The sequence below is a fragment of the Gadus chalcogrammus genome, chromosome 5 (assembly GCF_026213295.1).
Source record: "Gadus chalcogrammus isolate NIFS_2021 chromosome 5, NIFS_Gcha_1.0, whole genome shotgun sequence".
NCBI lineage: Eukaryota > Metazoa > Chordata > Actinopteri > Gadiformes > Gadidae > Gadus > Gadus chalcogrammus.
Genome location: NC_079416.1, coordinates 132,170 through 204,258, shown reverse-complemented (window position 1 = coordinate 204,258; position 72,089 = coordinate 132,170). Strand labels below are relative to the sequence as shown.

Below are 72,089 nucleotides of genomic sequence, written 5' to 3'. Positions count from 1 at the left end.
CAAGTTAGCCTCCGGTTTGATATTCGCCGGATATTCGGTTTACCACCCAATCGGATTCATCAACATAAGTGCAATACATTACGGGCTTAGTATGTTGAGGACGGTTTAGGACACCGTATCGTTTAGGACGCGAAAAATCACAAAGCACATGCCATCAATGTCTGTGCAACAACGTCATTTACGTTCTGGCTGCTACTTGTTTTAGGGACCGTCAACAAATTACACTCACCGACTGTTGGCAGAGACGTTACCATGGAATTGTTTCAGGAAATGAATCACACAAATATATTGCAATATAGTTAATCATAATGCAGTTAATAGTTTAATATTCGAAAAATTTACCAAACTATATTTGAAATTATTAATTGCATCCCGTTTAACAATAATGCAATATATTAGCAAAGTTACCTGCAGTAAGTAGCAGCCCACCATTGGCAACTACTACTACAATCAGGTGACAAAATGTATTTTTTTGTGATTTTTATGTTATTTTATATGATTTATTTCCAGAAACAATTCCATGGTAACGTCTCTGCCACCAGTCGGTGAGTGTAACTTGTTGACGGTCCCTAAAACAGGTAGCAGCCAGAGAACGTAAATGACGTAGTTGCACAGACATCGATGGCGACAACATGTGTTTGTGATTTTTCGCGATATGGTGTCCTAAACCGTCCTCAACATACTAAGCCCGTAATGTATTGCACTTATGTTGATGAATCCGATTGGGTGGTAAACCGAATATCCGGCGAATATCAAACCGGAGGCTAACTTGCACCTGTTGAGGTGGCATGCTCCGGTAGAGCTGCTCTTTAGCATCGCGCTAACCGGGGCTAACAGAGCCTGTCTCTTCCCATCCTATTAACTGTACTTATGGGAGAGACCCCGATTAAATCCGGATATTTTAATAAATTGGGTGCTATAGGTTTTAAACAACATGTCCGAGTTATTTGAATGACAGAAGCTCCGCTAGCTCGATGCTAAAGGGCTAACCGGAGCTGACTGCCTGTCCCCTCCCGTCCTATTAACTGTATTTATGGCTATGCCTTTTTCTCTTTTCAATATGACCAAACACAATGGCCAGAGGACCAGCATCCTTTCTTAACTGATAAACAAAATAATCCTTGACTTCTACATGTTCTAGAAATGTTAATTAATTGACAGTCCTAATGTTTATTTTCTTGTCTTCTGATTCTTGAAGGGGAGATTTGGAAGTACCTGGTCAGGTCTTGGCCAGCCTTCAAATCCCAGATGTGGAGACTGCAGGGATACCTCACAGAGAAGACACTAAAGAGTCATCTCTCATTCATCGAGTGGACTCATTGGTTTGCGAATGACCACGAAGATGCTCCCATAGGCAGATTGCTGCATGGCATTCACCACTTATTCAAATTGTAGAGGTTGAAGCAGTCTTCCTTGTGGTCACTTGCCATAACACTGTCATGTGTTTTATGAAAACACCATCAGTAACATTTAAATTGAGTTGATGTGGACGGCTCTTTTGTTTGTCCGATTTCTTCAGTGTTCAGTGCCTGTTTGTGAGATATGCATTGTTTGAAAGATAAGCCTTTGATTTTGTTTAATTTTAATACGTCTTTCATCAACAGTGGTTTGGGGTTTTATAACAACAATTAAAATGCTTAACTACTGGTGAACGATGTTGCAGAACATATATGGTTTGTGTTGATTGCATGGAAAAGGGAATAACCAGTTACAACTTGTATGGTAAGAGCCTGGTAATACCATGGAAACAAACGAGGCTTCCTTTTACCGTACAGTTTCAGCTTAATTACTGGGTAAATTGTCGTGTTTTACTTGGTAACGTCGCAGAACGTACATGGTACAAGTTTGTGTTGACTGCATGGAAAAGGGAATAATGTATTACAAATTATATGGTAAGAACCTGGTAATACCATGGTAACAAACGAGGCTTCCTTTTACAGTACAGTTTCAGCTTAATTACTGGGTAAATTGTCGTGTTTTACTTGGTAACGTTGCAGAACGTACATGGTACAAGTTTGTGTTGACTGCATGGAAAAGGGAATAATGTATTACAAATTATATGGTAAGAACCTGGTAATACCATGGAAACAAACGAGGCTTCCTTTTACAGTACAGTTTCAGCTTAATTACTGGGTAAATTGTCGTGTTTTACTTGGTAACGTCGCAGAACGTACATGGTACAAGTTTGTGTTGACTGCATGGAAAAGGGAATAATGTGTTACAAATTATATGGTAAGAACCTGGTAATACCATGGAAACAAACGAGGCTTCCTTTTACAGTACAGTTTCAGCTTACTTACTGGGTAAATTGTCGTGTTTTACTTGGTAACGTCGCAGAACGTTCATGGTACAAGTTTGTGTTGACTGCATGGAAAAGGGAATAATGTATTACAAATTATATGGTAAGAACCTGGTAATACCATGGAAACAAACAAGGCTTCCTTTTACAGTACAGTTTCAGCTTAATTACTGGGTAAATTGTCGTGTTTTACTTGGTAACGTTGCAGAACGTACATGGTACAAGTTTGTGTTGACTGCATGGAAAAGGGAATAATGTATTACAAATTGTATGGTAAGAACCTGGTAATACCATGGAAACAAACGAGGCTTCCTTTTACAGTACAGTTTCAGCTTACTTACTGGGTAAATTGTCGTGTTTTACTTGGTAACGTCGCAGAACGTACATGGTACAAGTTTGTGTTGACTGCATGGACAATGGAATGTATCTATTATAAATGATATGGTAAGAACCTGGTAATACCATGGAAACAAACGGCTTTGTACCCAGTATTTAAGAAGATGTACCATGACACCAGAGGAAAACTTCCTGCAGAGGTTGTTACCAGGTAAGTAATTCCATAGTGGTAAACTGAATAAACCCTTTCTAAATGGGTGTAGCTATGAATAATAACTAAGAAAAAGTATTTTATTGGAAAGTACTATGCTAATTTCTAGATACATCATTAAATTTGGGCTGTTACCAACATAAACCTTGGATAATAGGTGTTTCTAAGAATTGGTTGCCTAATTTCCTAGGAAGTACACAATATCGGAGTTATTACCAACCTAAAACAGTTACAACTACACGCTACTTAGTTGAGTTGATGGGCAATAGTGGAGGTTTTACTTGGTACATCAGCTGTAATTCCTCTGTATTTACCTTCTTATTACCAGTGGTAATTACCCAGTAATACACTATGATTTACCGGGTAACTACCTCTGTATTTACCTTCTAATTACCCAGTAATACACTATGATTTACCGGGTAACTACCTCTGTATTTACCTTCTTATTACCAGTGGTAATTACCCAGTAATACACTATAATTTACCATGTATGTACCGGGTAAATACCTAGTAATTAGGGGACTGTAAAAGGAAGGGTTACCGAAATATGTTCTCTCTCCATAAATATATTCCCTTAAAGATCCATCTGTTTCAAATGATAACAATTTTTTGGCAGCTACTTATTCAGCCAATGGTGCAAGTATAATTGTCACATTTCACTAGTCAATAGCTGGAAGTATTATATTGTATATTTCATTCCAATATTTGAAGTATTTAGTTTGATTTTGATTTAAATATCAATATCTAGATCATAACTACAGTTTCCGCACGCTCATTAAGTGCCCTCATCCTCTACGAATCAATAAATCCATAGCAATAAGTTGAAAACCATCGGTAACCATCCCTCTCTCTCCCTCTTCCTCTCCCTCTCTCTCCCTCCCTCCCTCTCCCTCTCTCATCCTCTACGAATCAATAAATCCATAGCAATAAGTTGAAAACCATCGGTAAAGCAATAGTTTCTGGACACATAATATTTTGGCTATAATTTTGGAACTAATAGCATTCAACATCTATGGGAGAACAATATTTATGTATACATGTGATAATATCTGTAAATCCACTTTGTTTGTACAGACATATTACTTTTGGGCAACCAGGAAGGTTGTTCCACAGTTTCAATATGGAAAAGTAATTAACTTTGTACAATCTTGTAACTCCCAATTCCTCGCTCTTTCTCTGTCTGCCTGCCTGTCTAAAGGTAGTCCCTCCCTCACCCCGTAAATTCCTTCCCCATCCTTTTGTCCCTGTCTCCCACCCCCCCCCTCATAAAGACCCCCCCCCCCATAAAGACCCCCCCCCTTCCCCAGAGAATAGCTCTGAATCCAACCCCCCCTCTCCCCTCCCTCCGATATCCCTTCATGGATCTCCTCCTCGTCTCTTCCTCACGCCTGAACCTCCTCATAAAGACCAACCCCCACCCCTCCCACGACACCTCTCTCTCTCTCTCTCTCGCTATTTTTAACAACGATAACTTCTATTTGTAGTTCCCCTTATCATCCAAGGATCTCATAGGGCTATCTGTGTACATATAAATGTACACACAGCGCAGAGACAGTCTATTGAGAACACAAATTGCGGTTAAGTGGTAGCCTTATGCTATAAGGTACCACAGTTTTCAGCCGGACAGATAGAACTCAGAAGTTTCTGTAGTCGGCTGATACGTATGTAGTATGCCCAGCCGCCATATTTGTAGTTCTTGGTAGTGAATCCAACCTCCCCTCCCTTCGGTCCCCCTTCGTAGATCTCCTCCTCGTCTCTTCCTCCCGCCTAAAGACTCCTCGTAAATCCAACACCCAGCCTCTCCCACGACACATCTCTCTCTCTGTCGCTATTTTTAACAACGATAACTTCTATTTGTAGTTCCCCTTATCATCCGAGGAACACATAGGACTATCTGTGTATATATACATGTACACACAGCGCGGAGAAAGAGTGTACTGAGAGCGCAAAATGCGGTAGCCTTGTGATAGCCTTATGCCATAAGGTACCCCAAATATCAGCCGAACAGATAGAACTCAGAAAGTTTCTTTTATCGGCTGATACGCATGTAGTTTGCACCGCAGCCATATTTGTAGTTCTTGGTAGTGCCCCCTACTCGTTAACACGAGATTATTCCCAATTACATCTCAACATCTCCAAATGTACCACAAGAATATAACTATTATAAGTCCCAACTAGACGACCCCCAGCTTTCCAAGTAGCCGATCTACTGTTTTTCCCCTCATCCAGCTCAAGAATCCCCTTAATTGTCTGCCCCCACCAGACGAGACCAAATTTGCCTTGCAACAATAGGCTAATTAAATAGCCGTTCAAAACCCCTCTTGACTTTAATATTCATACTGAATCAGAGGGATCTAATACATTTATATACACACCTATGCCACATCAACTTGATAGACAACGACCTATTGATTTCCCTGCAGATCACACAGCCCTGCAACTTAAAGAGGAACACACCTAGGCTGTACCTTCAAACGCTCTCTACCACACACTGCCTTATTTACATTGCTTAATGAAGGAGACTAAACCCCTTACTATTGTCAGTTAAATTGAAGTCTTATCTCATTGTTCTTTCTCCCCCTTGCCCCCTCCCACCCCTAACACCTGGTAATATGTTGGAACCAGAATGTAAATTTGGTATATGTGTTTGTATATTTGAGGGTCTGTGTGTCTGGGTGCTGAAATACAGGGAGCCAATCCCTAGTTGATATCGGCAAAACACGCAAATATTTGTGTAAGTTGTAATCAATGTTTTTTGATTCACCAACATTGATAGTTTAAACGATCTACAAATGTCTTGCATTTGTACTAAATTTGTTCTCTTTTCTCGTCAGGCCTTTGCAACCCGAGCAGTAATGGATGCCCGACATTCATAATTTTAAACGTTAACATTACTACAAATATTCTCTTTTCTAATCAGGGAGTGGCAACACAACGATCAGTTGCCCACGATCATCATTTTACTTCTGTGCATCAATCTTAATTCTCTTTTCTTTTTAGGAGGTGGCAACACAAGCATTATAGTTGCCAAACACTCATCTTTTTACTTCTCTGCATTGGTCTTAATTCTCTCTCTCTCCAGGAAATGGCAGTATAAGAACGAATGCCAAACACTGACAGTAATTATTTTTTTCAGGTTGCTGAGCCCTTCTGTCTATTCAACATGCGCTTTGTGTAGCAAGACAGGTAGAGAACCAGGCTGGTTCAAATAGACGAGGTTCAACTGCTAGAATAATATGTCTAATTAATAAATGGTGCACATGGTTTTAAACGGTGCCCAAGGAGGGAGTTAGCTCAACTGCTGTAGACACAATTACAATACGTTTTTTGCGAATATTAAAGGTACATGGGTTAAATTCTGCTATAATCAGCTACTGCATACGAATAAACTGAATAACACTGCGTGAGATTTTCAAAGGTCAACTATTGCTTCCATTGGAGCGATTGCAATAGATATAATGTTGTACCACCAATATGCATGCATTATCTTGTATTGACCAATTAGGAAAGCCAGATTCCAGAACCGAAAGAAGTCCTACAAAAGATAGATAGATATATACTTTATTAATCCCGGGGGAAATTCAAGTATCCAGTAGCAGCCGAAAACACACATAAAAACAGTGCAGATGGATGTGCAAAAATACAGATATAAATAAATATAAATAAATAAATAAATAAAATGTCCATTGTTGTTATCTATTGTCCTCCCTGCCTTTACTGGGAGCTGTTGTACAGTCTGATGGCCAGGGGGACGAAAGAGTTTTTTAGTCTATTAGTGGAGCTGGACTGGGACAGCAGTCGGCCACTGAAAACACTCCTCTGCCTGGTGAAGGTGTCATGCAGAGGGTGGTGGGTGTTGTCCAGGATGGACAGCAGTTTGTCAAGGGTCCTTCTCTCTGCCACTGTCACCAGAGAGTCCAGCTCTGTTCCCACTACTGAGCCAGCACTCCTCACCAGTCTGTCCATTCGACCAGCGTCTCTCCTCCTGCTGCTTCCCCCCCAGCAAACCACAGCATAAAAGAGCACGCTGGCCACCACAGACTGGTAAAACATCTGCAGTAGTTTTTTGCAGATGTTGAAAGACCCCAGCCTTCTCAGGAAGTACAGACGGAAAAGGACACCAACCCAGGGGTCTTACACCAAACAGGATCCCTGTACGCGGTTACACGGTGATCTTAAGATAGGAATAATTATCGAAACTCCATCATGAACGGTTAGCCTTTAAAGTTGTCCATAGCATGCATACCGCTCGTCCACAGAAGTCCGGGGATTATCCAGGCCTGGGGATTCTTATTAGGAGAATTCTGGGATAACCTGCCTCGTAGGAGAGCGGAAGAGTCCCCCCCAATAGAGGATCCTGAGGACAAGCGGTATAAATGCATAGTTCAACAGACCTGACGAGGTCCAAAGTACCAAAATATGAAAGAATAAAATATATATTTCCTTACAAATTATGAAAATAACAATATTTTAATAAAAGTCTTCACATAATCTATGGTTAATAATTGGCAATATTTACAATTAAATTACATAGGTACAATAAAATGTAATCCATAATACATCCTAATTATGATTGACAATATACGTGTTTCATTACACGCCAAGACAGTGGATACTCGATTATTACAATATATCACAACCAGTTTAATGGTCAACCAAACCGCACAGCCTTACGTAACCCTGACTGTCCCCAACTGACAACGTTCCGGTAACAACAGAAGTATGATGCCTGATATTGAAATGCAGATTTTTAATATTAAGATATTTTGTTAATGTACAAATTTAAGTTTTGTATGTTTGTATTTTCCCATGTGGTCTTGTCACCCTGTTATTCTGCAGGTTCGTTCAATATCCTTTGAGGTTAGTGGAAATCAGTTCTCACTCTGTTCCTTTGTTGTCCTGTGTTGGTTTGGGCCCGTTATCCTTGATCCCCAGAGAAGCGCAGAGACGCAAGTGATAAGGAACGGCCAACCCCATATTTATGACATCTTAAGGAATGATGACTTAGATGACCACATGGTTAACAAAGGCTTTTGGTTTGTTGTGAGGCAGCTGTCTTCAGCAACACTTCTGAATGTGTAAGAACTCTTGGCCACTCAGCGGACCTCTCTCCGGACCCTTTAGAAAATGAAGGGCTCCGCAGGAAGAAATCCCATCTCAGGTCTCAAATTGTTGAATAATATGCTTATTTTTAGGTCTGTTGATGCATGTTATGATGCATCTTCGTTCGTGCTTTTCCTAAGAATGTGTAAAATAATAATAATAATAATAATAATAAAAAGAAAATAAGTAAAAATATAAAATGAAGACAAATGGTGGATTCATATACCATGTGTGAATGTCCTCTTGTGTGTCAGAGCCACCAAAATAATGGAGGTTACTCGACTGTTACATACACGAGGGGATATTGAAAGCATACCACATATAAAACTAAGACAATTAGAAAATGGTTCATTATAATTAACTTGCAATAACATTTGCTTCACCCAATAAATTCTGAATTTTTCTTTTAGGTTCAGTTTTTGTTTTGTTTTAGAATATCACCCTATATTTAATACCCAGATGTGCATAATTGTTGTGAGTTCGGATGACTCTTATTCTACCTAGTTTAGACAGTTTTAATTGACCTGGCTCAAGATTCCCCATACACTTGGTGTCAGACGTTGGATTGTGGCGCTCCTTGGGAGCCTCCGAGCCACGCGTTAATCGACTAATCGTTCCTGCAGTGTTCTGAGGTGGTGACGGTGGAGCTCAATGGGAGGCTCCGGGAGAATTCACAATCACGGGCTCCTTCGGGTAGAATTCAAGTGGGTCAGGATTAAAAGGTTGAATTAATGTATCGATTTGATGTTGACCAACAAAAAACTAGATATTATAATAATAAATACTGTTCATGTAATGGTATAGTTAGGTCTGGGACCTCCGTAAAAAAAAAAACTGTTTTGGAAATAGTAATGGACGTGTCCGGGACATGTATAGCTATAAATAAGTAAAGATAAAACTGCGTTTTACTTTACTTCACTTTGCTAAAGCATATGCACGTTTGATGTGGTATGCAAAAGGAAGAGAATAAGGCGTATACACGTTTGATGTGGTATGCAATGTACATAGGAGTGAATCAAAGTGTGGACAACATCAAATGCGAACACTACGTAGAATAAATGAAGATTAGGTCATCCAATATACATAGTTAGTGTAGGACAATCGGGTAGCATAATGAAGGTAACTGTTGGAACCAGATACGGTTACAAAGAAGTGATATTTAACATACAAATTTTAACATTGTTATTTCCCTTTTTTCATCTTTTTGGGTTTATAGATAAGAAATGGATTAGCAATACATCTGCTCGCCAGGGACAATATAGGCTCAATTTAGATTCAGAAGTAGTGGGTTCAAACTGTACAAAGATGAAACGGACAAAATAAACTCAGTAAGAACTGAATTATATCTTGAGAAACTAAATTTAAAACAAGTCTCATCACTGCAAAACACTAATCTCATAAAAAGAATAACGGAAGAGGAAATATCACAACAAATTAAGAAACTAAAAACAGATAAGGCTCCAGGAGACGATGGGTACACCAATGAATTTTATAAAGATTTCAGAGAATTATTGATACCTCTATTACTAAACGCCTATAACTTTGCCTTAGAATCAGGTGTGTGGGCATCAACATGGAACTCATCTGTGATCACAGTTATTTATAAAGACGGGAAAGAAAAAATGGATACATCCTCTTATAGACCAATATCATTATTAAACACAGACCAAAAAATATTAACTTCTATCATAGCAAATAGACTTAAGGACATCCTGCCAGACTTAATTGATAGTGACCAAACTGGTTTTATCTGTAATAGATTCCTATCTGACAATGTAAGACGTACTCTTAACATAATTGACTTTTCCCAAAAACATAATAAGGATTTACTACTATTAACACTAGATGCGGAAAAAGCTTTTGATAGAGTACTGTGGCCATATATTTTCAAAACAGCAAAAGCATTTGGATTTCACAGCAATTTCATCTCATGGTTAGAATTAATGTACAAAAACCCAGTTGCTCAAGTGAGAGTCAATGGCACCCTATCAAGACGCTTTCAAATTCATAAGGGAACTAGACAAGGGGACCCAATGTCAGCGCTGATCTTTGCTATGTGTATGGAACCTCTTGCTGAAGCAATCAGGCAACAAGACAACATAAAGGGATTAACTATAGGGCAAGAATGTCATAAATTAGCATTGTATGCAGATTACATTATTTTATATCTTACTTCCCCTGAACACTCACTCCCAGAACTAATGGAAACAATAAAAGAATACAGTGACCATTCAGGATACAAAATTAATGAAAATAAATGTGAGTCTATATGCATAGATAAACAATTGACAGATTACTCTAAAGGAAACCTCAGATTTAAGTGGAACCAAGATAAACTGAAATATTTAGGAATAATAATCCATAAAGATTTAAGTAAAGTTCATGAAGTTAATTATCAGAATCTAGAGAACAAAATCAAACAGGATCTGAACAGGTGGAAAACTATACCGAACTCTCTTTTTAGTAGAGTAGACACAATTAAAATGATGGTACTTCCACAATTCCTTTTCCTTTTTCAGAACCTGCCAACATCAATTCCTTCTCAAAGTTTTAAAAGATGGAATGGCATAATAACTAATTTTATCTGGAATAACAAAAGGAAAAGGGTCAAATTCAAAACATTAATAAAATCGAAAGAACATGGTGGACTAGCACTTCCAGACCTCCAAACCTATTTTCATGCCACACAAATAAATAACATAATGAAATGGACTAGTGATAATATTAAAGCAAAGTGGCTTCCGATAGAAAAGGAACAAACTCTATTTTCAATAAAAAACATTACCATTCATTGATAGAAAAGATATGACACAACTGAAAGGACAAAATAGATGGATTAACAATACTTTATGTACTTGGAAACAAATTTGTAAAAAACATGATATAAATAAGGAATTATTCTATCTTAGAGAAATGGCATGGGATCCAGATTTCAAACCAAACAAAATGGACAATGTCTTAAAAGTCTGGTCCTTAAAAGGACTACAAATATATTCACAAATAATAACCAAGTATGAAGTAAATCCCTTTGATGTTATTTTAAAGAAATATGATCTAGTCCAGTCAAATTTCTACAAATATTTACAACTTAGAAACTATATAAAAACCTTTCAAAAAAGAGCAGGCATTCATGAGCAGCATCCCTTAGTACAATTTATGATATGAATTTATATATAAAAACTATAATATTGACATCAAGAATACACTTTCTAAAATATATAAAATACTACAAGAAAACAATGAAACACAAGACACTGTGGCATTGAAGTGGAACTTAGAATTAGAGGGACAGTTAAAAGAAGAGGACTGGGAAAACATTTATGGAACAACACATAAAACAACAAACTCTAGGTTTTGGAGGGAGTACGCATGGAAAATATACACAAGATTCTTTATCACACCAAAAATACAATCAAAGATTAAGACATCAAACTCATCAGAGTGTTGGAGAAACTGTGGGGAAAATAATGCAGACCATTCACATGTTTTCTACTTTTGCCCATCACTAAATACCTTCTGGAAACAGATTACAAATTATATTTCGAATATTTTCCAAATTAACCAGGTACCTGAACCAAAATGCTTTATTCTAGGTGTAACACCGGATGAACTCATATCAGAAAGAGACAAATACTTATTTAGGATACTTAGGATAGCAGCAATGAAACAAATAACAAGGAACTGGCTAAAACCTACTCCACCATCTTTTAAAAACTGGAAGTCAAATATAAATAATATTTTAGAAATGGAAAGAATAACCTATATAACTAGAAATCTAGAAATTGAGTTTCTGAAACGATGTAATAAATGGTTAACATATATGGATTATAATTAAACTATTATTATTAATGTTCTGAAGATAGTCGTGAAGAGCTGGAAGAGTTAACTTGTGTATATATATACTGTATGTGTTTTTTATTTTATTATTATGATTATTATCTTTTTTTATATGTAGTATGTGTACTGATACATATGTTTGTATGTAGGCCTATGCATGTGTGTGTGGATGTACATGTATATATGTATGTGTATGTGTATATATATATATATTATTTATCATTATTGTATTGATTTGTTGTTTTGTTTATTTATTTATTTACCTATTTTTTTATTTTTTTATTATATATATAATATATATATAAAAAAAAAAAAATGTTTGTAGGTTGATGTCAATGTAAAAATAACTCATCAGAATAACAAATGATCCTACAATAAAGTATAAAAAAAAAAAAAAAGAAGTAGTGGGTTCACCTTTCAAATGCCACTGCTACTGCTGTAACGCTTTGATACAACGTCAGCGTTTCATAGTCTGATATATATATATATATATATATATATATATATATATATATATATATATTAGGGGTGTAACGGTACACAACAGTCACGGTTCGGTACGTACCTCGGTTTTGAAGTCACGGTACGGTACAGGACGGTTCGGTTCATAGTTATGGTGAAAAAACTGATTGCTTGACAGAACGAACATAAGTTTAATTAGTTACGAATTAAACAGAACAGTTTTAGCTGTCAGTATGAAACATACAAATAAAATGATGCAATTCTCCAATAACCCTAACATAAAATTAATGAAAAATCCAGTGTTAATGCTCAGTCTAGGCTCTTAAAGCTGGTATGTAAACAAAGAGTATGTAATATATTCCTGCAGCTCTCTAAAGCTCTGAAGTTCTCATAAATATAAATATCAATCATTAAATAAAAGTGCAACTGCAGCCTTAACTTAAATTACAGCTTATGTATTTTATAATCTATTGGTGTTTTCATTGCCTCTCGTAGGTCAGAGGCAATGAAAACACCAATAGACCTGGTGATGGCATTTGCCCGTTCTGAATTCCCAGACAGGTGTAGGGGTTGATTAAATAGTGTAGGGAGCTGGGTTTGAACGGTTTGAACAACTTTTGTTCATTTCGCAGCGGTGACAGTAACACCTGGATGGTGCTGTCACGTTAAAATTGTACCGGGGGCGAAAATTTTGTGCAAGTTCGATGTGTTTCCATTTGCATAGACGATCGCTGTTGAACAATGTCTGCACACAGCTTTCGACTTGTCCCCTCGTCTTTCCCCATTGTGATAATTAACCTGGAATCCAAAGTTCTCCCACACTTGGGATTTAAATGACAGGGGGGCATCTTCAAGCTCCGGTTTTCTGTTGTCGCTCGCCATGCAGTTCGCTCTCAGTTCGCTAGTAGACATCAATCCACACACAGTCGCGATCGCGCTCTGCTACTGCTACTACGCGGAGTTCACGCACGTGGGAGCCGAGCCTAACAAGGCTAAACGGTCCGGGGGGAACTCCGACTTCAAGTTTTAAGTTCCGCACCGCAAAACAAGCCTTTACATTCGCCATATTAACGCTATGTACGCCACATTTACGGACCGCGGTACACCTCTGTAACCGCACCGAAGTGCCTGTACCGTGACGGTTCGGTTCAAATACGTGTACCGTTACACCCCTAATATATATATATATATATATATATATATTTTTTTTTTTTACTCTGATAAGTTACGGCACACAGGTATACTGACTCATGAAACATTTACGGGTTACTGCATTTAAGAACAGCGTGGTCTCAAGACGGCTGCATAGACCCACCACTATTGACCTTTGGTTTTGTATGTACTGGTCTTCATTTCTCTTCACAATAGATTGGTTTATGTACAAATGATTAAGGAAAGGAACTTCAACTTGGTTGCACTACACCGTTGTTAGAATTGGTTAATTTAATGCGCATGGCTGAAGCAATGCGCAAGGAGGGATGTAGTGTGAATATTAAATCAAAGTTGAAGGTTGAAATCAGCTCAGAATAAGGAATGGAACACACAAAACAAAAATTTAAAATCTGTACAAGCACTAAATAGAATTGGTTAGATGAAGGAATACAAATGAGGCATTATCAATTATAATACAAACATATTTGAAACGCATACAATTTTCAGGTCCAATGTTTCCAGAAGCAAGATGAGTACCGTGTATCACTCTGACACAGCTAACTTGGCACGTAATGCTTACGGTTAGATTCATGCTTACACTTACATTTCTAGGGTCCCATAATGGACTTCCATTAGAACAACTAAAAATAGAATTATAGGAAATATGTTTTTGAACAACTAACTGCTGTACATGAGTTTGTATTTCTACAATACACTGGAAAAAGCCTTCTGTTGAACCAATTAAAAAAAACATGGGTAATGGTTCACATCTATATTACATAACTTGAGCCAATGACAAATATATAGCTTGCCTCAAACAATATTTCCTATGTTCATAAAAACAAAATAATACAACTTGGCACCAAGTATAATTCTATTCTTTGAATGAAGTTAATACATTTAAATCGTATGTTAAATCCTAAACAAAAAAATATTGATTCACTCCAACAATTGGTTCTCATTTAAGAAATATCTATCAGAAATAATTTGGTTTATCCAATCAAAAAGATTACAATTTAATCAAACAATAGTTTCTCATTATTGTATACATCATCATTTTTTCCCGCTCGGCTCTCGCCGCTTCATGGCCTTGAGGCGCTTCTGTCTGGATTCGACATCACATCGCGACATCAGTCAGGGTTAGGTGCTTTGCCAAAGACACCTCGATACACTGCTTGGTAAAGCCGGGGATCGAACCAACAACCTTCAGATTACCAGCCAACCCGCTCTACCACCTGAGCTACTGCCACCACACTATATACAATATATATTAACAATCTAAATGGCAGAGTTAGACCAACTCCAGACCTCCCTCCAGACACAGACAGACTGTCCTAGCTCACAGAACCAGTGAGTCATCGTCACTCTGGTCAAGGCTAGTGCTTTCACCTCAAAAAGTCGCCAAAAGTCACCAATAGCAGCTGAAAAAGAAGCTAGATTTGTCGCTTGTCGCTGTTTTGAAAAAAAGTCGCCAAAGGGGTCTGAAAAGTAGCTAAATATAGCGACAAAATCGCTAAGTTGGCAACACTGCGGTTTGGTCCAGTAGTCGTAAGCGTCTTTGTATTTAATGCGCATGCGCAGGCTTGTACGTAACCTTGAAATTGTACATTTGTCTGAACAAATATTTCTAAATTGAGCTCCTAATCAAGTACACTGGAAAAAGTCTTCTGTTGAACCAAGTAAAAAAAATATGGGTAATGGTTCACATCTATATTACATAACTTGAGCCAATGACAAATATATAGCTTGCCTCAAACAATATTTCCTATGTTCATAAAAACAAAATAATACAACTTGGCACCAAGTATAATTCTATTCTTTGAATGAAGTTAATACATTTAAATCGTATGTTAAATCCTAAACAAAAAAATATTGATTCACTCCAACAATTGGTTCTCATTTAAGAAATATCTATCAGAAATAATTTGGTTTGTCCAATCAAATAGATTACAATTTAATCAAACAATTGTTTCTCATTATTGTATACATCATCATCATCATTTTTTCCCGCTCGGCTCTCGCCGCTTCATGGCCTTGAGGCGCTTCTGTCTGGATTCGACATCACATCGCGACATCAGTCAGGGTTAGGTGCTTTGCCAAAGACACCTCGATACACTGCTTGGTGAAGCCGGGGATTGAACCAACAACCTTCAGATTACCAGCCAACCCGCTCTACCACCTGAGCTACTGCCGCCAGTGGGTCATCGTCACTCTGGTCAATGGTAGTGCTTTCACCTCAAAAAGTCGCCAAAAGTCACCAATAGCAGCTGAAAAAGAAGCTAGATTTGTCGCTTGTCGCTGTTTTGAAAAAAAGTCGCCAAAGGGGTCTGAAAAGTAGCTAAATATAGCGACAAAATCGCTAAGTTGGCAACACTGCGGTTTGGTCCAGTAGTCGTAAGCGTCTTTGTATTTAATGCGCATGCGCAGGCTTGTACGTAACCTTGACATTTTACATTTGTCAAAATAGATATTTCTTAATTGAACTCCTAACTAAAAATATCTATATTTCACAGTATTTTGAAGTAAAAAAAAGTTATTTTAAAAATAAAACAATTTTTTTTTATTTGAATTGAATTACAAAATAATAATCAGATGAAGTGCGGCATAAATCCCTTTTTCCAGTGTATAACAGTGTTTTAGGAAGAAAACAAAAAAAATTATTTGGATTGAATGACAAAATTATTAATCAGTTGAATACACAACCTTAAAATTTTACATTTGTCAAAATGGATATTTCTTAATGGAGCTCCTAATTAAAAATATCTATATTTCACAGTATTTTGAAATAAAAAAAAGTTATTTTAAAAATAAAACAAAAAATGTTTATTTGAATTGAATTACAAAATAATAATCAGATGAAGTACGGCTTAAAACCCTTTTTCCAGTGTAGAAACTAAAGTTCCAGAACCAGATGCAGACACACCCGGAGCCTATAAACTACGTCCACCGAGCAAGGAGTAACAGTCACATGAGGAAATCAAATAACGGCAGGATTTGAATCGGTTCTGTTTTGGTTGTTCACCATATAAAAAATATGTATATATATATTGTTTGGATAAATTACATGTATCATAATCAGCAAGAGTTCGTTCAGTTTACCAGATACATTTAAAAGGAATATATATAGATATGGATATGTTATTGACAGAGCAAGGAGGGATAAATGTGATGATAGGCACAACATGTTGTACTTTTATCCCCAATCAGTGTTGCCAGATTGGGCGGGTTCCCGCCCAATTGGGCTTCTTTTGACTGGCTCCGGCGGGCGGAAAACGCCTTCGGCGGGCATATACAATTTGGGCTGCTTTCAACACATTTGGGCGCTTTTGTTCTCACACCAGTCATGCATTTTATTCAGAGAAAAAAATGGTAAATGGTAAAAGTGAAGAAATAAATCAGTGTGTTCCTACCACACGGCTGGTGCGCTAAGCACTGGGGGTGTGGCTCAGCCGCACCAGTGGCTCATCAGTGGTTTCGTAGAGGGAGAACGGGGACTTACGGTCAGGGGCGCATCTGAAGCTGTTTGACGTAATTGACAGGCGCAAATGTGGAGGCTGGCGACAGATGAGAGAGTGTGTGTGTGTGTGTGTGTGTGTGTGTGTGTGTGTGTGTGTGTGTGTGTGTGTGAGAGAGCCAGCGGTGTGTCTGTGCAGCGTAATTTTGGTAGGCCTATTACCTCCGCTGTGAACATATGGGAGGATATCTGAATGATGAAATTGTGAAAATAAACTACCATAACTTGTACTCCTTTTGTCAGTCTTTCCTGAGTCGCACTAAGTTGTCCGGTATAACCTGTGTGGTTTAAATTAGGCATACACCTCTACAAATCAGTGCAGCTATGGAACGTTCTGAAATGTATCATTTTTTTTCTCACGGAGCGGGAGAAAACAATGATATTTCATAACTTTTCCAAAAGGCTACCAGTTACGGCGGGTGAACTCCGTTTTTCTCACAGAGCGGGAGAAAACAATGATATTTCATAACTTTTCCAAAAGGCTACCAGTTACGGCGCGAAGCAGCTACTCGAATACGAAATGTCAAAGTGGGGGAAGTATAAAAAACATTATAGGAAGGAGTGGGAGTCTGAAGATGCTTTAAAAGCATGGATTGCACCTGTCCTGCAGGATCCGTCCAAGGCAAGGTGTAAATACTACAAAAGCGAGATCCGGGCTTGTTGGGAAAAATAACCTGCTGAGTACATCACATGTACATTACAAATATAGCTAACTCCTACCCTAGCCTGATGAGCACATCACATGGACACATTACAATATAGTCAACTCTTGCTCTAACCCAACGAACACAAACATGATAACATATAGTCAGGTCAAGGCCGGAGCTGAAGGCCCCATCTCCCAGGCTGGCAGATGGTGGACACTCAGACAATGCACCAGTCATCCTCAAGAACGGGAGAGCCACATTAATTTTTCACACAGGAGACATTTTGAGAGCTCTTCCCCGTTAGGAGGAACCAAGAGATACCCCTGCCCATACCAGGGGCCTGAGAGCCACATTAATTTATCACACAGGAGACATTTTGAGAGCTCTTCCCCGTTAGGAGGAACCAAGAGATACACCTGCCCATACCAGGGGCCTGAGAGCCACATTAAATTATCACACACGAGACACTTTGGGGGGGCACTCCCCCGTTTTAATTTATCACACCGGAGACACGAGGAGCTCTCCCCCGTTACGAAGCTCTCCCAGGGCCTGGGAGCCAAGACCAAGCAAAACACACAGAACCACACACACCTCAAACGCACACACCTCATCGAGAGGAGGATACAGCATAAAACTGTATCACACAGCGACTCTTCATCTTCTTCTGAAGCAGACCTTCCACGGAGGCGAAGCTCTGGACGAACCATCAGCGCTGATTAAGGACTTAGACATATTCGATTTCTCACGCTTTATGACTCTGTATAACCGTTGCCACTTTACTTAATAAATCCAAGGTCCTCGTGCCGACAGACTTTATTACCTCTCCGTCTCATTTCATCTGGTCCAGTAACTAGACAGATCGTTTTTCCCCTCAGGCTCAACTACGGGACCTTAAAGACCACGCAGAGACAAAAAGACACAAGGCTAACTGTCTCCCGAACGTCAACACTAGCATCAAGTCCTTTGCTAGTCCAACAACCAGTTCGGATGGGGAGATATGCAATGATCAGAAGAGAAGGGAAATTAGAGTGGCAACATACGTGGCATGCCACACATCGATAAATGCTGTGGATGATCTGTCAGACATCCTAGAAGAGGAATTCGGGAAGTTTCGGATGCACCACACCAAGTGCACGGCTATGATTAAATCCGTGCTGGCCCCTCACTTTAGGGATGAGTTAAAGAGCGACATCGGTGAGTCCCCGTTCTCCCTCTACCTAGATGAAACTACCGATATAACGGTGATCAAGCTGCTGTGTATATGTGTTAAGTACCGCTCTATCAAACACGGAAAATTCATCAGCACTTACCTGGGGCTGGTTGAGATGAGTGCCGCAAATGCCAGGGCCATCACAGACGCGATACTTGCCTTCTTGGAAACCTATGGCCTCAACATCAATAACATGGTGGGAATCGCCACGGATGGAGCCAGTGTTATGGTGGGGAAACACCACTCGGTGTTCACTCTGCTGAAGGAATTGCTGCCCGACCTGAAGTTGATTAGATGCGTGTGCCATTCCCTGGATATTGTAGCGAAGAAGGCCATGGATCACTTGCCAAGCAATGTCGACTTCATGATAAGGGAAACCTTCAACTGGTTCAGTCACTCAGCCAAGCGCCAATCAGAATACAAACTTCTGTTTGAAACACTCAATGATGGACTGTGCCCACTGAAACTACTCTCACCATGCACTACCCGTTGGTTAGGTGTAGCGGATTCCATCGACAGAGTTTTACAACAGAAGGATGCGCTGAAGCTGCACTTTGGTGTCGCTGCTGGTGCTGAACACTGCTACACAGCCAGACTTCTCAGTGAAATGTACAGCGACCAAGCAAACGTGCTTTACATGCAATTCCTCCGTCCTATCCTGGGGGATATAAAAGCCGTCAACAAGATCTTTCAGCTGGAGACGGGGGACTCACTGGGCGTCTTTCGTGATCTTGAGAGACTTTACTTGTCCACGCTGAAGAGAGTCGCCAAGCCCAGTGTGTTCAGAATGAACAGCGACTGTCAACTTAAAGATCTCGACTTGGCAGCAAGCAGCGTATACCTCTCGGCCGAAGATGCTGACTTGGGCACCACGTTCCAGGAAGAGCTCAGAGCGTGCTCATTGTCCCCCGAAGCGAAACAAACCATCTCTGCGCGGTGCTTTGCGTTCATCAGAGAACTGCTGGTGCAGTATCAATCGCGCCTCGCAGACTCGCTCGATATGCTGCGTAAGATGGAGCTGCTCTCCCCCAAGTCAGTAATTTCCACCATGGACAGACCAAGGGTGAGGGAGTTACCAATGGAGTTTTTTTAGGTGCTCCATTGACACCTTAGACAGCCAGTGGAGAAACGTCTCATCCGCTGGTTTCTATGGTGATCAGCCCATCGACGTGTTCTGGATGCAGGTCGAAGCGTTCAAAGACGCAGGAGTAAATGCGTGTTTTAAAGACCTCGCATTGGGTGCCATCCGCCTGCTGTCCTTGCCCATCTCGAATGCGCACGTGGAGAGAGCGTTCTCTCAAGTTGCGCTCCTGAAAGACAGCACGCGAAATCGAATGGGACTCTCCCTCCTGTCCAGTCTGATGGAAGTGCGCGCCGGCCTGTCCAGGAATGGATGGACGTCTGCTACATTCAGACCTCCCAAGCAGTTGTTGGAGAGGCTTTATTATTCAATGTATGAGTAGGCCTAACAGCTGATGCTGTCGGAGATTAATCGAGATTTAAAACACTTAGACTAATTTAAGAGAGAGAGTAAAAGAAATCGAGGGGTCCGGAGCAAGAATTGAAAAAGACTTTATCGTGAAGAAAAACAACAACGACAACAGCCTGAGTGGGTTTGCAGAGTCACTCCCGTTCACAAACTGCGGCGTCTTTTTATACACACAAACAGAACAGCTTCTCCTTGAGGTGTCTGCCTCCATTCAGTCATAAATCCACTTTAACCTGAATGGTCAAAAAATAGACAACAAATGGTCTGCAAAGATAGCCCTGCTCCTTTTAGGGGGGGCTCCATCTGTTCTAAACCCAGACACCTAGGCACCGTGTGTTTTCCACTATTAGGTATAAAAGACCTCATAATAATCACAGTTTACCATAGAATATAATCAGTAATTTCTACCACACATCCCCCCTTTTTTGTAAGATAAGATCACAACAAAAACATAACAGTCGTTTAGGCTATATTTTGCACTACATTTGATCATCATTAAAAACCTTTAAGCATGTTCAGGAATCTCAACCTGTATAATTCTCAGGATTTTAAACCTGTTTAAGGCAAAAAGATCTATCAAATGTTTAACTAGAATTCACACATAACATAGTATTTTCAGAATGCATTGAAAATTAGCATTTCAGAATATATTACATAAAAATATGAAACTTAAAAAATAACATTTAAAAAAATAAGTAAATGATAGAAATTAAAAACTAAGATTGTCAACAAGCTTGCATAGATTTGGATAGCTATGATTATCGTCATGTACTGGTATACCATATAAACGTGGGGGGTTTGGGCATTGTGGTTGTTGCTTCCATTTGCAGCCACCAGCCCTGAAACCCATTAGTCCAATGTCCATTTGTTCACACTGTCTGAAATGGTTGTGGTTCACATGAGGGGGTCTGATTCTCACATTCCGGTCTCCTTTCTAGTGTCACTCCAATCTATCTCTCCATAGAGCATCCTCTCCCACTTCCCCGACTCCTCTATGTCAGTCACCATGAGGGCCTTCTCTTTAGAAAGCCTGGATGCTATTACGGATCTGACTATGGGAATGCAGCAGCAGAAGATCAGACCCATCACTGTTAGTACTATTAAGAGCACTACACCTATCTTTGCGAACATCATTCCCCACATACCAAACTTTGTTTCAAGCCATCCAAACATTCCCTGATCATGGCCTGCGTTTTCCTTTAACTCTTTTCTTAAACGTTTTAAATTGTTCATCGCAAGTGTAAATGATTCATCTGGGGCAGTATTATTTGGAATGAAGGTACAACACATTTCACCTATAAGAGCACAAACTCCCCCCTTTTCTGCTAAAAGCCAATCTAAAGCCTGTCTGTTCTGCCAAGCCGCAGCTTTAAGAAGTATATATTCTCTCAAATTTAATTTATACTTTCTGTTATAGCCCCATGCATCCCTGACGTTACTGTTAAACACCATTTCATTTGATTAAATTGGATATTTACTTCACACCGATTCTTCCTATACACATGTTCTTAATTCTGGCGGAAGGTTAATGCACATAACGGTTGGTTATCCGACATAACAGTAAACACAAATTCATTAACTCGGTTCTGCGGTGGTATCTGAGCATATAGGACAGTTTTCCCTTTCTTGTTGACTATTCCTGAAAGATTTTGGGCCGGATTATCCTGTGTTCCTCTCTGGCTTTCTTCAGTAGGCCTACCACCCCCTAATTCCTGGCCCTTCCAGGTTTGTGTTGTCCCCGTGGTTTCATCCTTCCTCGGGGTCTGTGCTTGTGCCAGCGAAATCTGGCACAACCCGTAAAGGATCAGAAACAGGCTCCCCGTTTTCAGCATCATCATGCTGCTGTATCTCTTGGCTCGACTGGATCTGGTCCTGGGGCAGCTAGTCAGCCCCACGTGTGTCTGCGTCTGGCTCCTCCTTCTCACGGTCGTCTCTGGCTTTGGGTTGAGCAGCTTTAGTGCAGTGGTTGAGATGATACCACGTGGCACTTCCTTCCACTTGGATGGCTGTTGGTGTTGCGCTGGTGACTTTGTATGGCCCTTCTCGCCTAGGCTCGTGGTCACCCGGCTCCACCCCCCTTGGTGGCTCCTTCTCCAACTCTGGAACTCTGCCTTTCTCTTGTTGAAAAATAAGCCTGTGTATGTGATGAAGAGAAAGTTCTCTCACGGACACGTCGGACAGCGAAATATTTGATTTAATCTTAAGGCATGATCATGGGAAAAGTACTGGCAGCAAAGTTACCAAGAACACATTCGCCGAGACAATAGATTCACAAGATTCTTATAGGGAACATTAACATTGTGGGAAGGAAGTGGGAGTGACCTTAAGCCAAGTAAATTTGTAATACAATGGGTGGGTATTGGACATGTCTACAGGTTTGGCTGTAAACGAGTTTACACAACAAAGAAGTCAGTCGATTGGCCTGGTCACAAAACCAGACTTCCTGGCTCCAGTGGGAACTTGAATACGAATTAACTTAAGTTACAGGGAGAATGTATACAGTTCCTTCGAATGTAATAATTATATAAACAAGGTTAATATAATTTGTATGTGATTGTATATTTATAGTTATGATTGATATTTCCACGACAGTATGCCAGTTAGTTGTCCCATATAACGTCTTAATTCAGTTTCCAATTGTTCTAATGGAGGTCCTTTATGAGGCCCTCGAATGACAGGTGAAGGCATGGGTCGACCCGTAAGCATTTCATGCGGGGTTAGATGCGTCGTTCTGTTAGTTTTCATGCGATAACTCATTAGTGTCAGTCGTAATGCATTAGTCCTTTAATTTAGTACTCTAATTTAATTTTGTTAATCTTTGTCTTAAGCGTCCGATTCCTCTCTCCACCATACCTTGTGGTTTGAGGAATGTAGACACAGCCTAATCTTTGTTTGACATGCAGATGTTAAATCACTTGTTTGAGTGTTTTCTGAAAAAACGCTGCTCTGTCGCCTGAGCTAATTTGTGACGGAATTCCAAACCTTGGCATGACTTCTCTAGTCAGAACCTTGATTACCGTAGCCGCACTTTGGTCTTCTGATGGGACTGCTTCTACCCATCTGTTGAACACTGTTTTTTCCAAATATTTCACACTCATTTAGCTGGATGTTAATCATTATTTGCAAGTATGGTGAAGAAAAACCTTGTTTTCAAAATTTTTCCTAATTCTCCTCAATACCTCCCCCCTTGCGCAATGGTCAAAACCATACGCATTAAATGATAAACAAATCTAATAACGCCGTTGGTGCACCCAACGTCGAAAGTCTAACCTTAAGCATCAGTAAACTGAAACCAATCTTTTGGGAAGGGAAATCAAAACCAGTGTGTCCAAATCCTAAGCCCAATATGGGTGGGTTTACCATCAGCCGCCCGAAACCACGCTGTTCCGAGGTCATGCACTAAACCGAATAAACGTACATGCGTTAGTGGCCTTCTATACCACAAAGGTAAAATAAAGTGAAATTAATCGCGACATGCCCCGTTTCAAGACCACCTCTGCTGCCAGAACTGACATATCTGACTCCTGTTCCCCCTCCACCTTTCATCAGCCGGCTTTTCCTATGATGGTTGCAGTCCGTCACTCCATGATCAAGTGAGCCAGTGCTCACAGTGACTCTGCCAAGTAATCGTGACTGTGCCTGATTTAGGTTGTCCCGGGCTTCAAGGTGGGATCTTACCAGTCGTTGGCTAACCAGCCTTCCATACTGGCTTATTGCAGGATGCCGTACCTGGGATACGATCAATCCCCACCTATGTGGTGGTATAGATCGCAAAGTGGAGGGATGGAGACAGAGTCTTCAGCCGCATCTGCCTTACGCAGCCATATGTGTGCGTCATGAATGCACATCAGGGCGACTATAAAACAAAAGATAATTTATCAGAGTTAAAATTATTAAAGGCCCACTATGCAACTTCGGGCATTTCTTCGCTGTTTTCTTGGTTTTGGCACGCACATTTCTCTACACAGCGCCCCCTACAGCTTCGTAGTAGATATTTCACAACACTGTCGTAACAACTCGTTGACGACCCTTCCCCATGCACTTCTACGCGAGCCATGTGCATTTGTTTTCAAAGAAGCCGGCGAATGCGTGGAGCCATGTCCGAAGTAGATGTTCATAAAGTGTAGGCAAGGTTATACATTTTTAAAAGGGTGTATTTGTATTGCAATAAACTTAAATCCATCCTTTTTTATAGTTGACGGTGTGAATTTATATCCTAGATTATAATTGTTTTATCTTAGGTTGAACAGAACAATCAGTGTAAGAGGTTTGGCCAACATAATAATCTAAATAAACAACCCGGATTCGGGGATTCAGTCTGTATCTGGGGGACGAGACAGACGAACAGCAAAACACCCATGGAAACAAAGGTGTTTATATGGTTGGAACCAAGCAAGCTAGAAACATACAGGGCTCACAACAAAACGGTCGAGAAAACAATTTTTACAGGGCTCACAACAAAATGGTTGAGCAAACACATTTGTACAGAGACTATCAACATCAAGAATACCACGAAGACGAAGGGCAACCAAGGGTACTTTCAATTTCAAAAGCAACACGACCGAGTCGGCGTCTGATTTGTAAACAACGTTTACTCGTGTCTGGCCTCCCTGCCGGTCAGTCTCCCTTTTCTCTTCTTCTGTTCCTCCGACATTGGGTTTCTCTGTCTCTTTTTAGTCGGCTGATCTATGATGAATATAACAATCCCTTAGTGACTTGTGTTTATATCGAGCCGGTTCCGTGTATGGGGGTTTGTGCCGTAAAGCAATTCGTTACTTCGCGAGACCCGAGACTCCCGCGAGAGTGGGTGGCGGGTCGCCGGCAGAAACATATTCCTTTTCTCCGCTAAGATGCGCAAGGGTGAGTCGAAACAACGGACAATCGAACAAAAATGTATAATAGAACCATCGCAATGACTCTTAGCCTGTTATATTAAGGTAAATCAAGACAAAAAAGTTGCATAGTTCCCCTTTCACTCGTGTCTGATCTCTTTTCTGGTCCATTCTTATTTTGTTCCACCGACGGTCGCCTCTCGGGTCCCTTATCAGTCGATTGATCCATGATGAATGCAACAATTGCCTCGCAACTGGCTGTTTATATATAGCCGGTTTAATGTTTGGGTGTGTGTCTGTGCCGTAAAGCATTTTCGAAACTACAATCTTACTACATTTTCGAGGATACTTCCGCTGCGTCATATCCGGAATGTCCCGGTCCGAGCAGAGCAAGTTGCATATGCGCTTTTTCACTGGAGAGGCGACATGGGTAAATGACACACTCACCAAACGACCCAGAAATGGATGCAGAACCATCAGCATAACTCTCAACCTGCATACTTAATGTAATTTTGGCTAAAAAAGTTGCATAGTGGGCCTTTAAAGTGTTGCAGCAGTATTAGTGGCATTTGAAGGTAAACCCACTACTTCCGAATCCAATTTGACAACATAGCATGTATGTCTCCTTCCCAGCAGATGTAGCGTCAATCCACCTATTGTCCTTAACTAGGGAGATGTGAAAGAAAACAAAAATCACAATATTAAAACTTGCATCTTCAATATTGGGCGACTCACTTCTGTCTTATCCGTTACTCAAAATCACAATCCTCCTCATAATCCTACCCGATTGCCCTTCACTATCTATTTAAATTGGACAACCTAATTAAACCTTTTATTCTACCTATTTATTTTAAATGACATTTGTCATTGTGGATAACCTAAATTAGAAATTTGGATAACGTTCTATCATACTTATTTGATCTAATTTTTAAGTATTGCCGATTGTTTTTTTCTAAATTATAAGATTGCTTTTAATAAATTGTCTATTACTTATCATAATCTCGAAGGAAATATTTTATTTGTGTTGTTATCTTGGCACCTAGACCTCGTCAGGTCCAAGCACCAAAATAACATCCACCTATCCACGCAGAATCCATGGGTTGGGTCCGCTCCTCGTTTGATGAGTCACTTTACCCTGGCGCCATTGAACCCATTGACTCCTGTGGAGTGTGGTGTGCAGACAATTTTTAATGCTAATTGCTCATGTTTGAGTCTAAATAATTATTCCTAAATCCTGTGATTACCATGTAACTTATTCAGGGACACATCAACACTCAGCTAGGAGGAGATGGGGATCGAACGAGCAACCATTCGGTTACAAGACACCCTCTACTTCCTGAGCTAAACCGACCCCCAGCCTCCTCTCCGCTGATTTATTACCTCTGGGTCGGTCCGTGTCCGCCCTTTTTGCTGTCATTAAATTCCTCTCCCTTCTCCAAACACCTTCTCTCTCCGATCCAACCCGTTGTCTCACCAGTGCTCTGTGTACCAAGATGTAATGATATATACCATATGGTGTTCCGACGCGTTGGAGAGTCTCCAAGAACCACAGAATCACCCATCCCAGTGGTGGTTCTACGTTTTTTCTAAAACAGTGGACAAGGGTTACATTCAGGAACCAATTACAGAGTACATCCAAACGCACAAATAATCTATTAAGCACAATGCAAATTCAATCTCTTTCTCTCTGTTGTTTCTCTGTCCAGCCCCCACCGGCGGGTTTTCCTTACTTACGTTCCTTCTCTCTAACTTTCTTTACCTCTCTTTACCTACTTCCTTTGTTTTCACAAATCTCCATAACCATTTTCACTTTCAGTAATCCTTTCCTTTCCTTTCTGGTTTATTCGTTTTTTGGACACTCTCCAAAACTGGATTTTTAATTTTAAAAGGCCTTCTCCAATCTCATCGCCACTTCTCGTTGCCAATCTACACACTCTTCCTCTTCTCTGTCTCACTCTTCACAAATCACTTCATCTGTCCCCTCTAACTCAACTCAATGCTAACTCTTTCTCACTCACTCACTCACTCACTCACTCACTTATTCGCTCACTCACTCACTCACTCATTCGCTCACATATACAACTTAAAATAAGAATTCACAGACTATCATCCTTGGAGCTGTCATAGGTATTAACTGCGTGTGCTCCGAGAATCCCAAAGTTTTGGTGAATTTTCCTGCCAGGGGGAGGTGAGAGGCATAATTTGGACCTACGCAAGTGTAAGTGGCCCCAGTGTGGGCCATCATTGGCGTGCCTCTATAATTTATCAGAACCTGCAGTATTGGTTCCTCACCAGCTTGTTTTGTGATTGCTACAAGCTGACCCTCCCCCTGTGGATTCTCTGGGCCCCCCTAGTATCCCTGACCTACAAAGGGACCCGCCTGTCCCTGGTCGCTGTTACCCTGTCCTTGCTGGGATGGAAGAGGGTTAGTCAAACAATTTCTCTTCATATGTCCTTCCTGGTTGCACCCATAACATATTAAAGGACCTCTGCGTTGTCCTTGGGATCCTGGTTGTTGATTGTTTCTAAACTGTCCTTGGGGCCCCTGATTCTGTCTATTTTTATTTGTGGGGTTCCCATAATTATGGATGTGTACATGTGTAACAGGTGGAGTAGGTGACAGTTGGCTCTGAGGCTGTTGTACTGGGAGAGAAAATGCCAATCGTGGATATTGGTTTTGAAGTGCGCCCTGCTGGGCGGCTTGCGAATTTACTGCAGCTGGTTCTAAAACACCTGCCTGTCTCTTATCTCTTTCCTTCCTTGTGAGATCTTCCAGCTGAAGCTGATATAGCTTCCTCTGGACCTCTTTGCTTTGTTCCTGTGTTCTTTGTTTATTCTGACGATATTCATCCACTGCATGAACTAAATGGTCATTCAAATTTCTATGAGATCCTGATGTAGACAGTCCAACCACATCTTCTAGCTTGGCTTTGATTTGGCTGGGAAGTGTCTCTATCACAGAGTTTCTAAACATGACAGAGAACACCGGATGGATCTCAGGATCCTCATCCGTCTCCATGCGCCATCTGTCTACTTGGGCCTGCAGGTAGGATGCAGGGTTCTCTGTGTCACCAATGGGGAGAACTCTCATGTTTTTAGGATCCATGCGGACCGGGAACTCCCTCCTGAGTGTGGCCCACAACGCCCCTCTGTAATGATCAAGTAATCTCATCATACTTTCCATCCAGTATATTCAACCCTCCATTCCTCAGTACAAACTCCATCTTGGATAACCCCAATACTCTTGCCAACAGAGCTTTCAGGTCCCCCACTTCAATTAGCTTTCCCACTGTGAGCTCCTCAAATGTTCTAATCCATTTAGACGCCCCGTTAATTATGTTAGGGAGTCTAGAAATGACCCCCTCTAAGTCCTGTGAACCCCACGGTTGAAAATGGACCTGTTGTCCTTTGACTAGAATAGGATAATTCCCGGGGAGGGTGTCGGGTGCCTTTTTTCCCCTTTGCGATTTCCTTAGTTTCTCATTTAACTCGAGTGGTGTGGGGCTTAGTACTGATATACTGCAGCCAGGCTCCTCTGTCGCTGGGCTCTCACTATACCCCTCCCCCTTGAGTTTAGTACTCTTTTTTGTTTGCCTTTTCTGAGACTTCGTCCTCGTCTTTGTGTTTTTTCCTCTCCTTTTCTTTCTAGGAGTAGGCCCTTCGCAAATTCGCTCATTACCATCTTTCACATCTTTATTACTGTGCTCATCACCACTTGTCTCATCTTCGTCCTCATCCTCACTCTTACTATAACTAGTGTCAGCATTGCTACACTCTTCTCTTGCTTTCCTAATCCCCTCATAACAGTCCATGTGTATGGGTGCGCCCCTATTCCCCTGTGTGTTACACTTATTATCTCCTTCATCTAGTGTGACTTCCCCTTTAATTTCTACGTTGCCAGTTAACAGTGGATACATCTTATTTGGTTTGTACGGCGGTGGCTCAAGCTTCAGAGGCAAAGGTTGAGCCTCTTCTTTCTCTGTGATTATTTTTCTGGCCACTCGTTGTAATGAGCGCCACCTCTCTCCCTCCTCTTCGAACAAAGCTAGCACTAACCTTTCCCTGTCCTTCTTCGCTAAGGCCGTTTTTCCACTTCTGTTATCTATGTAGTTCCTTATCACTACCTCCATGTCCCCATACATTATTGGATCAAAAGTCCCTCCCATGGGCCATATAGTACCTGCTGCTTCTGTCCTTTCTTCCCAATTCTCAGAGATCTTTTTCATCTCACCTTTGAGCAATAGACGGTCTCTACTCAAAATCTCTACCGCTGTTGGTGCCATTTTTAATTATTACTTTATTACTTTATTTATCTATTCTGAAGTACACTATTTATTAATAAAATTTATTTGAGTTTATTCTACTAGTTATTTTCTATACTTTACTATCTCTAAGCTACAAATGTGAACTCTTCCCAAGCGTTCGTCTCCCTCCCGAAGGTTGGAATGTGGCCCCCACCCTTCACTGTTATCTTTAACCCCGGCCTGCAGGCTCCTGCTCGTCCCCTGTGTGTTTGCTCGTGCACGTGCAGTTAGAGTCAGCGCGACGATGTCAAAGAAGATTTACACATTTATTCAGTACTTCAACAAATTAACTATTCTCTATCCGTCTAATTTATTTATGATTATCAACTACTTTAAACAAATTAACTATTCTCTGTCCGCCTAATTTATTTATGACAGAATCAACAACAACAAAAATGAACCGGGTCGTAAAAACCTCCGAGGTAACTTAATCCTAACACGACTTAAATACAGACAATAAGCCGGTTCATACAATTTCTTTATCTTATATTGAAAAATGTCCGAATTGTTTGTAATTAATTACAAATAAAAAGTTGACCGAGTGTAGAAACTGGCCTTTTGATTAAAATATGAACGGTCGGATGGTACTCCAAACAACAAGCCTATTCTTCCAAAACAATGGCTGAATACATAAACACTCGACCAGATCAAAAACAGACAAGAAACTCCTCAAAATACCAACTCATGCGGTACTCCAATCAAGAAACTTATCTATTCAAAAGCGCGAGAGTCTGCTTTCTCAGAAGATGCCAACATCGGAACTAGAAATTCACCAGTCGACATCCCAAGCAAACCTCTAAAATAAAAATGAATTCATCGACGGCAATGAATTCCAACCCAACTTTCTGGGATACACTTAGTCATCCAACAGGTAGGCCTACTTCAACCGACCTGCAGACCTGCACTGTCCTTCCTTCTTCCAGAAGACAGCCACAGGACTTTACAGAAGGCCTATTTAAACAAAACACTGCACTGTCCTTCCTTCCTTCAGAAGACAGCCACAGGACTTTATAATAGGTCTATTTAACCAAAACCTCAAAACTCCCAATAACAACAACTCGTATCAAAAATAGGGAGCCACACAGCGTCTTGGTCATTTAGAACCACAGAGCGCGAATGGCCAATGTGCGCGCGCACGTCAATCTCTCCCGGAGCCCCCGTATCTCTCACTCGCTCATTTATCTATAATTTCGGTTCGTTTAATCGAAGAGACACTTTACCTGCTGCTCGGCGTTCAGACGGGGCAAGAACAGATCAAACGACTCTATCCTATATATGGCAAGACAACTTACCCTTGAGCTCTGGTCGTATGATCCGTTCGCGTCCCGTCCTCTGGCCCGGCAGCTGGCGAGTCCCTATTTCATCCTGTTCGTGACGCCAAATATGTCGGAGATTAATCGAGATTTAAAACACTTAGACTAATTTAAGAGAGAGAGTAAAAGAAATCGAGGGGTCCGGAGCAAGAATTGAAAAAGACTTTATCGTGAAGAAAAACAACAACGACAACAGCCTGAGTGGGTTTGCAGAGTCACTCCCGTTCACAAACTGCGGCGTCTTTTTATACACACAAACAGAACAGCTTCTCCTTGAGGTGTCTGCCTCCATTCAGTCATAAATCCACTTTAACCTGAATGGTCAAAAAATAGACAACAAATGGTCTGCAAAGATAGCCCTGCTCCTTTTAGGGGGGGCTCCATCTGTTCTAAACCCAGACACCTAGGCACCGTGTGTTTTCCACTATTAGGTATAAAAGACCTCATAATAATCACAGTTTACCATAGAATATAATCAGTCATTTCTACCACAATGCTTAACACACTGTTTTATATCTTGAATGCTGGTTATCCTGTACTAGTTCTGTTCGTTAATTAGGCCTAGTTCATTTATTCATTCATAAGGGGCATTGTGCGTATCAGGGGGAGAATACCCGCAGTTAAAAAAAGGACTTCCACACTGATATGAGAAAAAATAATAATTTGTAACACTATGAATGATACGTGTCATGTGATTAATGAATTCTTTTGTTTCAGAATTTAAGTATTACTCAAATATTAAATGTTTTCATGTGAAATACGGTGTTGGGCGGTTTTTTGCAAAAGTGGGCGGGTTTTGGAACGTGCGGGCGGGTTTTTGGGCGGAAATCGCTCTACCTAATCTGGCAACACTGTCCCCAATAACACAGCTCCGGTTGGGTTGGTGGCCAGGGCGCTGGCATAATTAAAATCCCTCAGGTTAGAATTGGCAGAGAACTCCGGCATTAATGACCCTTTCACAAGATGGATGGAGAATATGTTTGGGAGGTGGAAAGGCATGATCCAGTAAGTGCCCGTCGCGGGAATAAATGCAGAGACCGTGTTAATTGTCACCGGCTGCCGTTGTATTCCCTGTGCACGAGGGCCACTGCATCTGCTGATCACCACAGCAGTGGGCGCTACAGAAGCGCCAAGTGCCATTCAGGCTTACATGGGGATCAGATATGGTCAGATGAAAGTGAACGATACATCACCTGAGGGGCCCGACCCCATCCAGCTGTAATATGTAGAATAGTCAACACCTATACTATTCTAGTAGAATCGCCTGTATATAAGATAATCAATATCCCGGATTTACTTGAGTAACAAATTTTAAAACAACCATACCAGACTATGTTTGTTATTGTGTAGTGTTGCTTGGTTGCGAGTGCAACCCGTTATTTCTGTATCGCTGCATTGATAATGGTACTGTTGATCTTCTTTGAGACAGTTGTTTACAGGCCACCTGTTGCTGACACGACGACGACGGAGAACCTGTTTGGAGGCTCCCATGATGTAAAAGTAACCTCTCTGTGAGCTGAGCCCTTGACAAGGAGGGACGAGTCTTGGGTTCATGAATTACAGGCCCGACGGCGACAGAATACACCAATACACGAAGATCACCTGAACCACCCAAATCCATGCTAGCCTATCAATCATTTTGAATTTTTAAAATTGTATTATGACTGATTATACAATTTTTACTTTATTTTTGCACATGTTGAAAATTGTATGACCTTGTAGCACATAACCGAAGGGTATTAGCTTAGGATTTCTATGGATACTTTTGTTTGTGTGTTGTTTGACCATATGATTGTATGATAACAGGATATATGTTCATTGTTGTATTGTTAAATAATGACCTGTATTTCCTATGAGACCCACAATGTGAATACCGTTTCGGTATTATCGGGAACGCGTAGTGGTTTTTCTCTATTCGATAGAGTTTCTCCCACACGGTGTGTGTGGGTAATGCAGCTTGTGTGTTCGATCCTGCTTCCTAATGGCTATGTGGGGGCAGGATCAATGCAAACAGAGGATGTACAGGTGTGCGCTTTTAACTGACTTTATTTGTTAAAGTAGGCATATTTCGGGATGGTAATGTTACATATTTTAAGAACATAAGCTGCCCCCACAAAGCCTCTAGGAAGCAGATTCAAACACACAAGCTGTATGACCCTCACATAACCACTAGGAAGCAGGACCAAACATATAAGCCGTAAATACTGTACATAGCCACAAGGGGAGCAGGACCTTACTGAAGGCTGCAATAGCTGCTCCATCCACAGAAGGCAGCATAGGTGAAGAAGCTGAGGCTAATACGTCACACCGGCCATGCCCACTTCACACAGGCCACGCTGACTTGACCATAACAATCTCAACAGAGAGGTTGGACGCCAGAAACTTTCGGTAGCTCAGACTTGCGGGTTAGAGTATTGATCAGCTGGGAGTCGCTCAGCACGTGTTCGACACAATTCCCCTCCTTTTGCTCCGTAGTTACCATACCAAAATACTTTGACAGATAAAGTGAGTTAAAAGCGATCCGGATTGGACTTTCTTCGAAGAACTCAGCAATTTGGTGACCCTCGACGTTCTTGGAAAGTACCGGGGTCTCGGGGACACGCGGCCACCGAGACGCACAAAAGCTCTTCGCAGGCGCCATTGAAAGGTAACAGAAACTGTTGTCTATCGACTAAACTCTAATAGCTTAGTATAGGAAAGTTTAGGTGTAAGAGCTGGTGGTGCCTCCGTCTGGTTGCGGAGCTCCGTGGTTTTGGGCCTCGGGTTAAAAATCATAACAGCCGTGTAGTTGGACGGCCGCGGAAAACGCTAACAGATTTAATTAAATAATTATATTCAAGGAGCAAGGGGCCAGAAGTGTGTTTTTATGGGAATGTAGATCGACAGTATCCATCCCATCTAGGCCTGATGTTTGTACCGTCTGGACGAATTACAGCGGTTTATTTGTGTTTGACCATCAGGAGATGGTTAAATAGTGAGGGGACGGATTACTCGCGTTTGTATTATTTAGGCAAGGCAAGGCAACTTTATTTATATAGCACTTTTCATACACAAGGCAGACTCAAAGTGCTTCACATATAAACATTGTCATACAATAAAATAAAATAATAGATATCAGCAGATTATGTAAAAGCTGATAGTTGAGTCTCCTATAATCAGAGTGTCTGGTTCATCTGCTTTCTCTGAGATGGGCCCTTGTTGGACGGTGGCAGACACATGCGCAGCCCGCCTCCGTGGCGACTGGTTGTTCCGTCTCTGTCCGCACTGTCCGTCCGGACGCATCTCGGGGCTCAGGGGTGCATCGGTGGCAGGCGCGTTCGTGGACTCTTGAAGTGGCAGGAACCGGTTCTTCAGTGGCAGGGTTGATTTGAGTGACGGGCTAATCCGGCTGATACATGTAACTTTCTTAGCATTTGGTGTTGAGTGAACTTGTTGATTCACTTTGGTATGTTGCTTTGGCTTAGCGCCGACTCTGAGCCAGTGAGACGCAGCTGGAACTGTCTCTCTCTTGTCCAGCTTCAGGAAGGATACAGTGTAGCTTTGATCATCTTGCTGTATCTGAGTGAGCTCAGCAAACTCACCCATCGGCACTGTATCCTGTGATAGTCCTTTGCATTTTTCTACTGCTGCTAGTCTCGTTTCAATTAAAGCCAATGTCTGTTTCAGTTTGGCGCAGTCTGTGCATTTCCCAGTCTCCGTGCCTGAGAGGTAAATAAAATAAGATAAAGTAGATCTGAACGATGAATTAAGTAGTTTTTTCCAATGCCTAGCGGAGCTTCGGGAAACATGACCTCTCTCTCTGCTCTCTGGCCCGTAGAATATATGTTGACGTGTGATTTATAACCGACTATTTGGGTTGATCGCCGTTACGGAGCGGTGCAGCTGGTCGGAATAGTCTTGTTACTTTATTAATCGGTTGCATATTCTCCCGTTGGCTTGGGCTTTGTTTCCCCTGAGGCGATACCGCATGTTACATAGGCGGTAAGGGTTCGAATGGGATCGGTTCCCCCCAGCACGGTAGCTTTAACACCATTGTGCATCTTCTTCTAAGGTAGTCTCCCTTCCGTAAGTGAGGTGGCCTCGCGCAGTTTTGACCCAGCTGCTTTGCATGCTTCACTGACCCGCCGTGGCTACAGACACTGACCGGCATCTTATATCTCCTACAGAGATCCAATACAGTGCGTTTGCCCGAATATTAACTAGGACAATTTGCAAAGTACTTTGTTTTGTTTCACGGGCATTGGGTGAAGCACCGTGGTTTCGGTGTTCAAAGGAACGGCGCTTTTTGTTGACATGTGATCCCTTTGTTAAAAGCACCCATACCCAGTTTGGGTGTTGATCTCTCTCTCTCTCTCACCACTCTCGTTATATATGTTCTCTCTCTCTCTCTCGTTATATATGTTCTCTCTCTCTCCACTCTCGTTATATATGTTCTCTCTCTCTCTCTCTCTCTCTCTCTCTCTCTCTCTCTCTCTCTCTCTCTCTCGTTATATATGTTCTCTCTCTCTCTCTCTCTCTCGTTATATATGTTCTCTCTCTCTCTCTTGTTATATATGTTCTCTCTCTCTCGTTATATATGTTCTCTCTCTCTCGTTATATATGTTCTCTCTCTCTCTCTCGTTATATATGTTCTCTCTCTCTCGTTATATATGTTCTCTCTCTCGTTATATATGTTCTCTCTCTCTCGTTATATATGTTCTCTCTCGTTATATATATACTCTCTCTCTCTGTCAGTATCACATTTCACTAGTCAACAGCTGGAGCTATCATATTTAGTTTGTATATTTAATTCCAATATTTGAAGTATTCAGTTTGAGTTTGCTTTAAATATCAATATTTTGATCATAACAACAGTTTTCGCACGCTCATTGAGTGCCCTTGACCTCTAAGTCTCATTAAATCCATAGCAATAAGTTGGAAACCATCAGTAATGTCACTAGTTTCTGAGCACATAATATTTTGGCTATAATGTTGTAACGTATTGTGATGACGCGGCTATTGGCGCGTCCGTATTGAGGCCGCACCGGGGCATTTATCTGACATGCAAGAGTAATCACCAGTAATCAAGTTACGGCATATTGTCTGGATATTGTTTGGGGTTTGTTGAATTATGCGATTGTGGGGCGAGTTCGCTTATTGAGTGGTAAAAAGGAGAACTGCTCACCGCCGTTGTCAGCTGTGCGATCCATGTGGCTTCTAGGAAGCGAGCGCCTGACTGGGGACAGCTATATGGTGCGGGCGTGCGCGAGTGACGCCGTTGCGTCTCCGCAAAATCAATGATCTTTGTTTGAACATATACTTTGTAAGTAGTGGCGGGTATGCACGCACGAATAATAACTAAGGTGATGTAGTTTAATTCATTGAAGATACATTTGTAACACTTTATAATAACTACACACAATTCATCATTTATTAAGCATTTTTTACCTATTGGGTAATGGTTTGTTCACCATTAGTTATTTATTGTTCATACATAACGTATCATTAGTAAAGCATTTCTTCACACAGTTATAAATGGGTTTGTTCATAGTAAATAAGCCTTCTAAGAAACTATTAAATAATGGTTTGTTCACCATTAGTTATTTATTGTTCATAAATAACGTATCATTAGTAAAGCATTTTTTCACACAGTTATAAATGGTTTGTTCATAGTAAATAAGCCTTCTAAAAAAGTCATTTTACCATTATTATCTAGGTACTTAGGAATGTATAAGGCCGGTTAAAACCTGGAAGTTGATGATTAACAGACTATCTAGACCTACATTTGTTCATGCCTTAAATAAAATGTTATGATTTAGGAATAGGCCTCAACTAATAGCTGGGGTGTTAATACATATGTTAATACAAATACTTACCAATTAGGTTATCCATGATTAATTCATGAGTTACTACGGATTAGTTGACTACATGGTGTGAGCCCATCTAAAGTGAGCACTTTCTATGCTTTACAAAGCATTTATAAATGAATTGCAAACATAACCTGGACACAAATATGTATTATTCTATTTGGACATGCCTTCAGAACTATGCCTACGGATAGTTAGTGTTACTGCATCTTTAACAAGCACTTAAAAAAACTTCAATTTATGATTAACTCATGAGTTACTACTGATTAGTTGACTATATGGTGTGAGCCCATCTAAAGTGAGGACTTGCTATGCTTTACAAAGCATTTATAAATGAGTGGCAAACATAACCTGGACACAAATATGTATTATTCTATTTGGACATGCCTTCAGAAATATGCCTACGGATAGTTAGTGTTACAGCATCTTTAACAAGCACTTAACAATACTTAAATTCATGATTAACTCATGAGTTACTACGGATTAGTTGACTACATGGTGTGAGCCCATCTAAAGTGAGGACTTGCTATGCTTTTCAAAGCTAGCAGATACCAAAGAGACACAAGTAAAATAAGTATTATTTTAAGAAAAGGGAAAGAAATGTCAAAGTGTTGAAAACGTACAAATATTTATTTAAAACTAAATACATTATAATTATTTTCAACACAAATTGTGTTTTTAAACAGTGACTAAGATCACACACCCCAGGGGGAAAAAATAAACTGAAAATAAGCTATGAACAATGGTATTGAACAAACATTAAAAAAAGGCAAATTACAATAAATAAAAAAATACAATTAATGCATACTTATGTTGTCATAAAACAAAAAAATAAAAAATATATAAACATATGCATGTACAATTAATTAACACTACCTAGGCCTACTTATATTTTTTTGAGATGTCGTGCATTAGCCGACCAAATGCACCATGGTTGTGCTTTTTCGCCAGCCACTCGTTCCACTCTATGAGGGTCAAATGGTCAGAGAGCAGACTTTCTGACCGATTGCCCCTCAGTCTCCATATCTGCTCCTTGTAAGAGCGCCAGGCCCTCTCCACGTGCTGAGTATGAGCCCCAGTACGCGGATCAACATACCACCTACTGTGATTCACAGTATGATGGTGGTACCCAAGCCCTGAGAGTACACGGTAGGAACGCCATTCATCACTTATAATTGATGTCCCTGGTCTGACATGGTGAACTATTAAAGGCACGAGGTGCCCCCTGGATCTCTTCTCCACAAGGCGCAAAACTGGCCTCCTTGCCTCTCCATTCACGCCAAGCATCCCAAATACCCACTTCCGCCGTCTCCACCCACCAGCCATCCTTTCTCTTCCATACTTATACAGGAAAAAAACAATACAGATATAATCAGTTATATATTTTACGATTATACAATCATATTACTATAAAAAAATAACTAGATTAACTACTGTTTTTCACAAGTATCAAAATGTTGTAAACTAAAGCTAAAAACATACCTTTAGTTTGTGTCGAAAATGGCTCTCATCAATAGCTACAAACTCCCTTCTCCCACCAATCTGCTGACGTGTCCGCCTCCTCAACCTCTCCATCGCAAACACACATGCCTCCCTTATTTTTTTTTGCCATTTTGGTCAGAGTGGCTGAACTGACTGCAATGCTGTCTTCCATCATGTCAATTTGTCTAAGTCTAAGACCCTGTGAAAATCTTCAAAGGGAAATAGAAAAAATGTTGTACTGTTAATACATTTAACACAATCAAAGGGACCAGCAAAAAGCAAAACAATACACTGTATTGTTTCTTCAATATTTAATTCAGCTTGACTGGCTTAAAGTCTTGGCTAGAACATTTATTTTGTCACATACTGCAATCATCTCCTAACGATCCACTAGCTGCCTGTCCGCTGAATATGCTAGCTCTCTGTTTTGTTTGAAACATCAACAGCCGTGACGGCACCCAAAAATACTTCGAGAACCTTCAACATAGAAATGTGGTTAACATCATATTCAGACAATCAAGCACATATTAACCGAGCACTCTATACTATTCATTTTGTTCTTTTATTTATTTTTAAAAAGAAAATACTTTGCATGTTTCAAGTACTCAAAATATAGGCTCTTTTTCTCGGTGTGTTTTACTTTTCTACACTTCCTCTGCTCAAGTGCATGGTGCTATTTCAAAAGGTCCTTGCTCACTTAACTGCTGAACTTTAAAGGCTCTCTGTCTCTACTACCTAGCAGCCACCATGTCTAGCAACACAACAGTCTTTCTACGCATTATCTGTTTTAGCTTTCAATGACATGTTAAGTCACTTTTGCATTGTCATGCACTGGTAATTCCTTGGAATAACATTTGTAGTTATTTTTGCTAATAGGGTTGTATAAAGGTGGTTATATTATATACCTATTGTTAACCTTACACATAACGCATAACACTAAAAAGTACCAACATAGCCAATAATAACAAGCAATGACAAATATAATGTTAACTCAACAATAGCACATACATTACAATAATACGAATAATAATGCAATCATAATACATTGAGTCTAGGCTTAAACATGTTCAGCTACAAAACAAATAGTAATCAATTAAAATAAAAAGGTAAAACTATAAAAAGTTAATAAAAGTATGGCTCCATAATCAATTACATTAACAGAATGGCGAGGTGATTTCTTAAAACTGAAATGTATTGCTTACCTACCTGTACATGAATTGCATCCAATTTTTCAGAGAGACCTTTGAATGACTGAACATTGACTTATGCCGCACAGATTTTTGTGTGGGCTTTCTGTAATGTGCAGCCCGTCGACAGATCCTAACAAACAGTAACATACCGTTGTTGTTATTTAGAGAGGTGCATCATACAATTAAAATACAATCAGCACAATTGTACATGTCCCCATATTTTACTATAAACTACAAAATACATGATAAGGAAAAGGGAAGCAGTCGTTGCTTATGAAGTGAGCTGAAATATGTGTAAATGTGTAAATAAATGAAGGCAATCTTTCCTAGCACACTGTTTAGAGTTACTTTCTTCAAGTGTGCAACGTGTGCACCCCAAGTAGGCTCAGTCTAGTCCCATATGAAGTTGAAGAAATAAATTACTTAGTTTTTTTACAATAAAAAATTGCAGCATATCATGCTATTCAGCTATCCCTTTCTTACCAAGCATATTGGTCCACACTGTTTCCTCTTCTCTTCAGCTCCATGCCATGATAGCATTTACTGCATTTCATTTTTCTTCTCAAAAGTTTCTTCCTCTGAAACCACTTAATAAGCTTCCAAGCATTTTGTTTAGAGACTTCCTGATGTAGAAGGTTTCTCACACTGCTGAATCTTGTCATTGCACTGGTGAATGATGCCACCAGGATCGTGCTGCCATAGAATCTAACGCCTGCGTTCAGTAGGAATCGCGTCATCAACGTGGGACAAAGAAAGGTTTCGTGCTTATTCTATAGTGATATAGCCACCTGTTCCAGTTGGTGGACAGTATCAGTAATAATGGCAAACAGAAAACGGATACAGACCAGAGGAAAAAAATATGTAGAGGAGACAGAAGCGGAAGGCAGCAGTGTTGGTGAGTATAAATATATGTTTTTGTTGTTTTTTTAAACTTACATTGATTGACAATGAGGTAGATTGCTTGCTAGCTTGCTAGCTACTTATACAGTACAGCCACATATAGTAGCTAGCTACTCATATGCGGGGGCACTGAACTGCATCAGCAATTTAATGAATAAGAAGTGAGAGTTTACTGTAGCCTAACTACCATGGAACGTCAACAAATTAATTCAGCATGTTTCTCCTGATTTCAGCAAACCAAATTAATCTTGTGAACGTATTATAAAGACAGTATAAGATAACAGTCAATTTCCTTTATATAAGATAACCGAATGAAAACCTCTGAATGCAGTCTGTAATGAACTAATTGTATAGTATTTCACACTGCATACCTGAACAATAAGCTATACAGGCGTTAGAAAAGGAAATTGACTGAAATCCATTAGTTTAATTTTTTCTGTCAGATGAGGTTACTTTAATAGGCTAACAGTTAATGTTTTATAGGCTACTTTATGAAACCCGTGCTTGAATAGAAGAAAGACATTTTACTGAATTCCTGTGATTTGTCCAGTGTCCAGTGATTTGACTTTAATTAGATTTTCTACATTAATTCAATAATGACATATGTATTTCTTTTAGGTGCGTCAGCAGCCCCCACAGCACAGCTGGCACTAAACAATAAAGCACATGAGTTGCATATGTGCAAAAAGAAAATGGAATGGCAGAATGAGAAAATAGAGGAGTTGACCAAGGAGAGAGATTTCCTCAAGGAACAACTAGTATCCGGCAAGTCTCCCAACACAATGTTTAGTCAAAGTGTTGGTTTGTTTTTAGTAGGGTAGAAGGAAGGCATTGCGTGTCCTCTTCGCCTCCAGTCCGCCACAGTCATCTGCCGAGTGGTCCAAGAATGTGGGCTTTGACTTCGAACTTCGTAATTCGAATATAATAAATATAATAAATCAAAATTCGAACAAATATTAGGCAGCCCTTAATATTCGAACCTGTTATGGGCAGGCCAAGAGGGAGAGACGTCGGAGAACCTGACGCAGTCTATTCATAATATTGTAATGACCACAGAAGAGGCAGTGACTGAAGTATTGATTAGACAGCGATTTATTAGAAACCTAATAAACCGTTGGAACACGCAAGACCGATAACCATAGCAACGCAGGTAAACCAACCTCGCAAAACAATCTCGCAAAACCCAATCCAGGGCTGAATCCGAATACTCATACTTATAGTATGCATTTTGTAGTACGCCACAAATATAGCGCGTCCGAATGCTCAGTACGCATTGTGTAGTATGGAAAACGTTAAAGAATGCGTACTACCGCCACAGTATACAACGGTAGGTCCCTACGCTATCCCACAATGCAACCGGAGTCTGGTAACGAACGAAGAAGAGATGGCTGACCCGACACTAACAGCGGCTTAGAAAGACGTCGTAGAAAGCGGCGAAAAAAAGAGACATTAAAAAAGTAAAGTAAGTAATTAAGTAAAAAGAGACATTTTTAATTTAATAGCAACGATGACAAGACGGAAAACAGGTAACTTATCAAGGTAATTTTGCCGGCATCTGAGGGGAGATACGTCATCTCCAAACGTCCGGTGGAGTTTCAGAGGCGTTCTACGCATAGCTGTAGTAAGGTGAAGTAGTAGACACTGAACAGAAATAGTATGTACTAAGTATTCAGATTCAGCCCAGGTCTTACTGAAGGCATTTAATAGTCAAAATAGTATTAATAAATATTCGAATATATTCGAATATTAATATTAATAAACAAACTAACTTCGAATATGATTTTTGGGCCAAAGTCAAAGCACTATATCCATATTAGCAGATTCACACATTCCCTTTCCACAGTCCATCAGGTTTATTATGTTCTTCAAGGAAAGAGGGGTCGAATCCAAAGGAATAGCTTTAAAGAGACTTTATTTGTATAAAGTATTTTCGGTATGGTAAACTGATGCTCTGAAGTTAAGAGAGATTGAAGATGTGCCTTAGCACGTGCGAGAGTGTTCTCCTAGCTGGTCTAAGACTTTAACCCACGAATGTCCTAGCGCTGCCTGAAGAATTCTACCTGTCTCCACGATGTGGAGGCTTTCTTATGGACTCGGAGGACCGGAAGACTTGGAGAAAACCGGTGGGACGTAATCCTCGGTTTTCCTCGCTTGGTCTGTGGTGCTGCCCTCTGTGGATAAAGTATCTATTGCAGCCTTCAGTAAGGCTCCCCTTGTGGCTATGTATGGTATTTACGGCTAATATGTTTGGTCTTCATTGGGTGTATGTGTGGGTAGCTTAGATTCTTAAAATACGTAACAGTCCCTCCTTGGTCATCTCAGATGACCATACAATAATATTTTAAACCATAAACACCATTTACCACACCGAAAACATAGTCAAATTAGGATCAACACCATCTACCGTTGTGGAAAACTCTTGAATAGAGGGAAAAACCACAACGGGCTCATAATACTGAAATGGCATCCACCTTGTGGGTCTCATTGGGAATACAGGTCATTATTTAACAATACAACAATGAACATAAATCTTGTTATCATACAATCACATGGCCAAATATCACACAAACAAAACTATTCATAGAAATCCTGAGCTAATACTTTTGGTTATGTGCTACAAGGCCATACAATTTTCATCATGTGTAAAAGTAAAGTAAAAATTGGTAGACATAATACAATTTTAAAATTTCAAAATAATTGACAAGCTATCATGGATTTGGGGGGTTCAGGTGATCTTCGTGTATTGGTGCGCCGGTTCATGTGGGTGGTTTGGGCATAGATTTGGGGGGTTCAGGTGATCTTCGTGTTTTGGTGCGCCGGTTCATGTGGGTGGTTTTGGGCTTGTTATTATTGCAGTCATTGTTTTTTCTGTCGCCGTCTGGCCTGTAATTCATGAACCCAAGACTCGTCCCTCCTTGTCAAGGGCTCAACTCAGAGAGGTTACTCCTACATCATGGGAGCCTTCAAACAGGTTCTCCGTCGTCGTCGTGTCAGTAACAGGTGGCCTGTAAAACAATCGCCTCAAGGAAGATCAACTGTACCATTATTAATGCAGCGATTCAGAAATAACGAGTTGTACTCACAACCAAACAATACTATATAATAACAAGCACAACTCGTCTTGGTGGTTCAATAATTAATTATTCAAGTAAATCCAGGATATTGATTATCTTAGACACAGGTGCTACAAATGGTGGCATTTTATTCTATATATTGTAATTGGATAGGTTCAGGTTCCTCAGGTGGTATCTCATTCAAGTTCAACGGATTATATCTGATTCCTACGTAAGCATGAATGTCACCTGGCACTTTTGTGGCGCCCAATGCTGTGGTGATCAGCCGATTCAGTAGCCCTCGTGCGCAGGGAATACAACAGCAGCCGACAACAATTAACACGGCTACTGCCATTATTCCCGCGATGAGTACTGACTGGATCATACCTCTCCACCTACCAAACAGGTTCTCCATCCATCCAGCTATTGGGTCACCAATACCGGAGTTCTCGGCCAACTCCAACTTGAGGGATTGTAGTCCAGCCAATGCCCTGGCCACGGACCCATCTGGTGCTGTGTTATTGGGGATAAATGTACAACATGTTGTCCCTATCATCCCGCACACCCCTCCTCGTTCTGCTAATAACATATCTAAAGCTAGCCTATTCTGATAGGTCATCCGGGAGGTGGCATCCAATTGTTCGGACAGTCCTTTGACTGCCTCTTCTGTAAAATTAACAAACCGTTGTTGATTATAGTATATGTAATTTATCCAGTCAACATTTTTATTAATAGTAGACCACCAAAATAGAACTGATTCAAATCCTGCCGCTATCTGATTCCGGGCTTTATGTTCGTTGGGGACCCCTCGGGGTACTCCTATTGCGTCTATGTATATGTTTTTATCAAAACTACCCGGGACTGGTGCATACTCTCGTTTCCGACGGGTCAAGTCCGGGAGACCACCGTTGCTGGATAATGTGAGATCCATCACCGTCTTGCTATCGGGTAAAATGTAGATGGGCATTATTAACTGTATGATTGCGCATGTTCCTGAGAATTCAAAGGGGAGAACTCCCCTGAGGATCAGACCTCCACAGAACCACCATATATCACTACGGGCACGGGTCATATTGGACAACAATTTTATCTCTCTAGTGGTGTTACAAGAGTCAAGAGGAAATGATCCCACCTTTCTCCCTGTTCCCCTTCCTGTGATACAATGATAGTCCGGAGTTAAATTAACTTCAAATCTTGGGGGTAAAGATCTAATCGGGGTCTGAGGATACATGTTATTTAGTCTGGATTTTATTGCAATTGTGCACCCTGGGATGTGGCCGTCCACGAATAATTCCAATAGACAAACAAAACCTTGCGGTGAATTATGCGGGGTGATTCTAGCGGGGGCTGTGGTCAAGGAGGGGCGGCCGGCGGCACAGATAATGCAGTTGGTCTTGCCCTGGGCTCGGGCCGTGTAGTTCATCCATTTTAACCACATGTTCTGATCAAGCTCACCCGTCTTTACCTCCCAATATTCTTCGTGCGTCCCTCCATTTGGGTGCACTACCGGGGGTGGTGAGAGATGTGGCGCTTCTAAGGAATCATACGTCCTTCTAGATGGAAATTTATTGGGACCGCATGCAATTCCTGATAGATGGATAACTACCTTTAGGTCCTCCCCATAAGTATCCGCCCTTAACGTTAGAAAAACCAGGCCTTTGTCTGTCTTATGAGATCTGTTTTCGGGAATGAGTAAATCTGCCCTTACTTTTATGAATATTGACTCTCCCTTGACTGCTAGACCATTATTGCTCCAGACTTCCTTATAGCCATATAATCTTCTGGTAAGGGAGATTCCCTTTTGGATTTCCTTGTAGTTGGACCACAGGGGATAATAGCCCTCCTTGTACCCAGGATGGGTAAGCCACGATGCCTGAGACCACTCCTCGCAGGAATAACCTCTCATGTAGCTACCGTCTCGTCTGGTACTTACGCACATGTACTTTTCTGCCTGGTAGACCCGGTCCATCCTGGTCCCACAGGGCAGCATATCACAAAAATTCAGCTCAAAGATACTTTCTATCCCTCGACAGTACCTTAACCAGACCTGACCTGTTGTTGCTGGTTTTGACGGTGGGTACCTGGCGATGTTGTCTCCCGCTCCTTCTTGGAACAGGACTACCAGAAGGAATCCTACCAGGTACTTTACCAAGGGCACGCTGTGGCCCATCGTCTTGGGATGAGGAGTGTTTGTCCTTGGCTTGGAGTGCAGCTAGGTCGGTCAGGGTCTCAGTCCACGATCTGCCAGGAGTATCTGCTTTGCGGCACCGGCTCAGGTGGTGCCACTGGGCTCCGCGTCGGTCCTCTACAGAAACAGAAAAGGGTGTGGCCAAGAGTACCTTGTATGGCCCCTTCCACCGGTCTTCTAGGTCTTTCGATGGTGTTTTTTCACCCAGATCCACTCGCCAGGTGTCACCGACGTTGGTGACGGATCCTCTGGATCGGACGGCTTCTGGTCTGTGATCTGTCTTGCTACACAACTTTCAATCCTTGATTTAATATTCACACTACATCCCTCCTTGCGCATTGCTTCAGCCATGCGCATTAAAATTAACCAATCCTAACCATTTCTTATTTTGGTATTTTGGACCTCGTCAGGTCTGTTGAACTATGCATTTCTACCGCTTGTCCTCAGGATCCTCTATTGGGGGGGACTCCTCTATTGGAGGTTGTCCCAGAACTCTTCTAATAAGAATCCCCAGGCCTGGATAACCCCGGATTTCTGTGGACGAGCGGTATGCACGCTATGGACAACTTTAAAGGCTAACCGTTCATGATGTGGAGTCTAGCTATTTTAAGATCACTGTGTAACTGCCGTACAGGGATCTGGTTGATGCAAGACCTCTGGGTTGGTGCCCTTTTGTAGGATTTCTTTTCGGTTTTGGAATCCGGCTTTCCTAATTGTCGAATACAAGATAATGCATTCATATTGTGGTACGATATTATATCTATTGCAATCGCTCCAATGGAGGCAATAGTTGACCTTTGAGCATTTCACGCAGTGTTTATTCGTAAGTAGTAGCTGATTATAGCAGAATTTAAGCCATGTAGATTTAATATTCGCAAAAAACGTATTGTAATTGTGTCTACCGCAGTTGAGCTAACTCCCTCCTTGGGCACCGTTTAAAACCATGTGCACCATTTATTAATTCAACATATTATTCTAGCAGTTGAACCCCGTGTCTATTTGAACCAGCCTGGTTCTCTACCTGTCTTGCTACACAAAACGCATGTTGAATAGACAGAAGTGCTCAGCAACCTGAAAAAATAATTACTGTCAGTGTTTGGCATTCGTTCTTATACTGCCATTTCCTGGAGAGAGAAAGAATTAAGATCAATGCAGAGAAGTAAAAAGATGAGTGTTTGGCAACTATAATGCTTGTGTTGCCACCTCCTAAAGAGAAAAGAGAATTAATATTTTATGCACAGAAGTAAAATGATGATGATGGGCAACTGATCGTTGTGTTGCCACTCCCTGATTAGAAAAGAGAATATTTGTAGTAATGTTAACGATTAAAATGATGAATGTCGGGCATCCATTACTGCTCGGGTTGCCAAGGCCTGACGAGAAAAGAGAACAAATTTATTACAAATGCAAGAGATCGGCTACTTGGAAAGTTGGGGGGACGTCTAGTTGGGACTCATAATAGTTATATACTTGTGGTACATTTGGAATAATCTCGTGTTAACGAGTAGGCGGCACTACCAAGAACTACAAATATGGCTGCGGTGCATACTACATACGTATCAGCCGACTACAGAAACTTCTGAGTTCTATCTGTCCGGCTGAACACTGTGGTACCTTATGGCATAAGGCTACCACTTAACCGCATTTTGCGCTCTCAGTACACTTTCTCCGCGCTGTGTGTACATGTATATATACATAGATAGTCCTATATGTTCCTTGGATGATAAGGGGAACTACAAATAAAAGTTATCGTTGTTAAAAATAGCGACACAGAGAGAGATGTGTCGTGGGAGAGGCTGGGGGGTGGTCTTTATGATGAGGGTTTAGAGGGAGGAAGATTGGTGGTGGGGGATGGGGTTCATTAAGACAGTGGAGGAGGAGATTGGAACTCTCGTTAATGTTCTTTTGTGGCTCGATCTTCACAGAGACCGATAGTGGAGGACCTTACCTCGCACCCATAACCATGAACAATCGTTAACTACAAGTACTCAAAACGACGCCAGTGGGGCATTAAAGACAAAGCTATTCTGTGGGGGGGGGGGGGGGGGGGGGGTCTTTATGAGGGGGGGTGGGAGATAGGGACTAAAGGATGGGGAAGGAATTTAAAGGGTGAGGGAGGGCCTACCTTTAGACAGGCAGGCAGACAGAGAGAAAGAGCGAGGAATTGGGAGTTACAAGATTGTACGACGTTAATTACTCTTCAATATTCCGTATTGAATCTGTGGAACAACCTTCCTGGTTGCCCAAAAGCAATATGTCTGTACAAACAAAGTGGAGAGAGAGTGAGTGAGTGAGTATCAAAGTGAGTGAGTGAGTGAGTGAGAGAGAGAGAGAGAGGGGAAGAGGAAGAGGGAGCGGGGGAGAGAGAGCGAGAGAGACAGTGAGTGAGAGAGAGAGAGGGGGAGGTTAGGTGGGGGTGGGGGTCGCGGCACAGGGGCTGCGAAGTACTAAGAGTGTTTGGGTTTTTCGGAATTCACAACTTATTTATCGATAAAGAAACTTTTCTTGATTTCTATCTGAACGACAAAAGGCTGTGATAACCTATTACTATATCCAACACTTAAATGACCAAGCACACACTATTCGCACGTCGTGCTGTGAGTGTACCCGTCAATAAACAGTATTCAATGGGATGGGGACAGGGATCTGCAACAGGACCTGCGGAGAGGGTGGAGATAAGGTGGAGAAGTGAAAAAATAAAGGGGGGTGGGGGGCTTTTACTCCAGGACCTGCGGAGAGAGATGAAAGGGGTGTGAAGGGGGTTTACAATAGGATGTGGGGACAAGGACAGAAGGGTGGGGAGGGGGGGGTGAGTTTACGATAGGATATGGGATATTGGGACAAAGGGATGGGGAGAGGGGGGTGAGTTTACGATAGGATATGGGATATTGGGATAAAAGGATGGGGAGGGGAGGGTGGTCTGACGACCGGATCTATAGAGACAGGGACAGAAGGGTTTGGGGTTATCAAAGGGGTTTTCTAGGGTATGGGAGAAAAAGTACAACAACTATTCGAGTTGTTCCAGTCCTACCGGACTGCGCAACCAGGCCACAAGATAGCACCGGCACCGAGAGATAGAGATCTGCTTTTGCCTAGGTCAGAGGTTATGCAGTCTTAACAAAAGACTGACCATTCATCTCCTACCGACTTGCAAGAGAGAGAGAGAGAGAGAGAGAGAGAGAGAGAGAGAGAGAGAGAGAGAGAGAGAGAGAGAGAGAGAGAGAGAGAGAGGGGAGGGGGGGGGAGAGGGAGAGGGGGGGAGAGAGAGAGAGAGAGGGATAGGATGTAACACTTAAGTTGAGCCCCCCGTTGCTTTAGAGAAATGGCGTCTATTTCAAAAAAGGAGTTCGACTATAACGACTGATGGTATGAACAAAGGAAACGCACGTTTCCAAGACGCGTGGTCCCCTTAAATCGTACACCACGTGGTACATCCAAAGGGCTGTAGAGACAAACTAGTTTTGACCCAGGTAGCTCTAGTCAAAAGCATGTATTGGATCTCTATAAGAAGTAGGGATGGGAATTGATAAGAATTTCACGATTCCGATTCCGATTCTGCTTATCGATCCGATTCCTTATCGATTCTCTTATCGATTCTCATTGGGTGAGAAAATAAGTATGAATGTGTTTGTTTGCATTACATCTCTTTAATATCTGATCAGAAGTGCTTCTAGTATTAGAAAATTGTATATTTTCAAATCAATTGGTCTAGACGAAAAGATATATGTTTCGCTTTTTAAGCCCAAATGCCATCATTATGTGCCATACAACTAAAAACACAGACTGAAAACAGCCAAGTAAGAGCTTGTGCCTTTTGGAATTCTAACAGTGCTCATTTGCATTCAACTTGTAACAAAATTAAACTGACATAAACAAAATGAAGCATTGATTAGACAGAGATTTATTAGATGGGCCTACCTAATAAACCGTTGGAACACACAAGACCGGAAACCATAGCAATGCCGGTATACCCCGAGAAGCCCAATCCCTATGAGAGCTCCCCACGCTACGGCCATCCGGAGGCGACAGAGCTGTTGGCCGTGATATTATATATACAATTATAATATAGTATATAATATATTATATACTATATTGTAATTGTATATTATATACTATTATATATAGAGCACCGGGAGTCGCAAACTGCAACAATCACTTTCTCCTCCATTCCGCGGTTCACCCGGACTGCACTGCACTGAGTTTGACGGCTGAACGTGGATTGGCTGTTACGTTACACATGTCACTCAGTTATCACGCCGTTGAACGCTGATTGGCTGTCATCACGACAAAAACTTGTCATCGGTTTTCTCCCGCGAAAAACTCGCCCTTATACGCGTCTCTTATACGCGTCTCTCTTTGTATGGGATCTTGTCGCCCCGTCGCGTTTGGTGTGAACGCACAATGCGATTCTTCCTCGGCGGCGACATGTTTTCTGCGTTCTGAACCAAATCAAAGCAGCATGTGTGTGACGTCACGACGCATTTGCCGCGACCAGAACCGATAAGCGGAATCGTTAAGCAGGCTTGCTAACGATTCCAAGGAATCGGTTGACTCGGAACCGGTTCTGAACAAGAACCGGTTCTCGATTCCCATCCCTACCGCTGTCGTTACGACTTTACAATTGAGGCCTAGCGTGTTAGCATTGTTCCCCGCTGTAGCAGATGGGCGAATGGATGTTTAGGATAATATGTTTCAAATATGTATGATATAACCACTTACATTCACACCTGACCACTCTGACCCTGGTTCCATTAAATGGTGTGAACTCGACTGGACGGTTGATGACAGGATTCTGATGGGTTGCCAGATTATCCGTGTATGTGTTTCTGTAGTGTAGTGGTTATCATGTTTGCCTCACACGCGTAAGGTCCCTGGTTCGAAACCGGGTGGAAACAGCATAACGTTTTTGAGGTATACAAAGTTAATGTTTAAATTCTCCTGCTTTACTATCAAGTAGCTATTCGTGAAGAGTCTATCTTGAACAGAACCATCAGCAGCTTCTACTTGGCACCACGCCACCTCTTGAACCGATAGCCTCGTCATATTATTAAGTATTTAAACCAACGCGGAAAACGTGTTCATGCGGGTGCTTCTGATAACAATATTTTCTAGGGTTTTTTTCAGTCTCCCAGGTTTCCGTAGTGTAGTGGTTATCACGTTCACCTTACACGCGAAAGGTCCCCGGTTCGAGACCGGGCGGAAACATGGTGAAAGTATTTGCATTTAGTGCTCGCAGTTGAGAGCATAGACTGTATGAAAGTTAAACTCTAACTCTAGTTGTGAGAAGTTCTTAGGAGTGTCTTGGTGTCAACCTCCTTTCCTGTTTTGCCTAGCGTTACTGAGTCTTCTACGTGCACCTCTCCAGCATGGACTTCTGGGGTAACCGTCTCATCCTGGATCGTCTAGCGTGCAATGGACGGTTCGTAGTCCATTAGCATGTCGTGGCGGGCTTTGGCCGCTGTCGTTACGACTTTACAATTGAGGCCTAGCGTGCTAGCATTGTTCCCCGCGGTAGCAGATGGGCGAATGGATGTTTAGGATAATATGTTTCAAATATGTATGATATAACCACTTACATTCACACCTGACCACTCTGACCCTGGTTCCATTAAATGTTGTGAACTAGACTGGACGGTTGATGACGGGATTCTGATGGGTTGCCAGATTCTCTGTGTATGTGTTTCCGTAGTGTAGTGGTTATCACGTTCGCCTAACACGCGAAAGGTCCCCGTTTCGAAACCGGGCGGAAACAGCAATACTGTTTTGAGATCAACAAAGTTAATGTTTAAATTCTCCTTCTTTACTATCAAGCAGCTTTTCGTGATGAGTCTATCTGGAACAGAGCCTTCAGCAGCGTCTACTTGGCACCACGCCACCTCTTCAACCGATAGCCTCGTCATATTATTAAGTGTTTAAACCTGCGCTGAAAACCTGTTCATGCGGGAGCTTCTGCTGACAAATTTTTCTAGGGTTATGCTCAAGCTAACAGGTTTCCGTTCTGTAGTGATTATCACGTTCGCCTAACACGCGAAAGTTTCCCGGTTCAAGACCGGGCGGAAACATGGTCAAAGTATTTGTATTTAGCGCTCGCAGTTGAGAGCATAGACTGTATGAAAGTTAAACTCTAACTCTAGTTCTTAGAAGTGTCTGGGTCTCAACCTCTTTTCCTGTTTTGCCTAGCGTTACTGAGTCTTCTACGTGCACCTCTCCAGCATGGACTTCTGGGGTAACCGTTTCAGCCTGGATCGCCTAGTGTGCAATGGACGGTTCGTAGCCCATTAGCATGTCGTGGCGGGCTTTGGCCGCTGTCGTTACGACTTTACAATTGAGGCCTAGCGTGCTACCATTGTTCCCCGCAGTAGCAGATGGACGAATGAATACGTTATTCCAGACTCAGAGTTCCATATTTGAACGCAATGCATTACACTGCTTGGGCGTCAACGTTTGCGTGATCTTTTGAAGAAACGTAGCGTTGCAAAACCTGGGATGGACTAGTGTGGAGCGCCGTCATTGCAGCTCTCTGCTGCTCCCTGCTAGCAGCGTCACTACACTGTCCACATGTTTCACAAATAGAGTTTGGAGAGACGTTGTCAGTGTCTGTATGTTGCTTAAATTCTCCGAAACAGTGGGCGCTAAAGATCAGCGCACGGCAGGCCATTGCAGCCAATGAGCTTGAGTTGATAGAGAATAATGCATACAGCACCTGGTATTCCCAGGCGGTCACCCATCCAAGTACTAACCAGGCCCGACCCTGCTTAGCTTCCGAGATCAGACGAGATCGGGCGCGCTTTTTTTCTCTTTTGGTGACACCCGTCACTACTTGCAGCACCTGGTATTCCCAGGCGTTCACCCATCCAAGTACTAGCCAGGCCCGACCCTGCTTAGCTTCCGAGATCAGACGAGATCGGGCGTTTGGAAAAACCTCCAACACACTGGCCCCTCACCAAATCAAGGAAATCATGTATTTAAAACACTAATTGACAAGACAGAAATTTGTCACCCTGCTGTCCTTTTAGCCGCACCTCCAGCACGTAGGTGCCCCCATCGACTCATCCAAATCTAGACAGAGTTACACACACAACATATACAAAGCACCCTAACCCTCTTCCCATACACAAAATCTAACTTCACATCCCCATCATCTCCAATCACAACTAGAACTGCAAGCAGTTATCCAGGGGTCCAAGATATGTGCATTTCGCCGGCACAACGCAAAGCATGTATTCAAAACGCAACCGTGAACCTGAGGGTTATAAAGGTTTTGATTGTGAGAGGTTCGGTGTGGGAGTTATATCCCCAAACGCGTTTTCAGAACCTTCCTTTGGCCAGTTAGAAGATATACAATTTCCTCGTTTATTGCGCCCCCTAATGGCGAATTCCGAAAATTTGGACTCGATCCGATGTCTAATTTTGGATTTATTTGGATTTTTGATTTTCCACGTCTAATTTAGCTAATAAACCAATATTCAAAACGCTACCGTTTCGTCGTCGAAGGTCGGATCAAAAAAGTGTTCGAATTTATTTTTTTGTGTGCGTCTGAAGATGTCGTGCGCGAAGTTTGGTGTCGATTTGGCAAGAAATGTGGGAGGAGTAGCGAAAAGACAGTTAAGTGGTTTTCGTGATTTTGCGAAAAATATTTATAGACGGAAATGGGCGTGGCCTATGCCAAAAGATGCAGCAGGCTCCAGTGAATCTGTGTCGATGTGGGAGTTATAGCACCAAACGCGTTTTTCTTGGTATAGCGCCACCTAGTGACCGGCATGTCTGGATTTTGTCGTCTGCGTAGTCCTCACGGATCTGGATCTAGTCATGCAATTGGCGTGTGTGCACCATTTACAGTTTGGGCTGTGGTACCACTTTCTTGGTAGGAAGTATAAAAAAAGAAAAATCCTTACAAAAACAATAGGGATCTAACCTGTTGGCTTGGCTCCTCTGGTCCCGACCCCACATAGGGGCCACAAGTACAAGTCTCAGCTGATGTTCCGATCCCTTAGTCTAAGCTTTTGAAGGGGAAGAACAGCGTTTAGGCGTACCTAGGAGCAGTGGAACCCAGCGCGCATGCGTTTGTCCAGGGTGCCAGACCCTCTGCTCTAGTTCAAGTTACTATCCGGACTTGATAACGCCAGACGTCAGCACAACTTTGAATTGTGAAACCGAGGATGACTCTTCATCAGTATGCTGGTACGGGCCTGGGTCTGAGTAGATATCTAGCCACGCCCCCCGAAACCCAGAGCGCTGTTGTGGAGAGCCCCCGGTCTAGCAAGGACAGAAGGTTGGTGAGGCAAGCGAACATGAAGGAAAGATGGGCTAGGAAGTGGGTGCTTCCCGGCAGGTCCCCGGACCTGGCCGGTTCGCCCGCGACTCGGAGCCCACGGCCCTTGCGAAAGAGGAGCATGAAGCGATGCCACTTGGATTTTTCCCCTGCCCTGGGGAGGACCAGTGCCGACGTTCCCATGCGCAGTCACCTCTCTGACGAAACGCGGAGGACCGGTCGCTCGCCAGCTCACCGTATGGCAGCCGTGTCGCGCTCCAGCCCTAACACGCGTCAGAACAGGGTGGCTGGGCCACGACGGTGTGTGAAGCGTCGAGCCGGGTCCCTCGAAAGAGGCCCCCGTCACTCGCCGACGATCACAACGTCACAGGCCCCCACACTGGACGCGAGATGGTCTGTCTCTGGCGCGCCACTATCCGGTGGTCGCGAAGGGCTGAACCCTCGGTTCAGACACCTGCCCCGTTTGAGAACGGGTGCAGAGGCTGGAACTAGCGATAGTTTCGGAGGCGGACAGGGTGATGTATCTGGACCGAGCATTCGAAGGAGGCTCTTCTGCCCGAGGAAGAGTCTCACCTTGTTTTCATTTTCCAAAGGTGTAATGAAGGGCCCACTTTCCTCCAGGACCTCCGTCGAGATCTCCTTCCCTTACTTAGCGCAGCAGTGCTAACTCTGCGTGGCACTTGGCGAAGGTGCACGGACTGCGGCGCTCATCTCTTTTGTGTTCGAGGTGCGGTATCTCGAAGCGGCGGAGACATCAGATTGAGTACCATGCAGCCGTTTGTCGAAACGCGACAACAGCGTCGGTTCAGGGGGTGAAGTGCACCCTCTGTAGTAGGAGCTTTAAGTCCGGTAGGGGGGTCTCTATCCATATGAGGTCGGCGCATACAGAAGAATATGTGGCCCAGCAGAGGGACAAGGCTGGAGGACAAAGGGCCCAAGGGAGAAGGTACACATCGACGAATGGGGAATGAGAGAGGGATTTATCGATTCTGCGTGTGCGGTTCTTCCGGATCGCACAAAAGGCCAGATCAGATATAAGGTGCGTCAGCTAGAGAAGCTGGCGCAAGCCCCTGTCGTGCCTGACAGTATTACCCGAATTGATCACGAACCACAGGATTTGACGGTTGCAGACCAACGGGTTCCCTTGTACACGCTAAGTGTCGTACGAAAGAAAATCCTTATAGCGCTGGCCAAGGATACTGGCTCTGGTAGCGACGGATGGGCCAGTATTCCTACCGAGAGCGAAACCCTCGCCGCTCTGGTAGATCTCGCTACTGTGGTAAAGCTCACATGTAAGCTCACGGGGTCAAAGTTGGGGAAGCGTCGGGGTATGAGGAGGCGGCACACGGACCGCAGGGCAGCTAACGCGCCGGCTCTCAATCATCTCCAGCTCCAGAGACTCTTTAAGAAAAACCGTTCCAAGGCGGCCCGTATGGTTCTTGACGGCATCCACGACGGTGTATGCCCCATTAGGGTGAGAACGGTTACAGAGTACTTCAAGAGCAAGTGGGAATCTGAGGATTGCTATCTGGGTCTCGGTCGGTTCGGCTCGTTTGCTCCGTGCAATAACAGGCTTCTCTCTCACCCCATCACACCAGCGCTTGTCTTGAGAACAAGGAAGCGCATCAAGGTGTCATCAGCCGCTGGGCCTGATGGCGTGGATAGGAATGGTTTGGTGATGTGGGACCCGAAGGGAGTGAAGCTAGCGAAGATGTTCAACGGGTTCTTGTTGAGAGGCTCAATCCCTGCCTCTCTCAAGTTGAGCCGAACGACCTTGCTGCCCAAATCTAAAGATCCCACGGAGAGAGAGTCCGTCGCGAACTGGCGGCCTATTACCATCGGGTCGATGGTCCTCAGACTGTTTTCTTCGATCCTCCACAAGCGGTTGGCCGAAGCCTGCCCAACCCATGTGCGGCAAAAGGGATTTGTTAAAATCCCCGGTTGTTCTGAAAACCTATTATTGGTCGAGGGAGCGCTCAGGATGAGCAAGCGGGAGAGGAAACCGCTGGCGATGGTCTTCATCGATTTAGCGAAGGCTTTTGACTGTCTCACACAAGCACATAGCTCGCGTGCTTTCGGATCGGTGCGTGGACCAGGCAATCATTGACCTAATAATGAATTGCTACGATGGTTGCAGCACAAGGGTACAGACGGGTCAGGGCTCTTCAGTGAAGATCTTCATGAGGATCGGAGTCAAGCAGGGTGACCCACTCTCGCCTCTCCTATTCAACCTGGCGATTGATCCGTTGCTGAGCAAACTGGAGAACCTCGGGGAGGGCTATGGAAGCGCCGGGAGCAGCACGGCTGTCCTGGCGTATGCGGACGATCTGGTGTTGCTTAAGTGATTCTTGGGACGGAATGTACAAGAACATTGGCATACTGGAGGCGTTCTGCGGCCTCTCCGGGTTAAAGGTAAACTCGGCTAAATGCCACGGGTTTTTCATTGCGGGTGGGACGAAAACCGCCGGAAAGATCAACAACTGCCCACCCTGGAAACTTGGTGGGGCGGAGATTCATATGGTGGGTCCGAAGGAACACGTGCGATACCTCGGCGTGGACATCAACCCCTGGAAGGGGGTCCATAAGCCCGACATGGTCGGTGAGCTTGAAACCTTCGGGTCCCGGATCGCCGGAGCCCCGTTGAAGCCGTTGTTCCTTTGAATTGCTTTGTTCCTTCGCCGTCCCAAGACTCACTTATGGTGCAATCCACGCCTCCGCTACCCAGAATGTCCTCTTAAAAGCGGATTTGGTGATCAGGCGTCTGATCAAGGCGTGGCTGCACTTGAGTCCTTCTACCACAAATGGCCTACTTTATTCCAGGAATGTGGATGGAGGACTAGGGGTCCCTTGCTTGAGTAGGTCGGTGCCGTTGGGGATCGCTCGTAGGATCTTCGGACTGTACCACTCTGGCGACGGGACTACCTCGGAGATGGCGAGGAGGGTTATTGACCCTGACAAATTCGGAAAAAGATGGATCAGCGGTGGCGGTAGTAAAGATCACCTACCGCGGGCTCTGGTGGACCTTCTCGACCCGGAGTGTGAATTGTTCCCGGCTCCTGACGGCTGGAGGGATGCGGAATTTGACAAGTGGACCGAGATGGGTCCACAAGGTTTTGGCGTTGGACTCTTCAAAAGAGACAAGTTCAGCAACAGCTGGCCTGTGGGGCAAGGACGGGCCTGGTGGAAGGAGTCACACTTCATTCGCGCCTTACAGATGAGGGCGAATGTGCTCCCCACACTAGAGTTCCGTCACAGAGGTGCTGGCCTCGTTTTCGCTCCGCCCTGCAGAGCCTGTGGCGCGGAACCGGAGACGGGTTCACACATCTCGGGACCCTCATTCTCCTTTGTTAAACGTTCCCAAGGTCCCCTTATTTTGCCCGAGGGGCAACACAAGAAGCTTGAAGTCATGCACATGCTATCACGTGCCGAGTGTTCATACATCATGGGGTCTAAAGGGACACACGTTCTTTTTATTCCTCCAATGTTTCTCCACAAGGAGATATGTTTAAGCATTCAATTTACTACATAAAAAGGGTATATAATGTAACTAGTTGGCTCTATTATAAGACATTTTAAGGCACACAATTTTAACACATAAGAATATCTAAAGTAAGCAATTTACTTTCTCATAAGATATAAGGCACACAAGAATTTATAAAGTAAGCAATTTACTTTCTCATAAGATATAAGGCACACAAGAATTTATAAAGTAAGCAATTTACTTTATCATAAGATATAAGGCACACAAGAAGTTATAAAGTAAACAATTTACTTTATCATAAGATATATATAGGCACACAAGAAGTTATAAAGTAAACAATTTACTTTATCATAAGATATATATAGGCACACCGATGTATATATGGTGACCTTGTTGACGACATGGTGTCATAGCATGATTCTGGAGTGATTCTGGAACGGCTAGGTGCATCAATATAGTGAGTCCTATCGGGACACACGTCACAACCGATAGCCTTGTCATATTATTAAGTATTTAAACCTGCGCGGAAAACCTGTTCATGCGGGTGCTTCTGATGACAATATTTTCTAGTTTTTATTCAATCTCACAGGTTTCCGTAGTGTAGTGGTTATCTCGTTTGCCTAACACGCGAAAGGTCCCCGGTTCGAAACCGGGCTGAAACAGCATTACAGTTTTGAGACATACAAAGTTAATGTTTAAATTCTCCTGCTTTACTATCAAGCAGCTATTCGTGAAAAGTCTATCTTGAACAGAACCTTCAGCAGCGTCTACTTGGCACCACGCCACCTCTTCAACCGATAGCCTCGTCATATTATTAAGTGTTTAAACCAGCGCTGAAAACCTGTTCATGCGGGTGCTTCTCATGACAACATTTTCTAGGGTTTTGATCAAACTGTAAGGTTTATATAGTGTAGTGGTTATCAAGTTCGCCTAACACGCGAAAGGTCCCCGGTTCGAGACCGGGTGGAAACATGGTCAAAGTATTTGTATTTAGTGCTCGCAGTTGAGAGCATAGACTGTATGAAAGTAAAACTCTAACTCTAGTTGTGAGAAGTTCTTAGAAGTGTCTGGGTGTCAACCTCCTTTCCTGTTTTGCCTAGCGTTCCTGAGTCTTCTACGTGCACCTCTCCAGCATGGACTTCTGGGGTAACCGTCTCATCCTGGATCGTCTAGTGTGCAATGGACGGTTCGTAGCCCATTAGCATGTCTTGGTGGGCTTTGGCCACTGTCGTTATGACCATACAATTGAAGCCTAGCGTGCTAGCATTGTTCCCCGCAGTAGCAGATGGACGAATGAATACGTTATTCCAGACTCAGAGTTCCACGCAATGCATGAACGCAATGCATTATACTGCTTGGGCGTCAACGTTTGCGTGATCTATTGAAGAAACGTAGCGTTGCAAAACCTGGGATGGACTAGTGTGGACCGCCGTCATTGCAGCTCTCTGCTGCTCCCTGCTAGCAGCGTCACTACACTGTCCACATGTTTCACAACTAGAGTTTGGAGAGACGTTGTCAGTGTCTGTATGTTGCTTAAATTCTCCGAAACAGTGGGCGCTAAAGATCAGCGCACGGCAGGCCATTGCAGCCAATGAGCTTGAGTTGATAAAGAATAAATATTACAGCACCTGGTATTCCCAGGCGGTCACCCATCCAAGTACTAACCAGGCCCGACCCTGCTTAGCTTCCGAGATCAGACGAGATCGGGCGTGATCAGGGTGGTTTGGCCGTAAGGAATTATTGTCGCGACCATATTAGCTTTTAAACAGGAGGAGCACGTAAGGAGAGAGCGCTGCCGTGGCCAGAGACGGGACTTGTACAGAAACAATGATTAGATCCATAATGAATGAAAGAAATTAATGAATGAATACGTTATTCCAGACTCAGAGTTCCATACTTGAACGCAATGCATTACACTGCTTGGGCGTCATCGTTTGCGTGATCTTTTGAAGAAACGTAGCGTTGCAAAACCTGTGATGGACTGCAGTGGACCGCCGTCATTGCAGCTCTCTGCTGCTCCCTGCTAGCAGCGTCTCTACACTATCCACATGTTTCACAAATAGAGTTTGGAGAGTCGTTGTCAGTGTCTGTATGTTGCTTAAATTCTCCAAAACAGTGGGCGCTAAAGATCAGCGCACGGCAGGCCATTGCAGCCAATGAGCTCGAGTTGAAAAATAATAAAGCTTACAGCACCTGGTATTCCCAGGCGGTCACCCTTCCAAGTACTAACCAGGCCCGACCCTGCTTAGCTTCCGAGATCAGACGAGATCGGGCGAGCTTTTTTTTTTTTTTTTTTGGTGACACCCGTTACTAATTGCAGCACCTGGTATTCCCAGGCGTTCACCCATCCAAGTACTAGCCAGACCCGACCCTGCTTAGCTTCCGAGATCAGACGAGATCGGGCGTGCTTTTTTCTTCTTCTTTTTTTTAAACTACATATCATTTCACACATCGTCCCATGTATACATAATTAACACAAATATATACATGCAACATCAAACATAGAGAAAACAAGGAAGATACTTCACATACATCTTAAACCAAAATAACTACAAATAATACTGAGGTAGCCAGCATGGCATGGCCAACACACTGGCCCCTCACCAAATCAGGTTCGGTGTGGGAGTTATATCCCCAAACACGTTTTCAGAACATTCCTTTGGCCAGTTAGGAGATGAACAATTCCCTCGTTTATGGCGGCCCCTAATGGCGAAATTTTGTAGAAGATATACAATTTCCTCGTTTATTGCTCCCCCTAATGTTTTTCCGATTTTTTTATCGAACGACAATAAGGTTAGCACCAACATGTGTTTAAAATTTCCACGTCTAATTTAGCTAATAAACCAATATTCAAAACGCTACCGTCTCGTCGTCGAAGGTCGGATCAAAAAAGTGTTCGAATTTATTTTTTGTGTGCGTCTGAAGATGTCGTGCGCGAAGTTTGGTGTCGATTTGGCAAGAAATGTGGGAGGAGTAGCGAAAAGACAGTTAAGCGGTTTTCGTGATTTTTCGAAAAATATTTATGGACGCAAATGGGCGTGGCCTATGCCAAAAGATGCAGTAGGCTCCAGTGAATCTGTGTGTCTACTGTTTTGGACTGTGTGTAACAGGGTGTGTTATATCCTTTAAATTATAATTACACAATTGCCTTTGTTTTTCTGTATTACCTGAAGTTTAGCTTTCCATGCCGCCTTAAGCTCTATTTTATTTATTTATTTGATTTGGCTCCACCTCCTTCTATACTCCCGCCCACATTCCAGAGTACCCGATAAGTTTCCCGCGCCCCCTGCCCTCTTCCCTTTGTTTGCGATACCCTTGGGAAGGGGTGTGTACATTTATATTGTAATCAAATCTTTGACCATCTTATAATTTATCATTATTTATATTAGTTATTTTGATTATAGATTGTTTAATTGGAAGTCTGGGGTTTATAATCTATCCATAGTTATTAGATAGATTTCTGTGTTATGGGGAACTTTGTGTTTTGTTGCGATGTACTAGCATATAACTGACCCTCGTGTAGTCATGCTAGTTTCCCTTTTTCCCCCCCCTGTGTGTTTCGTAGAGTTGGAGTAAGGGCACAAGGGCTAAGGAAGCTATTTGTATATGTGTGTATTCAGGTATGTCTTTTATTCCTTTTATTTCAATCATTTCTGTTGTAATATTGTATGTACGCCCTTTGTTTGCGATACCCTTGGGAAGGGAGTTGGAGTAAGGGCACAAGGGCTAAGGAAGCTATTTGTATATGTGTGTATTCAGATCAAATAAATGGACGTCGGAGTGCCCGAGTCCAGACACATCGTGGGTCACGTCATTCATTGCTAGAAAGAAACACAACGCAGAACGAACCGGTCACATGTGGGAGGTTCGATGTGGGAGTTATAGCACCAAACGCGTTTTTCTTGGTATAGCGCCACCTAGTGACCGGCATGTCTGGATTTTGTCGTCTGCGTAGTCCTCACGGATCTGGATCTAGTCATGCAATTGGCGTGTGTGCACCATTTACGGTTTGGGCTGTGGTACCACTTTCTTGGTAGGAAGTATAACTAGAACTGCAAGCAGTTATGCAGGGGTCCAAGCGATGTGCATTTCGCCGGCACAACGCGAAGCATGTGTTCAAAACGCTACCGCGAACCTGTGGATATAAAGGTTTCGACTGTGGGAAGTGCGGTGTGAGAGTTATAGCCCCAAACGCCTTGTCCGCTACCGTTTCGATTGGTTTGCTTTACCAGAGCCCCGTTGGCCAGCATGTTTCCAGGTCCATTCAGACAGCGTCTTGGATGGACCTGGAATACAGACACACTGTTTCCGCCTCTCACGACGTGGACGAGGGGTTGGGTTTTGAGAGGCAAAACATTTGGAAAAAAACAAAAAAATCCAAATGGTATTTTAAAGATTGAATAAAAAGGTAACCTAAATCCATGGCTAACATACTACAATGAGGGTACATCATATATCTGTGGAATAATACTTACGTAATGTTATCAATGGTTTGTTAATGCGTATTTAACCCTATTTAATGTTAAGTAATGATTGGTTAGGCGTTAAGTATGCTTAGTTAACTATACTTACTATTGCATTAACTAAGCATAACAGTTAGTTTTACTTAGTTAATGCTAAGATAAGTATTAACTAAGTAAAACTAACTGTAATGCTTAGTCAATGCTAAGATTAGTATTAACTAAGCATTACAGTTAGTTTCATTTGGTTGATGCTTAGATTAGCATTAACTAAGGATAAGAGTTAGTTTGACTTAGTTAATGCTAAGATAAGTATTAACTAAGTAAAACTAACTGTAATGCTTAGTCAATGCTAAGATAAGTATTAACTAAGCATTACAGTTAGTTTCACTTGGTTGATGCTTAGATTAGCATTAACTAAGGATAACAGTTAGTTTGACTTAGTTAATGCTTATCAAGCATTACGCAAGTATTTAGAAATGGTTAGTTAGCTATGAGTTATTAACTAAGCATTAACAAATAGTTTATCAATGTACCCTTATTGTAAATTGTAAGTTATACATGAATAGGGAAAAAATGCTGAAAAGGGACAAAATATCTATGGCTTTTATCAGAGGGGCAAATAAAAAATAAAAAATAAAAAAAATGGGGAGAAAATTTTAAGTAAAAATCCAAAAGTTAAAAATTGATAATATTTATTATTTATTAGAAAAAATAGAAAAGACAAAGACAAAACATTTAAAACATTGGGTAGTGCTAAAAAAAAACCCCATATCTATGGCTTTGTTTAGAGGGGCAAATCCATGAAAAAAAATGGGGAGAAAAATCATTATTTATTAGAAAAAATAGAAAATTAAAAATAAAAAAATAGAATATTTAATATTTCTTATTTATTTGAAAAAATAGAAAAGACAAAGACAAAACATTGAAAAATATTTGACTACTGCTAAAACCTGCGAGCTAAACGAGCTAACCAGTTACAGAAGGAAATCTAAACAGAGGCACTCATGATCGGAGTAGTACGTGGACAGAATTTGCACTTTGATATCAGTGGGATTAATGTCACGAATGTATACGTGATCAATTGTTGTGTCGTTTTCTGTGGTTGGCAAAGAGACAATTTGGGTGTAACCTTGCTGTCGCATGAAATTTTCTGCAGATTTAGAAACAAGGGCTTTGTCGTTGAAGTCACCCATAATTACCTTTCCTCCTGAAAGTTGGTTAAAGTGTTGCATTACCAAAGCGAGATTGTGTTTGAATAAGGCGAGTTGATATGATGGCGGTTTGTACAGCACAATGAAATTGTAATTCAAAGGCTGAACATTAAACATGATGGCTTCCAAGTCACTGCACGGCATGTGTATAATGTTACAAGTGATGTGGTCTTTGTGATAGTAGCCCACACCACGTGCCGTTTGTTTACCAAGTCTTGGAATTGGGTCATGTTATGGTAGGATTGGGACCGGAGTTTGTGATTAAAAGTCCAACCTGGCATTTCAATGGAACTGACTGATGTGCTTTGTTCCAGCCATGTTTCTGTCACGCAGATGATGTCAGCACTCAAGACTCTCTGGTCATGTTTAAGGTCTTCCATGTGTTGACATAGACCTTGAATGTTGTGTAGGCATATTTTGAGGGTCGAAGTTATTTCTGCTGGGGGAGTTGCAATGAATGGTTCGATTTTTTCCAGGGCAATGTCAATGTCTGGTTTTGAATAGAAGGCTTTGGCTGTGTAGTCTTGAATGGTAAGGTTTTCCTCACACGTTACTCGGCTTAATGCTACATATGCTTGGCCAGCTGCAAATATCTTTTTGAGGGACACTACAGCTCTTTCTAAAGTTAAACCTTGAACTTTGTGTATGGTACAGGCCCATGCTAGGCGTAACGGGAATTGGCGTCTAGATCCACCAGTCATCGCTTTGTCTTCCACAGCATCTATGGGTGTTGCTTGTTGAAATTGTGGCTCCAAGCATAGAGACCTACTCCTCAGTTTCCTGCCGATTTTGTCATTGTCAAAGTTAACCAAAATAGTTTTGGGAAACTGAACGTTTCCTTCAAATGTTATTTTGCAAATGGTACTGAATACACCATTGACCAATCCGTCTGAAAGATCTATATTTTTGATGAGCATAACGCGAGCTGATGGACCAACGATTAACGTTCTGCTTAAGCATGTCTGTTTATCAAAAGTTTGTGGACTACGTTTTCTCGTTACATTTCCTGTGTTAGGGTCTCTCTGAGTATCTTGAGCTTGAATTTGCACTACATCCGTACATGTCTTGTGTAACATGGTGATGTTATGGACTGCCACTGCAGTGTTTGTTGAGAAAATGTGAAGGTCCTGTGTCAGTTCCCCCTCGCCTGTCCCGCGTTGTCTTAGTAAGATTTCATCTCGCTAATAAAGATTGTCTCCTTTTCTGTGTTTCCTAAGACGATTCAAGGTTTCAGCAAACTCTTTGTTTTTTTGTCGCATTATCTTAGTCAACTCAATGTGAGTGAAATGATTGTTCCACAGATCGGTCACCAATTGCTCGTGGTAAAGATGTGTTCCCTTTACAGGACCGAGCTGGAAGAAGTCACCAACTGCCATGATTGATACATTCCCAAACAATGCATAATCTCCTTGTTGCTTTATTTGTCGTAGTCTGCCATGGACATACGTCAGGATTTTATGATCAACCATACTCACCTCGTCCAAAAGTCTTTCATGGTGGCTCTTAACGAATTGATTCTGTCATCTCCTAGAGGTTGATATGGCAGTTTGGCAGTGGTAGTAATAGCAAAGGTGCTGTGTATTGTGCTTCCGTTGATATTATATGCTGCTACTCCTGTAGGAGCAGCTAGCAAAACATGAGTGTCGTCTGGATTAATGGACATTCTTGCAAAGAGTCTGCATGACTCGTAGTACACAGCTTTAATCAGGTGGGACTTTCCACCATGCGCGGATTTTGTAAAAAAATTGAGTCTGTTGTTCGTTTAACGTGCGCATAATGGACAGACCTTCAGCTCTTTGTATCGAGTGTGTGGGAAATTCTTTAGACAGTGTTGCCTTTGTGTCCGACTGCAAGTCTGGTATGGCTTCTCTTTCATTTTGATTCGTGTCGTTGTTGTTAGACATCTCCTCCTGACATTCTAATCGCTCCAACTCAGATTCAGGACAAAGGTCTGCCCATGCCTCGTCGTGAGCCCCGTGGTGCCCTGCAACCTCTTGGCATCTGTCGAGCTCATCTGCATCTACTTCAAACAGGGATCTGTTCAAATCTACAATTTCCTTAACACTTTGCGTTGTATTGCTGCTGTTAGTGATGGAACCGGTCCTGTAAAACTGCTCATAACTTTTGTACGGTGGAGGTTTTATCTCATCTGTTGAATAATGAGGAAAAAACAATTGTAGCAAACTTTGGTAGTGCTTTTCTGGATATTTGGTTTGTGAGAAACGAGCGTATCTAACAACAGCATCAGATCCCCTAGTTCTCATCTTAACAAAGCCAGTGTTTTTTTCCAGTTTAACAGAGCCCTTGCTGTGCTGCTCTTTCCCGTACAGAACTCTGTATTTTGAAACAAATGTGGCCATACAAATATCATGGAAAATTGCGCCCTGGGGGCGGTTTTTGTAGCGGTCCGTTATGCTCGTCATCCAGATTGAGTCTGTTGATGTGTCACCCTGTTCTGCTTTGCTTTGAATGACACTGAGAGGAAAACTCATTCTGACGGTATTTTCACCAGTAGGGATAAATGTGACCAGTCTTGAGCATTCGTTGAGATGCATGTTTGTAACTCGATAAACACTTTCTTAAGCTGAGACCTCGCGATTGTGGAGAAAGACACTTCCCAACTTATTGAGTGTTTGTTTTGCATCTAAATGTCCATGTTTTTTCATTTCATTTTGAGTATGTTGCAACAATAAGCCCATGTCTTGTTCTGCTTTTGAGATGTAGGATATTATGTATACTACACAAGCAAAAGCATCGCAGACATATTGTATGTCCATGTTGGCATCCCAGCAACGCAAAAGGTCTTTGTTGGATTGATTAACGTAAACATCTGATGGGTTGCGTTTGTGTACAACCGCGTTTTTATTGGTTGTCAATCGGTAGACATTTTCAAACATTTCCTGGGTGATGTTAATGGAAGCAAATAGCTGATCCACAGTGTCAAAGGTTAGGTCAGGACTTGAAAGAGCATGTTTGACCCTTGTCATGACACTTTTAGCCACCTCTTTTTCTTTTCGCATTTCTAATATAGAGATGTCTATCGGATCAGCGTCTGTTACCTCCTGGTTCTCGTCTGTTTTACTTCTACAAAGAAAGGTGTGGTTGCTCGGAGGACGTGGAAAGTTAAATCTGCATGTTGTACCTTTTTTCCTATAACTCTTTGAGTGTTTGGAGCTGTGTTTTTGAACGCTGGAAACAACTTCATGCAATGCGTCGGTTGCTGGCGGGAGTTCACAACTGATGTATTTATCAATAAATTGTGTGACTTCTTGGTCTGTGATTTTGCCTATTTTCGGTGCATTTTCCACCCAGAACAGACAATGTGTATGGGGTGAGCCGCGTTGTTGGAATTCAACTCTAAAAAATGTCTCGATAACTTTACCAATGGGGTTAGCTGGTGACTTGATGACGTCATTTAGGAAAGTGTGAAACCTGTGTTGGAACATTCTTGCCGCGGTAACCGGATTAGTTTTGAGTAAATTGCACCTCTGTGACCAGTCCAGGTCGTTGACATTTCCCTGTATTTTCTGTAGTCTCATGAAAACATCGATGAGTTCAGTCCACCGTAAATCAGCACATGAAAATGAACAGAACCAAGTAGGGACACCAAGCTGACGAACGATAGCAAATAGATTTTTCTGTACACCTTGCCAAAAAACTGGAGTCCCTCGGATCGGTTGAAGGAACTTGTAACCGAGATCGGCTTTTAAGACATTTTGTACCTAGTCTTCATTTGAAAGCATGGCGGAAGTTATAGCCAATGATTCCCCTGCATGGTAACCTTTTCTCAATGCTATGGACACCTTGGAAACAACCTGATTGACCTCAGATAAATATTGAGTATAGAAAATGTAGTCCAAGTTGCTGCTAAACCTCCCATCAGCATTTAGGATTCGTGTGTTGATGTATCTACTGACAGTGAGCCTGTGGGGACGTGCATCATGGAATGTACCTGTCCCTTTGGGGAAAAGAGTTGGAAAACATTTTGCTTCATTGCCCTTATCTGTCAGCAGCCTAACAGGACTGTTGCCTTCAGCTGGAGCTATTGATAAAACACTTTCGAAATGCTGATCAAATATTTCTTGTGCGATATCAATTGGTTGTAAACATGTGTCCAAGAGTAACCCGTGTGTTTGAGTTTCATATATGTGGTCAGCTTCTTCATCATCCGACACCTGGTCTGATTGAGTTGTAATGTCACTGCTTTCAGGTGCAGATGGAGTGTCATTAACTGGGTTGCATTCTTTCAAAACAGAACATGCATCTTCTGGCAAGGGATTTTCCCATTCTGGGTTAAAGTCTATGTCCTTATACCATTTATTGATGTCCTTTAAACATGCTATCGCATTTTGGATTTTTTGAGTGTCCACATATTGATACTGATAATGCCCCTTATAAGTAAGTTTTCTTTTCAGTTTTATTCGGATCATTAAATCTTGATTTTCTAGCCTAGGGAGAACTGAAGTGACTACATCGCTGTTTGATGGAACGCAAGTCACCGGCCCATGGACTGAATTTTGAGAACCTCGTGGCAATGCCACAAGTCGCATAAAGGGTATATATTCAATGCGCACAGGTGTTGTTCTAATGAGTTCAGTGTGCCTAATTCGTCAGGAATTGGATCCAATGCCATATTGTTAACAGCGCTCTCCTGGGGAACCTTACCACTGAGTATCTTGGTGTTGCAAGAGAAACATATCCACAATTTCCCAGCAACTGTCTGTTTTAGTGTGCATGGCGATTAACATGCGTTATCACATTGATGGAGATATTTTGTGGTAATGCATTGTTTTGCAATTGCTGACACAGTTGAAGCCTTGGATTCATATGAAGTTATGTCACATAATCTAACTTGCTTTCGGAACAATAATCTGTGACATACACAACAAACATGTTCTGGTCCATGTTTGACCTCTTCTTGGAATAGCTCAATTACAAAGTCAATATTGTGTTGTAAGAGGGTTAGATTAAGTCTCTTTTGACTGTTTCTTCCAATTACAGAGGGCTTATATGCCGGATCTTCTCTGTATTTGATTACAATACTTTGAATCACCTGGTTACGATGGGCCGGATTATTAGCATATTTTTCAATACTGCTGTTTTTTACTTGTTCTTTGAACGTTTCATTATTAGCATATTTTTCAATACTGCTGTTTTTTACTTGTTCTTTGAACGTTTCATTATTAGCATATTTTTCAATACTGCTGTTTTTTACTTGTTCTTTGAACGTTTCATTATCAGCATATTTTTCAATACTGCTGTTTTTTACTTGTTCTTTGAACGTTTCATTATTAGCATATTTTTCAATACTGCTAGTTTTCCGATTTGCTTGATACAGTTCATCACAATTATATATTTTTTGTGTTTTTAGCTTTTGAACTTGCCTATATTCTGTGTTTTTCTTAGATTTTTTACTTTATCAGTTAATTTTTTACGTGGTGAAACAAGGTTTGCATTGGACATTTTGTGCGACATTTCACAGAAGCTAGTTAAACTGAAGCATGTATGAGAGTTTTTTTCTTTGACACATGCAATTGGTTCATAATGGAGTTCATTGCAGTGTTTCAGATATATAGCTTTTCTTGAAATCGGCTCAATGTTTGCCGTAAACGTTATCCATTTCTGTTGACTGTATGTGTAAATATCAACACAGAGCAAATCTGCAGAAGCTTGTATTTCCAACTCTGTTGCCCAAGATCCAACATATTTCATTTTTGAGTCCCTGAGATATTGCTCCACAGAAGCAAATTGCCGTCTTAGACAAGTAATGTAATGAAGTGGATCATTTGAGATGTGATTCACTACAGCCTTTCGAAAGGCCTTGTGATGTGACTCGCAACCACTCAATACAGACGAAAGAGAACGAAAGAAACAATTACCGTCACCTTCAATGGATGTTGTTTTGCATGGTTCAGGCTATCCCATATCAAAGGTTCGTGCAACAATATTTTGATCTAAACTTGGTACGATATTCAGTTTGTTGCAGATGCTGTTTTTTTCCCTTAATGTCAATCCAGTAAATATTATATTGGGGCTATCTGTTACAGAAATTAAACAGACATCTGATGCGCCCTCTGTGTGAATTGGAGGATCACTGTCAATGTTTACAGTTGTGTCACATGTAGAAGTGTTTGCTACAGGCTGCACAGTTTCAAGGGAAAAAGACATGTTTACTGCAAGGGAATTTCCATCAGTTACCGAAAACAATACCTACACAGAGAATGTTGGACTATCTCGTGTTAAAGGCGAAATCAGAAAATAGTTGTTCCTGTGTTTCAACCAAAAAACAAGTACATATTTCACTGAGAAATTACCAACCTCAAGGCGGGCCTTCTTTCCTTTGGAGACCACAGCCGTGGTTCCATGTGCCACCTTCCGTTTCTATCATAATGGAAGAGAACGGAAATGATAACAGTTAATGAAATATAACACTTTTATTATCAATGCAACTATCTGTACCATACAATGTAAAGCTTGTCATATAGGATTACAGGCGCTATTAATATGTATGCACTCACAAACAGTTAATATTAAAATCACACAAATGACCTTTGAGCGATTCCCCATGGTAGCATACATGGGGACGTCAAGGTTGGATGGAACAATGCGATCCATTGCAGCCAACTTGTCAGTGCTAAACCGGATAGGGTTTAGCACGACAAAGCACTCCCTCAGGACCAGAGGAGGCACACAAACCTAGAAATAAAAAACAGAATTGAGCCATTGACCATTTGCCTTGTCTTATAGGAATAGCATTTAAATTAAACAACAAATGTACGCATCATTACGGTTTGATTTCCTTTCAGCTATCATACCAATGTACAAACCTCATGAGGAAGGATCCGCACGGAAGACTGATCCCAGTCCTCAGGCGCATCCCAGGACTCAGGTTGGCTGCGCTATAAACACATAGGGAGAATTAGTATTCAATAAATGTGGCCTAACTAAAACTAAAGCTCTTCAAAATTGTATAACTTTTACCTTTCCGCGACGTCCGACGACAGTTTCCTTGAAGGAAACTGTCGAAGCAAAGATATTCCAAAGCTAAATTATATATTATTTTCTGAAAGGTCTTTGACAAGTTTACCTGCTTAACTGGAGACTCAGGAGGGAGATCCAATCGATGGAACTTCCCAGTGTGGGCAGAGACAGGCCAAGGCTTGACACGGTGACGTGCTCCAGTGCCATGCACTAATAAAGAGACAAATTCAACGCAAAACTAAAATGAATAACTTATCTCGAGCTGTTGATCTAAAAGTCAAACATCACACATTCATGCAATAGAATTCTGAGGAATATAAATGAGTTGAAAACATGCAGCATTGTATCTTTATGACTACATACCAGGGAGGAAGCCTCTAGCCAGAGTCGGTGCAATAAATACACACATGCACAAGGTGTTCATGTGAAATCAATATATGGGCTAAAGCACAGCATCTAAAACATATTGCATATGGTGGACAGAGGTAGAATTTAGACTGTTGGGCGGATGTGTGCGTGTAAAAAGGAAATGTAACACAACATTTCAGCATTTAAAATTTCCTAATCACAGCCAACTTATAAAGCTTTCATCCAAGGACAAATTTAAAGCCAAATATTTGCATAGAATGACATAGGCAGTACAAAAACCATTTTCCCAAAAAAATCTATTAATAGACAACTAAAATGCTAATTCAGTCAAACCCAACCAGCACCAAGTAATATAACCAGCACCTTACCTTGAGTTGAACGGCGGACGATCTCCCGTTTCTCCTTTCAACACATGACCAACAGACCTACCTTGCTTAGAAAATCTGAAAATCAGTATACAGCCACACACGACACAGCCCCACACAGCCCCACAGACAGACAGACAGACAGACAGACACACACACAGACAGGCACACACACAGACAGACAGACACACACACAGACAGGCACACACACAGACAGACAGACACACACACAGACAGGCACACACACAGACAGACAGACACACACACAGACAGGCACACACACAGACACACACACAGACACAGCAACCCAGTCGCCAAGAAAAAACGTCAGTGGTGTACGTTTCCATGAACACTGGATACGTAGCATTTCAACGTAAAAAATAGCGTGTTATACCTACAGTATCCACGTGTGCCGCTGTGGAGGCGGGTTTCGGGGTTTGGGTTTCACGGCTTTCGCGGCAAATTGTGGACACGATTGTTTAGGGGGGGGGGGGGGGAGACTGTTGTTGACCGGGGAGGGGGGGGGGGGGGGGAAGACACGATTGTTTAGGGGGGGGGGGGGACACACGATTGTGGGGGGGGGGGGGGGGACGACACGTTAGTTGAAGGGGGGGGGCGGGGACACGTTTGTTGAGGGGGGGGAGACACGTTTGTAGGGGGGGGGCACGCTCGACAACGAGAGTTGGTTTTTATTGAACGCTCGACAACGAGAGTTGGTTTTTATTGAACGAGACTTCAACACGGAACAGCTGCGCGAAACGATGGTCACGTCACTCTCGGTGACGGTGTCGACAATAATGAACACACGGACAATGTTAATAGAACAACACACAACCACATAACATCCCGAACCCATTAACCCCACTTAATCCTAACAACAAAACAAGTTAACAAAAGCCCCATTTGTCAACTGAGAACCCCAATTCCCAGAATCCCCCGCGGCTCCGGAACACGGCGTAGTTTATATTAATCTTTATTATCTGAATGGGAAATGCAATATTTTAGGACAGATACACCATTAAACGCGTTTCTAATGACATTTCTAGCGAGAAATGTACATTTTCCTTACATAATCTTCAGTCAGTGAATGTGTATGATCTTTATTAATCTTTATTATCTGAATGGGAAATGCAATATTTTAGGACCGATTCACCGTTAAACGTGTTTCTAATAACATTTCTAGCGAGAAATATACTTTTTAATTGCATAATCTTCAGTCAGTGATTGTGTCTGATCTTTAGTTTTATAGTTATTAGGAGTTGATCGGCTCGCTCGCATGTTTCAACGACGTCAGGTTGCTTTCGCTAAACTAGCAGCTCACGTGCTTCCTGCGTTTGTGTTATTAAACTGTTACTTTATGTAACTTTTAATGATATCATCTTGTTAGAAACACGTATATCTGAGAGCCAACCCAGTCGCCAAAAACATACCTACGTTGACAGTGTACGTTTCGTGAACACTGGATTACGTCGCATTTCAACATAAAATAGCGTGTTATACACACACACACACGCACGCACATGCACAGACACACACACACAAGCACACACAAGCACACACACGCACGCACAGACACACA

At 42.1% G+C, this 72,089-nt stretch overlaps 1 long non-coding RNA gene and 2 other non-coding genes across 3 annotated transcripts; 1 reads left to right on the top strand and 2 right to left on the bottom strand.

Moving 5' to 3' along the window:
- Positions 1-50,500: 50,500 nt before the first annotated feature.
- Positions 50,501-50,573, top strand: trnav-uac (transfer RNA valine (anticodon UAC)). The gene has a single exon. It is a non-coding gene; the product is annotated as a tRNA-Val (tRNA).
- An 8,164-nt stretch (positions 50,574-58,737) lies between these two features.
- Positions 58,738-58,856, bottom strand: LOC130383411 (5S ribosomal RNA). The gene has a single exon (XR_008895849.1). It is a non-coding gene; the product is annotated as a 5S ribosomal RNA (ribosomal RNA).
- Positions 58,857-69,303: 10,447 nt separating this feature from the next.
- LOC130383124 (uncharacterized) lies at positions 69,304-69,810 on the bottom strand. The gene is made up of 3 exons (XR_008895698.1): positions 69,777-69,810; positions 69,623-69,694; positions 69,304-69,491 (listed from the first exon to the last, which is right to left on the bottom strand). It is a non-coding gene; the product is annotated as an uncharacterized LOC130383124 (long non-coding RNA).
- Positions 69,811-72,089: the final 2,279 nt, after the last annotated feature.